This window comes from Amblyomma mixtum, chromosome 2, assembly GCF_055824585.1.
Source record: "Amblyomma mixtum isolate Tamu chromosome 2, ASM5582458v1, whole genome shotgun sequence".
Classification (NCBI taxonomy): Eukaryota; Metazoa; Arthropoda; class Arachnida; order Ixodida; family Ixodidae; genus Amblyomma; species Amblyomma mixtum.
Genome location: NC_143013.1, coordinates 121,955,997 through 122,016,944, shown reverse-complemented (window position 1 = coordinate 122,016,944; position 60,948 = coordinate 121,955,997). Strand labels below are relative to the sequence as shown.

General features: G+C 48.3%; 2 pseudogenes; both read right to left on the bottom strand.

Annotated features, from left to right (window-relative positions):
* Positions 1-10,161: 10,161 nt before the first annotated feature.
* On the bottom strand, positions 10,162-25,053 carry LOC149360742 (clavesin-2-like; annotated as a pseudogene).
* A 12,742-nt stretch (positions 25,054-37,795) lies between these two features.
* LOC149360741 (uncharacterized) lies at positions 37,796-39,485 on the bottom strand (annotated as a pseudogene).
* Positions 39,486-60,948: the final 21,463 nt, after the last annotated feature.

Genomic DNA, 60,948 nt, shown 5'->3' with positions numbered 1-60,948 from the left:
CGCGTCAGCACCAAAAGTAAGTTGCAAGTAAAATTAGTTCCCTTGCCTCAACGCATATTTTTGCTCCAGTTTCATCATTACCTCGGGAATGAAGTTCGACAATAACTTTAATTGCCAGGGCTCATTTATAAAACTTCCTACGATTTCCCTGGAGCAAATAATTTATTTGTTTGTTTAAAGTACGTACAATGCCCATTAGGTATTTTTTAGGGATTTACGGCATATAATGTCACACGTAACGAAGGTATTAGGAAGATGTCATCAAAGTAGCACAAAATAAGAAAACAAGGAATGATTCACAGCTAGTTAGTATCAACGATAACATAATATAAGATTCATCAAGTTCCACCTTCAAGTAGTTTTTGGAAATTAGGTGCCCAAACAGCATCATTTGGAAGATAATTCCTCTAAAGAATTGTGTTAGGCGAAACGAATTCTTGAAGACAACAATACAGAATTGATTGCTCTAAATCATTTTTGCGTTCTCTACTCTCTGTGATATGTAGTGTGGCTGGTTTAGATAACTGCTTTCATTATTACTGGTGCAATCATTGTATATACTATGCAAAACTTTCGCCTGCAGATTTTTTTTCGGATAGACAGTCTTCCACCCAATACTGTCGCCAATTTCTTAGTTCTTTATACTAAAGATATACTTCTTGGCCATACACCTTGCGCGCGTTTCGTACCCTTTCCAACTTGCCTATCGGAGTACCGGTGAAAGGGACTAAAGGTGCGCAAGCATATTCCAACACTTGCCTGACATTTGTCCCATGCAATTTTCAGTTCCCGAAAAGAACTTTTAAAGTTCTTCTGAAAAAAAAAACAAATACGGAATGCTTTGACAGTTATCATGTCAATGTAGGCTGTGCAGTCTAGGTTTGGTGCTAACATGACTCCAAGACGTTCTACCTTTTTTAAAGTTTGGATAGTTTCATGGTTTAACACGTAAAATCCAATATTTTTTCTGTTTCTTGGTAAACATCACATGGTAACACTTGGATACATTTAATATCGTTCCCCACTTAAAGCAGCAGTCAGAAACCTTGTCAAGGTCAGTTTTTCACCAATTCAAATAAACTAGCCACATGACAAAGAAATACCAAACGCAGTGAGCACATGTTCTGATATAATGAACCTGAGACCGACTGGTAAATCATTGATGAATATGGATCGAATCCTAGCTGAGAAACCTGAGAAACCTTGGCACTCCAGATAAAATATTCGCAGCATTTATGGCGCGACGCACAAATTATAGCAACCTGCTGCTGACGTGCGCTTAAGTCATCTTTTCACAAGCCAAATAAGCGGTCTGGAAGACTAAGAATGGTTTGTTTGGTTTATGGGGTTTAACGTCCCAAAGCGACTAAGGCTATGAGAGACGCCGTAGTGGAGGGCTCCGGAAATTTCGACCACCTGGGTTCTTTAACGTGCACTGACATCGCGCAGTACACGGGCCTCTAGAATTTCTCCTCTAAAGAAATTCTAGCCGCCGCGGCCGGGATCGAACCCGCGTCTTTCGGGTCAGCAGCCGAGCACCATAACCACTGAGCCACCGCGGCGGCCAGACCAAGAAAGGGTAACTTCTGCAGAGCGTGGTGCGGCACAACCTCGAAGGCCTTCTTAAAATCCAGCAAAATTCCGTCCATTCGGAAACAATTGTCAATACCCAAGGCATTGACGTGAATAAACTCTGCTGCATTGCACACAACCCTGCTAGAAAACAGTGCTGCGCTGGTGTAAGAACTTAATATGAAGATGCTTTGTAAGTGCAGAGTAGATTATGTGGTCGAGTGTTTTGCAGCTAGCCTGAAGTCAATCATATGGGTCGGTAACTGCACCCTTGGCTGCGATCACAGTTCTTAATGCGAAAGCATTACTTGGCTATATCTGCGGTTTCTAGTGAGCAGAAAGTGGACAGAAAACATGCCCGCAGGCCTTGCGTCTTTCGCGGATGGCATATGACTAAAAGAATCGTATGTGATAGAGGGTGAAAAAATGTCGCTGCGCGTCTATTTTTCTTCATGCGGAGTAATTAATTGATCACTTAGAGACGAAGAAGTCAATTAAACGTCGAAATAGTCCCGCACATCGATAGAGTGGTGACCGTCAAAACAGCCGTGGACGTCAAAATTTTGCGAAAATACACAGCCAAGCCGTATGAATGTTTGAAATAGTCATAAAGTGATTATTTAACTTAGTTAATGGAATGAAAACCTTTGCTTGATGTGGAGTGATTCGAGGCGATTAATGAATTTTCCGAAAAAAAAGTGATACAATGACGGCAAAGGCGGTGGCGGCGAAAAAACTTGTTTCTCATGGTAACGCGTGAGGACATGCCGTGTCGTTGAAATGGGGTCACCGTGACGTCAGAGGAGATGGCGGTGGCGTGGTGGGGTGGGGTGAACGGTGGCACGATGAATGAACCTTTTAGAAAGTTCGTTCGGGCTTCGGGAAAGTTGCTTCGGGCGCTTCCGCTTTGCGTCAGTTGTTGCCTTGTTCCGTCGACTCCGCGCTTCCCTTTGCTATGAGTCGAATGGTACGGAATATCGTTGCGTCATTGCGTGCGCGTTGACGCGTATGCAGTCGTAGACGTGGCGTCTATGTCAAGTGAAGCAAAGAGAGGCGACAAGTGTGGAACAGGCGTCCGTGCTTTCGCATTCCCCCAGTGCGGATCACCACAGGGATCTGTAACGTTTTTGTAAAGGAGTGTGTATTGGACATTTTCCAATCCATAGGAAATTTTTTCGAACTGTAGTGATTTGTTGACTAAAGTTACCAAAAAGGACTACTGTGATCCACACAACACTTCAATATAAGGTTGGATATGCAGTCGTGGCCTGGTAGTGAATGCACATTGAGATCACAAAGCAGCTGCGCTGTGACGTCCTGTTGGGTTAGAACTATATCTGGCAATGCAGCAGCTGTTCCTGCTGTTTTGTGACTGCATCCGAGCATGAAGCGGAGAAGACAGAACGAAAATATACAGCAAAACACTAGCTAGTGTTGTGTCGTTTTTCAGTAAATTTTCGCCGTTCTTAACAGCTCGTCTAAAAACATATTTTTTGTTGATTTTGGTAAAGAGCCACACTTGGCTTGTGTGGGTTTTATCTTGTTTGCCAGATAGGTTAGTTGCAAGTTCTTTGTCGCGTTTAATTCCCTCTTATGGTTTGTAATGGAGATCTTCAGTCGTGAGTGCACAGAATTTGTTTGTAAACCACAGCTTTTTTCTGACTCACGCAGCCTTTTATTGATCCATGGCTTATCCGGGTGTTTGCTTGACGACATAAGCCTTCCCGTGGCAACCTGCACTTCCAGAGACATCGTTTTCCACATCTCGCCTATATGACAGAAATTTTAGCGATCTATGAAAACAGGAAAAAATGAATATACCGCCCTAATTACGGCATCGCATTTGCCCTTTTCTTACATATCAACTTTCCTGGGACATTGCTTCGGCACTTCTACTTCTCTACATGATCACTAATTCCAGACGTGGGCGTGGCTACTACGTTCTCTACTAGATCATTTGGATTACAAAAGAACAGAGTTAAGGTATTACAACCATTTGACCCAAAACTCGTTGTAAAATCTACAATGGTGCAGCATTTAATCATTTACAAGTTCACAGGAGCAGATGAAGTGCGGGACGACTACCTTCAACTTGATAGTGGTGGCTCCTTGTAATCCCTGGCAAGTTAAAGCCGCCTTGAAATAAGATTGGTTCAGAAGCCAGAGTGGACAGTGAACGGACAGGCTGAGGAAGTTTACTAGTGAACGTAGCCGGCCTTAAAACGAGCCCACAGTAATGCTGTTTCCACTCAAAATTAGTAATGCGTAAGAATTGTATGGCTATGTTTGCGGTTTCGTGTCATCAAGAGCTTGTATGCACGAGTACGTCCGAACGAATAGGTTTATGCGAAAACGAGTGTATCATCGGATAGAGCATCAAAAAATCTCATCTCGTATGGGAAATCAGGGGGGGGGGGGTTAAATCGAGTTAATTAGATAATTAATTAGAGCCAAATATGTCCAAAATTCGGCTGAGCTTGTGCGCACGATATGTCCGAACGAATGGGTTTATGCCAATAAGATTGGTAGCACAGGATAGAGCATCGAAAAATCTCGTGCGGGAAATCGGGGGGTTGAAGTAGGTTATTAAGTTAATTAGTTAATGTCAAAAATGTATCAAAAAGGGGCGGAGAGGAGCAAAAGTGGCGCCAAATTTGAAAACGCCTGAAGTGTGCCACCAGGTGGCCGGAAGTGTGGGCGGAGCCAAAGCGTGGCGTCAAATTTAAAAACGAAGCGTGGCGCGAAGTTTCAAAACTCAAATGGGCAGTTGATGGAACTAGAATGAGTGAGCCAATTAACTGTTGTATCGATAAGGTATCGCCAATACTTAGGCATTTCTCCAATGCTGGTGCCGCAGTGATCTCTAACGTTTTTAATTAGCACAAAACGGAAGATAGGTTGGTACAAAGTACAGAATGGGTTGGCCTTGCGGATTCTTCCGGCAATGGCTCCATCGCAGCGACACTAAAATGTTAAACGAGTTGCACAAATCAGGAACATACCTGACTTATGACTGATCTACATTCCTGTAAACACAATCGCCCATTACAGTGAAAGTCAACTACTGCTGTCGCCATCTGGAGTCCAGATCCAAGTCTTGCAAGAGTTTGAAAAGAGGGCGTGCACGCCCCTTCCTAAATGATTGTTTTCCGCGCGGGTAGATAATGTCCTGAAGAGAACTGGGAGGGGCTCTTGCCTTCTAGAGAGAAGCGAACAAACACCCTTCCGCGTTGTACACTCTACAGCACATAAGATTCACCGCACACACCAAATGTGCAACACAGAAGAGGCGATGACAGGCCCGTCTTACACATCTGCACAGAGGTGCAAGCGGAGCCCCATCTAATGCGATTGTACTATTTTTAGCCCCTTGGTCACAAATGGCTTCTTCGGCGAGCTCCACGGGGTACTCAAATGACGGAGCGCAGTTTCTAGAAGCCTCTTGGCATCTTGAGGAGGATTTCTTGATGCATAACCTGACAGCGCTTTATGGGCTGGGCTATCCGCCACCTCGTTCTCTATGACACCTACATGAGAGGGCACCCATTGGAATCGTATGAAGAAACCTGTGCTGCATAGATTATGAACCATGCGTAGAAAGCTAAGAGACGGGAGATTAGTATGTAACCCGAACTCTAATATATGCACGGGACGGTTGAAACCATCTGGAGGCCGACAGATTGAGCCGGACAAGACCCTACCTTTTGTAAAGCCGCTTCGATCGCTCTGCTTTCAGCCGTTCTAGAGGACGCGACTTCTGTATGCTGTACAGACAAGGCATGTGAAAGCATGTGAAAGGCACGTGAAAGAAGTAATCTGAAAAGGTGCTGCGCTAGATCCTCTGGCATTATCGACAGAATCATCAGTGAAAATTAGAAGATGGCGGGCACATCGTGTTTCTCAATGTTCAAGTACGAGGGAGCGCGTTGCATCCAAAGGAGAATTGCTCTTAGCGTGCACGCACCAAATAGACACTGAACAGGCATCAACACAACATAGAGGCCCACTGTATATTCGTTTAGGAACGGTGTTGCGACAGACTGTGTATTCCAAGGGGTAAGCTTCAGAGCTTGAAATATTAAGCTTTACATATCTTATCCCACTGTGAGTAGAGGAAGCATTATGGCTCATTATTTTTTTTGTGATTTTGGAATGGAAAGTAGAAGTAGAAGGCTGGTCAGTTAATAAGCCTACAGCAACCTTGCAAATAAGTGTCGCCAGCTGCTATTCGCCCACTCTTCTACACATTCGCAGCCGCGCGGCTTGCCAGCGGGCGCATTCGGGCTAAATAGAAAGTGGGCATGAACGCATAACGAATGCGGCGCGGGTGTTTCAGAAAGAGAAGTTACAGCAACAGCTAAGTGGTTCTGGAAAATCAACCAAGGGCAAAATGGCACAATAGTGGGCAGCAATAAACTTAATTCAAACAGTGGTGGCGCGGGCATGAAGGCGGTTGCTAATGCATGGTAGTCTTCGTGCATTAATGGGTCAGATGCTTTGCTCCGATGGAAGAAGTGCGCAGCCTTGTGAGCTTCTGCCTCTGCAATAATAAGGCCGTATCAGCTGACTCGCCATTTTTGCAAGCCCCTTTCGCCGCCTCGGCTATAATTGTATTGAAGAAACTGCTATCGCATTTTAAGGTGAATATGGATATATTTTCCTTTTCTCAAGGTCTCAATCTGCCACATCGTTATACTTGCTCTAGCATTTTATACGTGTAAATACAGTATACGTAACATTTGATTGGACTTAAAAGATGGCCTGGTGGCTGAGTACTCCTGAGCCGAAAGGCCCGAGTTCGATCCCGGATGCGGCGATAGCGTCTCGGTGGAGGCAATATGATAATGACCGTGTATTTTTTAATATAATTGCAGGCTAGAAAGTCTGAGGTGGCAGAAATTATCCAGAGCCCTCCACCACGGGTCCCTCATAGCCTAAGTCGCTTTTGGGCGTTAAGCCTCATCATCATCAGCGTGGCTAGGCCCACTGGAGATCAAAGGCCTGTCCCATGTCTCTCCAATTAACCCTGTCCTTAGCCAGGTGCAACCCCCTATCCCCGCAAACTTCTTGATCTCCCCCTCCCCCCTATCTTTATACCGCAAACTGCTACGATTGCCTGTTCTTAGAATCCACTCCGTTACCTTTAAAGAGCAGCGGTTATCTCGCCTTCGCATAACATGCCCTGCTCAAGCCCATTTCTTCCTCCTGATTTGGACTAGGATGTCATTAACTCGTGTTTATTCTCTCAGCCACTGTGCCCTCTTCCTGAACGAAGTTTGTTTTGTTTGTGAACCTTTGGCTCCGACTCATTCTCTGGCCTGCGGCCGGCAAAAACTGGGCACCAAACGAGCAAACCTCTTGTCAATTGGTAGCTGGTCTCTGCTGAGCTTGCCACGCTAAGTCGAAGGTATCTTTTTTGTGTCCGAGACCGCTACCCCCCACGCGCTTTAAGGGTGTCTGAGAACGCAGGCTAAAGTGCGCGAACTGGTGACATTTATACTGGTGTCCGCGGACAGTACGTTTGGTGCTTTGTAAGCACAGAGAACGGAGAAAGAGTCGGAAGGAGTTTACGAAGAGGTCATAAACGAGCGTTAGCAGCAGAGCGATATTGTGAGGTGCCACGCTGAAGCGGTTAGAACAGGCTCACAGAGCCGAGGTTATGTGCTGGATTTGAATAGTTCAGGCTCAAAATGAATCTCAAGGAGATAGTTGAGTTAGGACGTCTAAAGAAAGCGGAACTTGTTCAGTGGATGTAGCAGAAATGAAAAGAGGTTCTAGAAGAGGAAGAAAGAGAATGGCAAAGGAGACAAGAAGAAAGAGATTGAGAGAACGGCAGAAAAAACAACCAGACAGCGCGCTCGAGAAGCCGCTGCGAGAGAAAGACAGCGTGCTAGAGAAGCCGCTGAGAAGGAGAGGCAAATGAAACGGGAAGAAGAAGAATAAAAACGGCAAAGGAAGGAAGAAGCGGCCGAAAGAGCGTTTGAAAAAAAGGAAGCAATCATTCCGAGGAAGCTTTGCTGAAGTTCGGCGTTTGAAGAACGTCAGGGAGGCAGTGGAGCTTTACACCGTAGACGTCGGGAGGAAGAGCGGGGAGACCGATTCTCTAACAACCGCAGAAGAGGTTGTAGCTTGCTCTACAGGTCAGTGCTTGGTTCTGGAACAGCCCGCTCCTGCAGCTTAGATTACAGAGAGTGAAGGCCAGACCGGAGTGTCGCTTCTTCAGGAAAGTGAAAGTGTAGCTACTACCAAGGTAGTATGCACGGAAGAGAAGGCCAACCTGACGCTTCAATGAGAGTGTGCAGTAAGGAAGCCGCCTGAGGACGAAGAAGCAGTTCGGACCTCTGTAGAGAAGTCCCAGTGCAGCACATCTGAATGAAAGAGTGGCCAAGTGGCACTGAGTGTGAAATCTCCAATGTAACTGTATCTAAGGAGAGCACACAAAGTGAAAACCAGTATGCCATTCCCAGTGAATCCTCGAGCAGCGAGGAGGCCTTTGCCGATGAGGAAGGCGACAGTGCAGTATCGAAACAGGCAGAAAGTCTTGCGAGGACTGCACTGGACCTATCGCACTGTCGCGCGCTTTCGTGATAGCAATGTCTGTCTTGCTGTGGTGTAGTGGGCACCCGATTGTTCCAAGCGTTTTCTTAATGCCGCTTTCTGCCTGTGGCGACGTTTGCTACTGCGTGGTGATATCGAGTTGAACCCCGGTCCAATGAAAATGTCGCCCAATAGTTCGCTGATGCAACACCCGGTTTCGCCTGCATAAACTGCACCCCACAAAAAAGCGGCTCCAAAAAACTTGGATGTCAGATACGACACGACACTCGTTCGTGAGGTGTGCAGAAGGAGTGGTCTAAGCCGTTCCCGTAACGTGCGGGAAGCTTCATCACGGTGAAACGAGGCGTTGCATCAACGAGCGGCTGGAGAACACGGCCGAGATAAAGTCAGTTAAAGAAGAAATACGCACATCTCGGTGCACAGGTAAGTTTAGAGATTGCGTGTCTCGGATGGCTGAAACTAGGACTCTAGGTAAGAGTAGCGACAAAACTACGCATGCCAACCCGGAAACATAAGCAGCAGCTGCCTCAGCTCTCTGCCATTATAACTCTTCGCAGCGGAGGTCTACTTTTTAGAAGCAGCTGAAGTTTAAGATTTTGTGTTTCTGGTTGCTTTCTTGCGCGTGCTGTTATCATTAGCGATAGTTTGGTCTCCCCCTTTCCACCCCTATTCCTCGCCTTATTTAAGGTAGTGGCGAATTGGGTGACGCGTCCCCGAGTACTGAAGGGGAGCGCTTTTGCGTGCAGGTTCGAAGAAGAAAACAAACGAATCAAACAAAACAAAAGGAAGCCTTGTTTATACTTTAAAGGAAAGGAGCCAATAGGAAAAAAACGAAAACACGAAGAAAAAAAACACACTACACACGCGTACTACACTACGGATAAAAGGAAAGAGTTCACCGGCTACAAAGCGTCCCAGGTGAAACGGGAATGTCTTGCAGGCAGCATAGACGCGGGTTGATGACTTGCAATGCGTCAGTGGCGTTGCGTCTAGGGAAGCAGTGGTAGAGAGCCAGGAGGTGAGGAGCGGAGTTGGACACGGTAGACGCTGATAAACTCCTACCAGCCGCCCCCCAAGAACTGGGCAGCTGCAGCAGGAAAACCGTCGCCAGGTACCGTCGACGGCGTTTGAAAACACCGTAGGCTTATGCAGCCTATCCATGGAAGCCTCGGCAGCACGGACCCTCAATCCATCTGCTGCAGCCTTCAAACTCGAAAGGGACGCAGCAGGCCTGCGTCGTTGATTCAAGCAATGTCCACGGCAGCACGGACCCGAAGTCCGACCGCTGCCACCTCCACGCTTGAATGGGACTCAATGGTCTTTGTCGATGATTCAAGGGAAGTCACCGGCAGCACAGACCCAACGTCCAGCAGCTGCCACATCCACGCTTGAATGACCAGACTTCTGCTGCGGTGTCTTCCTCTACACCTCGGTTTACTGATGCGTCAGCTCTCCGCTCCTCGTGCCTGCCTCGCACACACCATTCGCACGCGCACACGCGCAACGCGGGGCTGGCACGCACGGCGCTCGGCTGTCCGACACACCACTGTCCACACGCCGCGTTTCAAAAAATCCCTCGACAGTTCCTTCCATCAATACCATTCAGTTGACAGTCAGCACTTCGATCTTATCCTTCATTCTTCTGTGGTTACATGTTTCAGCACTACTGCTTTTCTTAGGATCAAAATGCACCAGCTGGCCAAATGAGAAGTTTTGTTGATTGTTCCAGTATACGGTCGCGACGAGCTAGTAGAAGGTGACTGAAAATTGGTGCAACTGAGGAACCGATGAATCTCCTCGTCGTTGGATGTACAGGTCATCATTATCGCTACAAAGGTAGAGCGCTGACAGAGGGCCAGCAACTCAAGGAATCTAATAGCATTTATTTCGCAGTCGTTCTGAACACATGTTGTTCCCATGTGATTGATGACTTCTCTTACCATCTCAAACTAAGCAGTATGTCGCAGCGTTTAATAAGGGTCTTTGATGTCGATTGAAAAGGCAGTTACTTCTTCTGGTCAACTAGCTACCTCAGGACACTTGTGGTTTCTTTACCAGGCGAGGGTGTTCTATGCTGAGCAAAAAGAGCGAAAATCAGAGATGCTACCCTAAGGGTTGCTTCCACGATCCTCTGTTAGAAATTTGCTTTAAAAGGTCAATTGTCCTTGTGGGTTACTGCCGTAAAGAAGGCATTCAGGCATAGGTCCTTGCTCTTTTTCATTGCACGGGGGTGCCAGGAGAGGGAGGAGGATGTTTTGTGGTATATGAACGTAAAGTGTAGTGATCAGTTGAGCCTATATGGTCATGTGAACAGGACATAAACGACAGAAAAGCAGTACCTTGCGTGGGAGATTCTCTAGGGGTATGGCATTGTATTCTTAGGGGTAGGTTAATCGATATGTGATGCTGAAACAAAGTACAATGCCTGTGTCTACTAATCGACGTGATAGCCAAAGCACCGGATGCTGCTTAAGCGACCCATTGCCACAAACATTTATACCTTTAATCATACCATACAGTTTTGCCCTCTCTAGGCCTGGCATACAACATGTTTGCAGTATTTCAGAAAAAAAAGGAGTTCACAGAAAGAATCAAGTTACTATCATCTTTGATTATAAAATGGTAAGACGAAACGGCGCTCATGGATCGGACGGGAGAAGAGCGCATGTGTCTGTCTCTTCCTCTTCCAATTCATCTTTTGTGATGCTTGATGCTTTTCAAATTCATCTTTTGTGATGCTTGACATTGCCTCCGTCGTTTTTTTCTTCACCTCAGCAACATCAGCGAAACGCTTTCCATTCACCTATATTTTTCATTCTAGGAAACAAAGAAAGCAGCACGGGGCAAGATCGGGAGAGTACGAGGGTTGAGGAATAGGGGTCATGCCATTTTTGGTCCAAAATTGTCGTAGAGACAGGGCTCTGTGAGCAGGGGCATTGCCATGATGGAAAAACCAGTCACCTGACCGCCACAAATCTGGCCGCTTCCACCGCACACTGTTGCCCAATCTTTTCAAAACACCCAAGTAGATAGCCTGGCTAACTGTCTGACCCTGCGGATCAAATTCTCAATGGACGACTCCTCTCACGTCGAAAAAACAAATCAGCATTGTTTTGAGGTTTGGCTTCAGCTGACGAGCTTTCTTGAGGCGAGGTGAATTTGAAGTTTTCCATTGGCATGATTGTTGCTTTGGATCAGGATTCGATTCAGGAACACTTGAGTATTCCCCATAGTGTCGTCCTTGTACGTCTTTCTTAATATTTCAAGAGTTTCCATTCAACTTTTTCCGAGGAAAAATCAGAATTTCCCCGGCGCACGCTGTTCACGAAAATGAGCCATTGCAAAAACGACATTTACACAAAACAGTCGTCACTCTAAATCTCTCACTCGGCTTACTGACTCTGGAATGTTCGTTCTATGCGCTCCTAGTGGCAAAACGCGGTGCCACAGAAGCTTTTCCGACCAAAATATTTAGTCCGGTTTCTTTTGGGTACCCCCTCGTATGCTGGAAATCTCACGCCATAAAGAACTGCCAGGAAGGAAAGAGCATAAAACACCACATAAATCCCTCAATAAATTAGAAGACAACACCCTAAGAAGACTACAAACCAACACATACACAACGCCAGCTAAGTTGCACCAGTGGTACCGTACACTATACTCTCCGCAGTGCCCACACAGTGGAGAGGTAGCTAACCTCTACCACATGGTGTGGGTATGCCAATTTAATCACATACTTGACCCCATTCCAAATCTCTCAGAGGAGCAGTGGGAGGCTATTCTGCTCAGCGATGGTGCTGACCGTCAGCACTGGCTGGCGGAGAGGGCCAGCGCAGCAGCAACAGAAAGTGCACTACCGGACTGGACGGCCCACCCACGTGTTCTACGAATATTCTGTAAATGAAGATGATTTCAATCAATCAATCAATCAATCAATTAATTAATTAATTAATCCGTGTGGGCCTACTTTGGTTTTCCTCCTCTGCATGCCCTCTTTAGTTGTTTGGCAAGATGTGCTGAATCGCTTCTGGACCTGGTGTGGGAAAGCCTGCTACACGTGCACGTGGTTGTTCTTTGTGAGAAATGTGTGCTTTTGTCAAGGAGCACCTTTCTCTGTAGGCGCTCTGAAGGAGCATACGGACGAAATGTCGGCTTGAAAGAATTATAATATAAGAAATGGAATGGCGGAAGGTCTTTTTTTTTTCGGTGAACGGTACGCGCACCGAACAAATGTCGGCTCAGTCGCCAAACGCCAGCCCTGCATTCGTTTACGTCATTCATGCTTGAATCGACCTCGTAAAAGTGTGTGCAATGCATCGTTTGATTGCGACAAACAGTGTAAGTCGCCAGAAGAGGTAGCGTATTAGGATTATATCATCGTTAACATGTGTAACTAGGCTTGTCTGCATGCACGCCTCTCAAGATTGAGTGTAGAGTCTTGCAGAAAAGAGTAAAAAAAGGAGTGCGCTCCTTAGTGCGCTCCCTGTTATAAAGAGTGCGTATGAGGACAGCTCACACTAATTTTATACCCGTGTAGGTGTATTCGTGTTTAGAGTGTTATGCTCCTCGTTCTTTGAAGAAAACATTTTCCGCTGCACAGCAGTAACAGTAAGGTGAATACACATTTCGAATGCCTGTTAAAACGCACGCTCATTTTGAGCGGAAGTGACGACGACACATAGGCAGGTAATAGTTAGGCGAATGATTTTATTACCAAGTGTTGAGTTTAGAGACTGCCTTGGGCTCTATAGTTCAAAAAGTCCGCACTCTTTAGCAGCGTCGGTCGGGATAGACCGGGACGAGTAAGGTTTTGATAGTCATTACAAACGCTGCTTTGCATCCAGGTGCAGGTTCTCTCGAGGCTTTCACTGTGTTGCTCACTATGTTCGCCTCTATGACCATATATAATTACCTCCGAATCTTAGACACGGAACACTAGCAACTCAGAATAATTTTTGGTTGCGCGCTGTTTGCCTGATTCATAAGAATTTCTTGTTAAAACGTTGATTAAGCATAAAATGAAAACATTTAAACTTAAAGTAAAGGGGCTGTTTTTTAATTAAGCATGCAGTGTTTAAACACTGCGGCAACCACAACCACAGCCATTCAACGACAAGATGCGCTGGGACAGTGCAGTTATGGTGTAGCAGTGCTGCATCCAAAATTAAGGACAAAGGCCAGCCCTGAAATCCGGAGCTATGCAGAAGGAAAAAATGGCATTGCGCGAACACAGAACCTTGTCAGCAATGTAAATACAGCTCGCACGATTTAGTAAATTTCGCTTTGTTCTTTTTTAATACTTGCCGAAAAGTGAGCTCCTTTTCGATTTCGGCATCTGTGGCGAAGTCTCCATTGTCAGTCCTGACATATCCGTAGCTGTTGTTTTCACTGTACTCGTCGTCGTTGGCCTCCTCGTCGTTGGATGGTCGCTCCAGAAGCCCTCATAGTCGACGGGTGGAGCGTGAACTCCGTATTCTTCTGGAAGTATCTTTGCCGGAATCTCCTTGTGCAATTCGAAAATTCAATTCGAAAAGCCTCAACTGCAACAGGTTCCTTGGAACAAAATTAATTTTTCTTCTATTGATACTTCAGGACCTGGCTAACTTGTCAGCATGTGTTGTCTACCATCATTCAGGATCGAACAGAGGACGTTCGCTTCTCCCACAGCTCTGTATAAGAACTAATTAAAACGTCCTATGCAAGTACACTCCCGCGCCCTTCTTCGTTAAGCCATGAAAGAACTGACATGACTCGTGTTCTAAGTTGAACATCTATGCGCGATGTAGGTATGTCATGAAGCTGGTGACCTACCGACACCCCGTGACGGACTCTAAAACCGACGCATAAGGGTCACTACTACTCACTTCATTCCACTGGTATCTTAATACATGCCAATGACTAATTGTTGTGCTTGCACAAAATGAGTTTGTCCAACTTATACACAGCGGCAGGTTACACAGAAATTAGTCCGATATTTTGGTATTTAGAAATTAGAACTAACTTACACTAAATGTTCACCATTAGTTATGCTCAATTTTTTTCGGCACCGTGGCTGCGAACGAAGCAAGGCAGCAACGCCGCAGAGCAACGGACCGCGGAATTCAAAAAAAAAACAAAGAAGGGTGTTTGTTCACTCCTCGCACACATTTATCCAGATCTTTACAACCCAAACTGCAAACACAGTGGCCAACGTGCTACCTACGATCACATCCTGTGGAACTGCAAAATAGAGCCACCTCCGGGTGATCTAGTTACAGCTCCTTCTCTTGAGCGGTGGGAGACCGTACTGGCTAGCTCTGACCCCAGAACGCAAGTTTTGGTGGTGGAGTGGGCTGACAAAGTCGTCGAGGGCTATGTACTCTCGACCACTTAACGCTACCTATTGCCAAGCTCTTCCCGGCGAATAAAATGTTTTACAATCAACCAGTCGATGCATCGCGGCGGGCTCCACCTCACCTCACGGCTCTAAAAAACGGCAACGAACGTAAAAACGAGAACATTTAGACACTGGTTCATTCAGGAAACAAATGCCATGAAGCAGTAAAGTAAGAACTTCCGCACACAGTTTGTCATTGCAGAATTATACTTGCGAACTACACAAAACCACAGCCTTTTTTTTTTCTTTTGTCCCTCTCCAGGTTATCATCCGTACGCCGAGCTGCTGTAGAGTCACATAGCGTGCACCTGCAGTACCAGCATTAGCAGAAAAGGCAGGCCAAAAGCGAAGGAAAAGGGCTCCTTCATTCCGCAACAAGACGCGGGCGCTTTCTGCGATGTCTTCTCTAGCACGATATGAATTGCTAGAAGTCAGACGTTGAAAAGAACAAATTGACGAGGCGCCAATACACAATCGAAGCTACACACATCAAGAGCTTCTTCCGATAAAACTTCTTTTCACCCTAAACATCCATTGTTCTAGACGCGTAGTTTCTGAAGGAAGTTTTTTTTTTTGCATCACGACTTGGCTCATTGCGTAGCAGGCTGGGTGCGCGGGTACTTCGATGCTTGTTCCAAACGCTCGCCTCAGATTAAGGTAGTGTCTCCGCCTAAGGTTATTTCCGCGCATGGCATGGGGCAGTAAGGAGTTTGGGTACGTCAGCCGAAACTACAGTTACAGTTGTGATTAGGGGGGTATTGTTTCAAGAGACGAAACAGAATAGCTTTGTGTGGTGGCAGGACCACAGCACACGCTCCCCATTGATAACGTAGCAGGAGCAAAAACTAGAGACGCATTCCGTTTGTTGCAGCTGAGCCTGATGTTGGCTCAGTTCCACAACACCCTAAACCCTCTCAGCGCCGCAAACTACTGATTAAAATATCCGCTGATCGCGATGCTCTCCAGGATGTTATTTGAAAGCATGCGAAGTTTTTATTTGAGAAAGCGTTGCCAGTTTCAGGCCGTGATGCATCGCCTTGCTTCATCCTCCGCGTAAACTCTAACGGGATTGAAGACTCCGGCATGCGTAGTGGAGCAGAGCATGTAGAGGGCCAAGTGTGCTGCAAGCCGAGTGACGGATTTCAGATGGAATAAATTTGGTCGGCTGTTTTTTAGGACAAAGCTCGCGTACAAAACCGCATGACTAATCAGAGTATAAACTGAAATTTATTGCTCTGTGATTCATCGAAGCCTGGGTTTGTTTAATTTTGTTTCATAATGAATATCAGTTGAGAAGAGAAGCTTAAGCATGTTTCGCATAACATGATTATGAGCAGCTCACCCTCGCCACCAGCTTCGTCTCGAGGAAAGGCCGGACGAGTGTGAAAAACACGTCGAAGCCTATGCTCTGCATCACGTGGTGCATGGCCTCCAGCCGCATTGGCAAGCAGTCCTGGAAGGATACAAAGCACGGCTGGTTGCGCAAGTTTTGACACTACACAGATATGGTTCGGGAAGGCATTGAAACGTTAAACAATATGGCGGATGCCTAACCAAAAGCGCAGACGGTCACGTCAGTACGGCAAAGACTCCAAGTGCCTTCGACAGAATTCAGCGAAAATTTGTGGCATTCACAAAGAACTAAAATATTCCGTGTCAGCTGCTCGCGAGTTATTCCGGTTATGGAGACCTGCATTGGTTTATTACCGACAGGTTGAGAGCTGCAATTGTGTTCAAAACAGTGTTCAGGATTGGATGTAAATCAAAACCTACCCAATTTCAAGAGGTTCTTACAAGAAAAAAACCGATTGTTACTTAAACCTTAAAATGGCGCTGATAAAAAAGTCGATACAAGAGTCAAGCATAAAAAAAAAATGCGCCAGCAGCAGAATTCTAAAGTTTTCGGATGAGAAATAAATTACTTTTGTTAATAACTGAAGCTGTCGAAAACGATAACGCAACAAAGATAGCGCTTTCTTTTTTGACAAAATGTTACTTCCAGTTGCCATTGCCGTAGTCTAATGAACAACCAAAAAAAATTACTGACGATTACGTTACTTCCTAATGCGAAATTTGAGCGCAGCAAATAAGCTGTTTCACCTTTTCGATAGATTGAGGCAAAGAAATCGAGCAACACATGTATGCGCTATCACAGAATTTTTTTTTTAGCAGTCGGAGGACTTCCATCGGTCGTCTCGCTCATGGCTCAGAAAGAACTGGCAGATAATTGCGCAGTGGCGAACGGCAGCGGCAATTTCGGCTCGGGCGGTGCACATATACAGATCCGCCGCCACCGATCTGGCTCTCCGATTGCCATCGCACAGGGGTTGCATTGGAGGAGGAGCGAAGAAAGGAATTAAGTTCGAGCCGGCGCTTTGACAACCGGAGACTCGCAGGAAGAGGGGGAGGGGGGCGGCGTGTACACCCAGCGGCAAACGATGGGGGCAGAAGCGCGCGCAGCAAGCGGACAACACGATAAAGGGAGGAGGGAAGAGATAGCAGCGACTGACTGATGCCGCTGACGCCGATAGTGAGTCAACCCCAGCTGCGGATGAAAGGGGGGCGGAGCTGGTTACGAGGCCGACGCCGACGACAACGCCGACGACGACGCGAAACCCAGGAACGGACGCCAAAGAGCTGCGCTCTAAAACTGCGATAAAGTTGTATGGTTAACTTCTCCTACCATCTATTAAGATTTGCATCCGACCGAGGGAGTGATTCTGATCTGGATAGAAGCAATGAAATTTTTAGAGGGGTTCGGCTGCTACAATATGTGTTAGGTGTCAATAAAAAGCATGCCTGCGAGTGCGCGCGTACTGCTAGCATGCAATTGAGGTCTTGTCCCGGAAGCGTTCCTGCTGGAAACATCACTCTCTGTGAATACTTTAGAATGAGCACTGGGTTACATAATCTATAGGAAGGAATTATATGCGTTAAAAGGAATGCGATATGTTGCTTGTGCTCTAGGGCTAACATGAAATTAGCCCTATAATATGCAAATTATTTTTCAGAAATGCAACAATATATTCCTCTTTCTGTGGTGCACGTAGGCTTCCTTTTGCCTATATATAGTTTTTAACTACGCTTTTTGAAATAGACTCGCTTTGATCATATAAAACACAGTCATCCAATGAAAAAATTGCAGCGCTTGCTAAAGCAATCTAAGGTGGAATCTATTAGGTTTCTCGAGATTTTGACCAGTAATGCTTTGCTTCCCTCACTGTTCCAGAAATTACTGCTTCGGGTTTTTTACTTGCCGCTTTTCGTTTCACTACCGAGGCTAAAACTTGTTGATTTCACTTATATCAGAATGCCAGTTAATACACCTTTCCAAGTAGGAAGCGACTGTATTGGCTGCGAAATATAGCTCCTAGTCGAGCATATGATTTGTGGATGTTTAACATCCCAAAACGACTCAGGCTATGAGAGACGCCATAGAGAAGGGCTCCGGAAATTTCTACCCCCCGAGGTTCTTTAACGCGCTCTGAAATCGCAGAGTACACGGGCCTCTAGAATTTCGCCTCGATCAAAATTTGACCGCCACGGCCAGGATCGAACCCCCGTCTTTTGAGTCAGTAGCCGAGCGCCGTAACCACGGAGTCACCGCGGCGGGTCTATAGTGGAATAAACTTTCTCTGTGTTGCGAAAACAAAAATAACTACTACAAAAACATAAGTAGAAAAAAGCATTGATCAACAAATAGAATGGCAGAGATTCACGGCCATAGAGTGCAGTCAATATCTAGGTCTGGCACGCGATATCGTAAATCACTGCCGCGTCGCCAGCGTAACCTTTACATCGTATGAAGCGCTTTGACCAGATCGTGGATTGCCGGCCGGGACGCACGGAAGAATTGCTTTTCCTTTCATTATTTTGCGTATATCTCCCTATAACAATGAGGTAAACGATGTCAAGGTAATTTTTGAGGACAATCAAAACGGGTGGGTGCTCTCTTCGGTTCTTTCTATCTACTAAAAGTTGAATTCGTCGCGGGATCTCGAGGCCTCTACTTACCTGTAAATATTCGAAGCCCCGCATGATCAAGTCCACATTAATGGCGAGCACTTTGTCGGCTGTGAAGCCTCCGTAGTGAAACAGGATAACCATGCCCACCGTTTGAGTCGTTGGATCCTTAGTCAAGTGTTCCATGCACAGCATGATGGCCCAGTGAACATCGACGTATGAAGATTGAACAAGATTCTAAGAACCTGAGAAAAGGAAGAAAATGCAACTGTTTCGAATGGAGTCTGCGCGTCAATTCTCAGTTGTCAAATATTTCTTGTGTATTCAGATATTTTTACTCTATCACCAGGATTTTCTTTAAATTATTCGTGATTTTAGGATTCATTATGCGCTTGAGGCAGACCTGGACCCACTGCTCGAGTGCATGACTCAGCTTATAAAGTTTTAATTGAACCACAAATTGGAGGTTGCGGAAGAAGAGTTGACCGCTCTCTGGACGTGACGCCAGCACAAGCTTCTCGTGCACAGTTGCGATGACTCTGATTGAAGTGGCAGTCTTTCGCCTCAGGTGTCTGAATATTTCCGTGTGGCACCTGCATGGGTCAACGGCCTGTTTTTCGGTGGTATGAAATAATTATTTGCTTCACCGGATCGAGAAATATTACAAAACTCTCTTTAGTATGCATGCAGCATACGCTTTAGACGAGAACAATTTCTCTATGAATGCTACATCAAGCACTGAGCTTAATAACTAAAACAGCTGGAATCCTAAACACATCCCTGTTTTTAACGGGACACCAGAAACGGCATGCAAAAAAGATTCATCTTTTAGCATGCTTTCTCGCCATTCTTTTCGAATGCGCCATGAGCGTTCTTTTTGGAAACCTTCTGGAGGCCAACGCAACACTAGATAGAATTATATCTCGGGTATATACGGTGCAAAAATATTTTTTGCTACGCACTGTAGTCTTCAGAGTGGCTGCCGCAACTCAGGTGATGTGTAGAGCTAGAGTCGTGTGTTCTTGGATTTACAATTAAGTAGCATATTAGATAGCACTGTTGAGGAAGACCTTCTCTCCAGGTGCGCCCGCGGACCTGTATAGGTATACATCCACGTCATGCGGGAAATGTACTTTGGCTGCACATGTGACAAGATAGGCGTACCTTGTCTAAAACGTTTTGTTTACTCCATAATTTCTTTTACTGTTGCGTACAAACGCTAGCGCACTTGAAGATCGCAGTACGAGACGACAAAGTCTCACTTCTTGTTTTGTTTCCGGGATTTTGGCACTATAATAGCTGGCCACTGGGTTGCCAACGCTTTCACTAGGTGGAAACCACGAAGCCTTCTACCTATATAAAAATGATCTGGATATATGCTCGAACTCTGCACTATGATGGCAGGTTGCTTCGGAAACATTACCCACCGGGTTTGAACAGGAAGATACGGCGTCCATAGATGTCCTTTTCTTGCAGCACCATCAAGAGTTTGAGCGTGGCCTGAGACACTTTGGAGGGCTGAAAGTCCAGAAAGACCGGACCGCTGGTGTTCCGGATCTGGTAGTAGTTTTTCACGGAGCGTAGGGCTGCTTCAACGTTGTATTTCCACACGCGTAGAAAGCGCAGAAGAAATTGCGCATCCTTCCAGGAGTTGAGATCCTCCTCCTCTGCAATAGGCATCGGGTGAAAATTTTTCAGGGGTGTCCCCAGTAAAACTTCCGCTCTTGTACCCTAACCCAACGATCTGTATTTTTTTGTGAAATATTCCTCGCCTGGGAGCGCCATGTTGGTTTCTGACCGCTTTTACAGACACGGCCTGCGTACAGACCAATGTGATGACCAGAAGGTTATTAGCATTCACGTTTACCGGCGGCGAGAAGGTTCTGAAACTGCACGCGTATAGTAACTTGAAAAAAAAAAGTCGCGAGTTGGACATGAGTCGCATGTGCCCAGATGTCACAATAGGTTAACACTCCTTAGCCAGACAGTCTTAAACGGTTAGTGCTATAAAATATAGCGCCTTTCTAAGAAAGGTCTTTATAATAATGGACCCGGCAACGTTGCGCAACATAGAAGAGGCGAATGAACATATTGAGTTGTACTTACTTCAGTCTTCTCTCGGTGGACCGAGATTTTATTATTTCTCGACTTAAAATCTTAGCCGGAACATAAACCTCATAGTAGTAGTAGAAGACGTTTATTCGGCCAAAATTTACAGGCCGAGCATGTCGACCGCCTGGGCGACCAGAAGTCGCTGTTCTTCCTCCCCTTCAGCGCCAAGCCAGTCGAGCCAGGTGGTGATGGATAAAGAAGGTGGGGGGTAGGAACCCGACTGCTGAGCAGCCGGGCAATAGAAGAGGCAATGGGCAAGGTCCGCATAGATACAGGGGCAGTTGGGACAGGAAGGGTCCGATCGATAGCGATAGAGAAAGAGGCGAGACGGGGTGATGATTGCATTCATTTGAACGTGCCGAAGAAGGCGAGCCTCCGGCACTGTGAGTGATGGATGAGGGGGAGGGTAAAGGCGTTTGTCGAGGCGGAGCTCGAGGTAGACCTCTTTTATGGTGCGGCGAAGGGTGAGTCTCCCACCGTCCTCCGAGGGCTTGGGCCAGGGGATCAACGGTGCCCGGAAAAGTGTGTCACGGGCGAGCTGATGAGCCAGCTCATTGCCGTCAATCCCTGAATGCCCAGGGACCCAGCGGAGGAAAACGATGGAAGGCTGCAATGCGGAGACCGCTCGTTCGACCTCCTGTTGAAGAGAAGGGGTTAGGGTGCGTTTCTGTATGTGGTGTATAGCGGCTTGTGAGTCTGAATAGACTGTGTACTCTTGAAGAGAGGGAAGGAGGGCAAATGACTGGAGTGCATGCGCAATGGCGAGGACCTCGAGGGACAATGCATCTGGAGGGCGTAGAAACGGCCCGCTGGTGTGAGTTTCAGGAGCGGGGAGGTGGGGGTGGTACAGGGCGTAGCCGCAGGAACCTCGAGGAGCCACGAAGGAGGCATCCGTGTAAGCTACACCCTGGGTATCAAAGAGAGGGGAATGGTGCTGTGCGGCCGCATGACGACGGCCGGCGTGGAGAACGGGGGACATGTTGGACGGAAGGGGGAGGATGCGAAGATTGGGAGCCGGGGTGGGAATAGGAGAGGTAATCGGGGCGCAGGGAAGGGGCGAGATACCCGCTTGAGTCAGTAACCACTGACCCTGACGGGTAAGGGAAAGCCGGGCAATCTGCGAGTCATGATGGAGAGAGAGCAGAGAACGGAGAGGATGAAAGAGGCCTGTTGCAAAGATCTTTGCAGTAGAGGTAGTGATAGGGAGGTTGAGAGCTGCCTTGTAGAGGCCCACAAGGGCAGTCTCAAGAGCGTTAAGTTGAGTCTGATTGAAGGAAACGTAGGGTGCAAAGTATAAGACCTTGTTGAGGGCCAGCGCGTGGGCAACTCGGCACGCATGAGCCTCGTGGAGACCTGAGCGCCGAGTGACCACGCGCCGCAGGAGGTGAGTTACGGAGTGGCAGGTGGTGACAGCACGGTGGAGGGCTTGCACGTTCTTGGCTGCATGCAAAGGAAAGCCAAGAACTTTGCACTGCTTGACGACAGGAATGGGAGAGCCAGAAAGGTAGAGAGAGACGAATTGGTTGTGTGAGCGCTGGTATGAGGAATGGTTGAGGAGAAGGAGCTCGGATTTTTCAGGAGCAGGAGAGAGGCCAGCAGTGGTGAGAAAGGAGTCGATGAGATCTAGGCCACGTTGCAGGGTGTCCTGTACGTGACCGGGAGAGCCAGACGAACACCAGAGAGTGATGTCATCGGCGTAAAATATATGATGCAGGTCGGGAATTTCAGCTAGCTGGGAGGCGAGAGGGGCCATAGCAAGATTGAAAAGGGTAGGAGAGAGAACAGCACCTTGAGGAGTGCCTCGGGTGAGGTTATGGGGGTCGGACAGATAGGTGTCGACTCGAAAGCGAGCGACACGTTTAGAGAGGAATGAGCGGATATAACAGTACATGCGGGAGCCACAGTCTAGGGAGGCGAGTTGGGAAAGGATGTGGTCATGGCAAACACCGTCGAAGGCCTTGCGAACATCGACGGTCACAAGTGCGTGAATTTGAGTGGGGGTAGGTGACAGAAACGTGTGCTGGAGAACCAGAAACATGTCCTGTGCACAGACGTGGCGTCGGAAGCCGATGAGAGAATGAGGAAAGAACTCCCTCGTCTCGAGAAAATTAGAGAGGCGAGTCAGGGCCATTCGCTCAAGGGTCTTACCAACACATGATGTCAGGGAGATTGGGCGGAGGTTAGAGAGAGAGGGAGGCTTGCCCGGCTTTGGAATCATAGAAATGAGGGAGGAGGTCCAGGAGCTGGGCAGGCAGCCGCTGTCCCATGCATCATTGTAGGTTTTAAGGAGGAATTCTTTGGCGCAGTCAGGAAGGTTGCGAAGTGTGGTGTATGTAATGGCATCCTCACCGGGAGCCGAGCGTGTAGCATTAGCAGCCAGAGCCGATTCGAGCTCCCGGAGAGTGAAGGATTGGTCCAGATCGGGGTTAGGTCCACCGCAGTACACCGGGTAGGAGGGTGCCAGAGGGGGCGGGAGATAGAGAGAGGCGAGCTGATCGAAAACATCGGAGGGAGTTCCTTGAGTGAGGGCTTTAGCTAGAGTGGGAGCAAGGGCAGGTTTAGTGCCAAGGAGGGATTTGAAGAGAGACCATGTGGATCGCGAGTGCAATGCAGAGTCAAGACGGTCACAAAGAGCACTCCAACGAGAGTGCTCGAGTGAGGCGCAGTGGGCGACGATCTCGGCCCGCAGAGCAGTGATCCGGGAAGAAAGTTGGGCATTGTGGGGTTGGCAGCGGAAGGAGCGTTGAAGACGTTTACGGCGACGCCATAAACGGAGTAGGTGAGGATCTGGGTCTGGGACTGGGTGACAAGAGCGAACACGACGGCTACTGGACGTGAGCGCTGCAGTGATGCGCGACGTCCAGTCGTCGTAGGATTGAAAGGAGTCAGAGGCGAGATTAGCGCGGAAGGCATTCCAGTCAGTATGAGTGACCGGATGACATAGAGGGATGTGGGAAAGAGAGGTGGAAATGTGGACAAGATAGTGGTCACTGAGAAGAGTTTCGGCTGTCACTTGCCAGTGAAATGAAAGTGAACCCCGAGAGAAAGTGAGATCGGGTGTCGTGGGGCGCTGTGAGGCAGTGCCCGCTCGAGTAGGGGAGCCAGGAGTATTGAGAAGGGTGAGGTGGCGTTCCTGGGCCAGACAGTGGAGGAGGCGGCCGGGTTTGAGGGTTTGAGGGTAGCCCCAGAGTGTGTGAGGGGCATTAAAGTCGCCACCAAAGAGGAGATGGGAGTTAGAAGGAAGAGAGTGAAGGAACTTGCCCAGGGCGGAAAATAAAGAGGAGGTAACAGGGGGGTTGTAGAAAGACAAAAGGGCGAGTGAGACCCGGGAAGAAGGGTGGTAATAGACCACACCAACTAAATATTTAAGAAGGACGGAGGGGATATCAAGTGGCTCCACGAGCACGTCGCTACGTACATAAATAGACGCAAGTGGTGTGGCCGTAGCGGCATGGTAGGCGCGGTAGCCTGGGACAGTGCGGGCCGTCCGCGTCTCCTGGAGAAGGAGAAAATGGGGCAGGGAGGGGCGGGCGAGTAGATACTGGTGGAGGGGGGTCTTATTATGGCACAGATTTCGGCAGTTCCACTGCACAATCTCGAGGTCCTCGCCAAAAGCCATTATGATAGTGTAGAGGTAGAACTTCGTGAGGGTACGCGTTCCTTCTTTTTGGCCGGGGGCAGTGACTCATGCAGGGATTGGAGCGTAGAAGTGAAGGATTCTAATTGTTTGGATTGTGCTTGGAGGGTGGTAAGAATCTGCAGAACCGATGTCTCTAGCTGAACCAAGCGAGTGTGGTGTGCCTGTGTGGTGGTTTCGAGAAGATCAGCCAAAGGGGCGACCTGGGCGGTGGAGGAGGGAGTGGTGAGTGTGGCAAGGTGCTCATTTAGCTTGGTAAGCTGGGAGGTAAGAGAGGAGGTGGTTGTCTGGAGGGTTTGGGTCAAGGCGTGTATCTGTTGTTGTAGGTCGTGGGAAATGCGCTGTTGTTCTCGCTGCTGGCGTTCCAGCATAGCGAGCCGGAGGTCAAAGGAGCGGCTCTCGTCAGTCAGGGATGCAGAGAAACCTCATATAAACCAAAGAAACAATGGCAGCTTGACTGCTGTTGGCAGCAAATAACCGGTGAAGTGTCCAAGCTTCCCTCCAGAAGTTATTCTAGTGGCACCTTAAGTTCCTTGTGTGAGATAATGATTAAAAAGGAAAAGGAAATATAAGACAACCCTACCCTTCGCTGTGCTTCCTCTAGCACTTTGTAAAGCCGCCTGTAAAACGGCGTCACTCTCGTTCACTCATTTTTATGCAGTCGAATTTCTAACTCACCTGATAAAAGCAGCAACAGTTTCGGGAGGGATTCCTTTCTCCGCTCTGGAGTCTCTCCAAGCTGATCTTCGGCGATCTGTTGGAGCCTCATAGGGAGGGCATCCTCGGACGTATCGAGCAATTCGTTCGTTGACTTCTTCATGTACACACCAGCCATCTCGGATACCACTGCCAACGAAAGTAGCAGAGTCGACTTCGAGGGCACCGCACAGCCGAAGCGACCCGCAACACTGCAAAGGAAGCAGGCACTCTCAGCGGAGAAAGTGTCTGCGCGGTGTTGCGAGCCGGGTAGCATGGCCGGAGACCGGTGATGGGACGTGGAGGATGGGAGACTGGGTTAGGAGGAAGGCAACGAAAACTTTATACACTTATTTACAGTATTTACAAAGGGTGACTGAGAATGAATCTCAGTCGAAGGGAACTTCTTCGTCAACCGGAGTCGACAGGAGTTAGCAGGCTTCTTCCCTCGGCCACACTCACCGCCGAGTTAAATAGGGTTCGGATTCCCCAGATCCCTGGCTGGGGAATAAATTTCGAAGAGCACTGTCCAATCGGATGGACCGAAGTGGACGTTGGTGTTACCACCCACGGGAGGAGCGGTGCGGGCTGTTCCGCTCTCTCGCAGCTCGCTCGATGGGAAGGGGGAGATGCTGACTAAGGAATCTTCCGCAGGTAAGAAATCTTCCGCAGTGTACCAGCAGGTGAACGAGCCTGCTTACCCGCCGGATGTCCAAAACACAAGACCTTTGTAGAGGACACAGCCGTCTTCAATTAACAGCCAGCGTGACTGTGCGTAGCACCCCTCCGTCCTTCGAAGACACTCGGCCTGAGTGGCGCCGCCACGTCGCCTCCGCTTCCGCAGTGGTTGCCGCTGTCAAAGGCCCCTGCGCATCTCCGGACTTCGCCGCCGCTGCCGTGGTCAACTCCGCTCAAAGTCCGCTGCACTAATCCACTTAGGCTAGGAGGGGGGGGGGGGGGGGGCATCACAAGCACCACACTGCACCGCCGCCGTCGCGAGGTTGTCGACCTTGTCGACTGTTCACGGTTGCTGCTTGATCGGGGCCCACGTGGCCAGAAGTACAATCACAACAGGTCGTCCGCCGCCAGGTAGAGGCCTCGAAAGGGGTTACAGCTCCTCGCTGTCCTCTGAAGAGGCCGCATCAGCTAGGCAGGTCCTCTGTTTCCTGGGTGATCCAAGGGTCGGTGTCTGCAGGCCAAGGGTCTCAGGTAGAGCATTAGTGGTCAAGTCTGCACAATGCCCCCACCTGGGCAAGGCAAGAGCACCACCCTTCTCCCGAGTTGTGCCAGGCCAAACAAAGAACAAGGCCTCGAGCTGTGCTGCTCGATTAACTCCCCTTTTGGCTCCGCCCCAATGGCGTTCTGGTTGGGTGAGCTGCGGACGTGAGCTATGCGGGCGATGAAATGCCATCGCATTTTTCAATTTTGAATCAGGTTTTGTGCTGGAAGAAATTACAGCTGCCTTTGCGATCCATCGACGGACGGCCCCGATAGATCAGCTGAGAGGATAGTAGAGCTCCACTACTATTCATGTATTCTCAAGTGCTAATCTATACATATCAAACAGCATAACCTACGGACATTGCAACTATACATTACAGAAAACGCTCAAATGCTGTCATTAAAAAAAACTCTTTTAGGCAGAGAATTAACAAGTGTCTTTTGAGCCGCATCATTCCAGCCAGAAATAAACGCTCAAACATCGTTTGCGCTTTTCCACCGGAGTAAAAAAAAAAACAAACAGTAAATACAAGACGCATGTATTCGTGGAATACCGCTACTTTAGCCGCGCCCGGCACGGTCGGGCGGCCGCTCTACCCGCTGTCTCCCAAAAGCTGCGGGTCTGATTAGTACCGTCTCTGTGCGACTGGCATGCAAAGCCCGGGCAGCGCTGAAAAGCTTTACACGATAGGGGCGCTTCCCCCTCTCCCGGTTCCCTGCATGTATCGTCTTTATCTTACCCGCACGCGCTCGAAGGCGCCCTTTTGTCTGGTAGCCGCGCGCTCCCTTCCTTAGCAAGCAGCAGACGTCACATGTCTCATGACAGTCCTTGCTGTGGTGCAACAATGAAGCAGGTGGCTTACGCCCTGTATGGCCCGCTTAGTCGATCTTTTCTTCACGCGACTCCTGTGAGCTCTTGAGTGCCGCGGTGGCAACTCCGAGAAGTTACGCGTGGTCCACAATTGTAAAAGCCCGACCTGCACTTTTTGCTTTGCGACACCACATAATTTGGTCTTTGTGGCACGGCGCCGGCTTTTAGAAGCTGCTCCAGCGGATCTGTTGCGCGCGCCTTCTGTTATTGCGGTGCCGTCACGTGTCGTGGCGTGCGGAATTTTCCTCGCATAGGAAAACTACCTGAGCCCTGCTGTCAGTACTAGGTAACAACCTCTCTGAAAACTCGGACCCCTCAACGATTTTGTCTCAGCTCGGTTCTTTACTTTCTGGGCTCAACTGGGCCGCGATCTCGCTGTCTTTGGAACGCGACCCCTCGTGCACGTAGTGGTCGCCGTAGCTCAAGCCCCTCTGATTTAGCTCGTCTTCCGAGCGGTTTGAGAAAAGGTAGGGGCACTGCTCCGGCAAGGTCGCTGACACCGCCGCTTCGGTATGCAGCACCCCAAACGGGCCTTCAATGGTGACGCGAGCGACCAGCAGACAGACACTGTCCTCCTGGGCCACCTGCCGGATCCACGCGCTTTCCCCAGTGAAATCGTTCGGTAAAACGAGCGAAGGGTGCATTACATCCATTGTGGCGGCGGAGTCGCGCAGGGCGCGACACCGTCGCCCATTCACGGTCATTTCCCGCATGTACGGCTCAAGTAGGTGCATATTTTCCTCGTCGAGAGTAGTGAGCGAAAAAACCAGCCTAGTCCTTCGACAGCCACTCGCGATATGCCCTGGCTCGTTACAGCGGTAACATACTGCCGGTCTCCTCGCCTCGAAGGCTGTGGAGATACACATGAATCACCTGCCCCATTCAAACATCCGCGCGTAATTATCACGCGATGCTATGCGCGCGCCGTTCGGGAGGTTTTGCTAGGGAGGGCACTCACGCCACCCCCGCTTCCTTTCGCACCCCGCCGCGAGCGACGCCGCCGCGGAGACCTTCCCTCTTTCCCCTCTTACAACGGAGAGACCTCCTCTCCACAGCCCGGGAGGAGACGCGTTTCTCCCGAGGCTCGCTTGTCTTCTGGCGGGAGCCGTGCACACGCACGGATCAGAGATCTGCCACGGAGACCGCTGCCCTTATCGCCAGGCCACCGTGTGTGACTTGACCGCCGCGGGCCGTGAGCGAGGAGCCACGCGAGGTGAGCGGAACCTTCTTCCCCCACATTTTTGCGTGCGTTCTGCCCTTTGTGTTTTTCATCCCCGTACGCGAGCGGAACACTTTCCCTCGTTACGGCGGTTGTATTGTTGCTGCTGCATTGTATTGCTCGGGAGCAATGAACGCTCCTCCGAGTAGCATACTCGTGTTTGTCCCCGCTGGCCCGAACACGCCGTGGTTGCGACTCACCGCACCGCGGGTTGGGGGTCACAGCTCTGACTTCTAGGGCTGGCACGCTGGTGCTAGAGAGCGACAACTGCTTCTAGCCCTTTGAGCGTTACTACAAGAATAACCCCCATAAGGCTTTAGCACGATCCTTCTCTTTTTTTCTTTGTCCGCGTCATTTCTACCGACAGAATCTTTTTCGCGGTCCCTCTCATCTGCCACTTTCTCTACCCTCGGCGGGGCCGCTCCATTCTCGTTCCGCAGGGGGCGCTGCCTGAACTCCCTGTAGGGCTTGGTTACTGCCCGCAAGCTTTCCTTTCCTGTTTCGCGCCTGACCTGGAACTCTTCTGCGAGCTCGGCGGCGCTCTCTAAGCTTTTCTTTTCGGGCCTGTATTTCACCCAGAGCCGCGTTTCCTCATTTAGACAGGTGTAAAACTGTTCTAAACAGATCTCTTCTACAACTTTGCCACGTTCCTCATAAGCCTCCGCGGCCCTGAGTCATTCGATCAGATTTGCCTTAAGAGAGTACGCAAAATCTGGGAATGAGTCAGAAGGCCGCTTCCCCGTGGTTCTGAACTGTCGACGGAAGGCGTCGGCTGACAGGCGGTACCTTTTCAGCAAGGTGGGCTTCACTTTATCGTAATCATGCGCATCCGGCTTTGTCAGCCGAGCAAGCACGTCGGCACCCTCACATGGCAGAACCGTCAAGAGGTGTGGAGGCCAAGTGGTGCGAAGAAATTTTTGGTTATCGCAAGTGCGCTCAAAGTTCACAATGAACAGCCCGTTATCTTCGCTCATTTTGAAAGGCGACATAAGGTCTTTCATTTTGGGCGGCTTCGATGACTGACTGCTTACAACAGAGGTCCTCCCTGCTTCTGCCTGAGCTTCAGCTGGCATCACCTCTAGTCGCTTCTTTTCTAGCTCCACCTCATCTTTCCTCTTTTGTTCCCGTCCCCAGGATTACGGCTCATGCGCCTCGGGAAACCGGTCGCGCCATCTCGCGACAGCCGGCGGCGCGGCGGCGCGTAACTGAATGGCGACGAAAAATAAAAAATCAATATCTCGTCACGCATAATAGTTACAAGCGAGCTCTAGGGTTGAGGGGTGAAATGCCTTATAATGTTTCTTTTAAGAAAGTTTCATCACTGTGGCTTAAATATTGCGTTTACCCTGCGCGATGAGATATGGTCGCATGAAGCCTATGACGAGGTCGTGAAAAAAAACCCACTTGCACTCACTTGATCACTCACCGCTGCCCTGATTTACAATATATCGGCGAGCTCTAGGAGCTGTAGGTAGCGAAATGCCCCATCTTTTAATAGATGCAAAGTATTTCACATTTGAAAGAGGCAAATTTTTTCCCTGGCTATTTTTCTATACATCATGCATCCTCAGCACCGGCAAGAAACGTGTGGCGCCCTCTCTCGGTGCGTTTGGCTAGGCGCACGTCTACGCTTTTTTTTGCTTGCTTTAGGGAGATCAAGTCATGCCGTTTGAAAGCGCGCTTTTATCAAAAGTGTCCCCATCGGATGTAGGCACACAAACAGGGGCCGCTACAAGAGAGCGCTCGCCATGTATGGGTATTAGAGAGGATTATAAAGAAACTCTGGGGCTTGACAGGTACATTTACTATTGCAAGCGCATACAGTGGCTATTTGAGGATGAGTGATAGTGTAATGGCGTGCTCATTAACAATACAAAACCACGATACTTAGGTATTAGCGCATTAATCGCTACATCTTAAAGCTCAATAGCTCTTCGAAAGTTTAGGCGATGTGGTCAAAATGCAGCATGGATGCGTTGAAATTAGTGCACCTCTGTAGCCTCTTTTTTGAATATAAAGCCATTTCTGTAGGCGTACAAGCCCAATCAAGCCGAATTTGTTTGGCTTCTTAGTGTACTCCTGTCATCTGTACATATATAGATGCCCATGTTGCAAGTACTGCAGGTTTCAAAGCAAGAAACCTGGGGCTCCGTTTCGTGCTTGTTTCACTAACTCATTGTGCGCATTGGACAATTTGTCCAGTGTAACAATTCGCAGTCTGGTAATTCACAGCATTTCTTCTAGGTTGTTAAAGTGCCTCCAATTATTCGATCGTTCGCCTTCGCTAAGGGCTTTGCCATTGCCGTAATCGCTGCTAATTTCCTCACCATGTCAGAAGTGTGTGCAAACTATGAAGCGATAAAGAAGAGTTCATAGAATGGCATGTTGTGAACTATTCTGACAAATTTGCCATTTGCTGCGCAGGAAGCTACGCCTTTTCCCAAAGCTGCAAGCCAGAGGCAAATCCAAGTTAAATTTTATGATTATAATTTCCTTTTAAGTGAGATGTAAACGCCAGCCAAATAAGTTCTTGTAGGATAACACGACGTTTCAAAACTGGCTCTGTTTCTGCTTTAAGGCGGCAGCTGGGCGCTCCATCCGGGCCACTTTCGCAATGCGCCGCTCGCGCTGTCTACTAGCGAAAGGACGCTACGTGCACGCGGCCTTGAATATGCAGTGAATTTACGCGAGTTGTAAATGTGTACAACAATGCTCAGCCACTAGCTCGCGAGCAGCGCGAACTTGATACTTTTTTGTATTTTGTAAATTGTGTACAAAGCTTCCCCGTCTTTTCTGCCGGTCGCTTTCCTGCGTGCTTTTCCTCGCTATTTTCTCCCTGTGACTTTATATCCGCCGGCTGCAGCTCTCGTGCTTTATTTTTGTATTTTTTGTCAGTAAACCATTACTACTACTTCTTGAAAGTGCGACTGCGGGCGCGTTGTGGGGGCTTTTTTAAGCCCACATAAGGTCGACCGCAGGGTCACGGATCTTAAACCGTGGATGTAGAAAAGGGAGTGGTTCGCAGAGAACATTCAACATTTTCCTCCGTCATGACTCAAGTAGAAGGCTTCTGCGCAGTTTAGTTCTGTTTCCAGCACAATAGTCACGTCAAAGTCATCCCTGTGGTGGCATGGCTGGGAAGTACAGCCACTGCGCTTCTGTTCATTTGCTTGACATAAGCTTTGTGCTGCTTCACCCTTTCCGTCACATTGTTAGTGTCACCAGCCTAAGCCACATGAACCCGACTGCGGTGGATCGAGTCAGGGGGTCGAGTTGTATAAGGTCAGCCCACGCGACGACTGCGCGTTTACAAGAACTCAATTTTAGCGTGTCGAGACCGGTTCAACTGCGGCGACACCCCAAGCATTGAGCAGCGCAGCGGGTGAGGGCAGTGGCAGCCTCCAAGCCTCCAACCCCTTTTACTTCCGACGCTGAAGAACGACAAAGCTGGCGAGTCTGCCAAACCGAACCTGAAATACCTCATGCATGAACGCATCCTTGCCGGCTTACGTAAAAAAAAAACCCTTACAGCTGCTAATATGTCACTCCTGACGAAGGGTCGGTCAGTCCTGAAGCTGTCAAACATTTCCCAAAATCCCATCAGAGTGTTTGGAGAGAATCAGTTGCATTCTTAAGCCCCAACTCCAACGACCCTTCCTGGGCGTACGCGCTCAGCGTCGGCGCTCTTGGTGTACGCCAGAACCGGTCTGCGCATGCGCACTGCAGGAGACTCCAGCGTACCTCGGCGAGGCGCCGATATCTGTCCGTGCTAGGTATCGGCGCCAGCGCGCACGCGTCGGAAGCGGGGTCCGGAGGACCGCGGGGCTCTCGGGGACTCTTTTCTTCATAGCTTCGTGTTCCCCGAACTTTTCTTCGCGGTTTAATTCGTCCCTTCAGCGTCCCCAACCCCTTTTCTTCACGGCTTGAAATTCTTTCCCTCGACTCGAGAGGGGGAGCCAGCCAGCATCAGGGACATGGAGACGCATGCCTCTTTTTGACGCCCGTTCCGGCGTACGCCAAGAGCGCCGACGCTGGGCGCGTACGCCCAGGAAGTGTCGCTGGAGTTGGGGCTTTAGACGTCCTGGTTACGCAGGACTGCCACCAGCTTTGTGAAGAGCGCAGTTCAAGGCACAGAGAGTGGCACAAAAATAAATTTTGGTCGATTTGGCGTGGCCACCGCAAATGCGAATTAGGTGTGTTAGCACTGCGGTTTCGATTTTCGAATCCACTGATCACGGCTGGAAGTTGATGCAGAAGATACCCAAAGCACAACGCGAGAGACTGGTAGTTTAGGACACGGGATGTTCGGCTGCAGCGATGTAAGAGCGAGTGCTGTGCTGCTGAGGTGTGTCGTATTACGTGTCATGTCGATCTGCTACTGTTTTCCTCATGGTTTGAACATGGTTCATGTACACAGAAAGTAGATTGAGGTTGAAAGTGACCTCACCCGCTCCACTGAAGTATCGCGGGTAAATTCATGTACACAGAAAAAAAAGGCAACGATGTAGTGGTCTGATGCAGTGGCCAGCAAAACTAATATAATCGCGCCGTCCGGATTCGAAACGCACTCGGGCCGGAAGATATTTTCTTTTGGTTAATTTTATTTAAGGTCAAGAAAACTACAGACATACAGACGGACCTAGGCGAACACTAAGATTGAAAGCCTCACCATCGGATAAAAAAAAATCGATCGGATCAGGTCGCTGTAGTTCCACTGCCATGTGGAGCGAGACCTTTCTGCGGCCACGAAATTGGTGGAAGCTTCGGAAACCACGTGTCCTCAGCCTGTGTGTCAAGAAACCAGTCGTATGGAGCAAGGTGTCCATTTCTCTACAGATCATTTGTAGATGACGAAAGCGACACAGCTGGAGGATCTGGTTGCGTGTTGCGTTCTCGAATTTATTATTTACACTATCACAAGACAGATGCCTGCACTTGCAAAGCATCACGTCCTGTGCGGATTCAACACCTTCTAACCGCTGGTAAGGCTCCACCAGTGCTGGTGGAGGCCTATCAGTGGACTAGCTCTGAGGCCCATATCACCTGTTAGGTGTGTGTGTGTGTGTGTGCGTGTGTGTGTGCGCACACCCACACAAAAGGCAGCGAAGAGTCAACAAAAAGTTGCGCGAATGCAAGCGCTATTCCTATGTAAGCGCATCAAACTATATCATATATGCGACGGCAAATCTCATGAAGATATCAGGAAATATCATGCAGTATATCATGCTTTATTCGAGTCTCATATTAGCTACTGTAATTTGGTGTGGGGAACCACAACGTCTGCGTGTAAAAATAAACTTCTGAAATTTCAGAAGGCTGCGATGAGAGCCATAGCGAATGTATCTTTTATGTCACACATTAGCTCCCATTTCTCAACAGACCACATCACGAAAATCAAAAACATATATGAATTTCGCATACTTAGGTCCTATAAAGTTCAGGTTAAACAAAACAATATGTTGTTTAGAGACATCGCTAAGTTACGTGAAAATCCCTCAAATTACACGACACGATGCCGCGAACACTAGCACGTTCCACATCCGCACACAAACTATGGCTTTGAAACACTTTACTATGCTTTGCCATACACATTAAATAAATTTAAAGTTACACAACAAAATATTACCAGCTCTTCTTTTTCTTTTAAAAGTTAAAAGAATTTTTGTCTAATGCACCGGTATATTGATTGCATGAGTACCATTATAAAGTGAACATATAATAAGGTCTGTATTGTTGTATTTGCACAATTTTGGTTGTACTGCACTGCATCTAGCTGTTTATTGTTATCTGTTATCTTTTAGTGTAATGTGTGTTTTCTGTCCTGCACTGCCGAGTATAGAAGGGTAATGGGCGCTTTGTCAAGCTGCTCTTGAGCGGCTTTTACGCCCATACACCTCAAACATGTATGTAAACATGCTTGTTTGAAATAAACTCATACTCGAAAAATAGGTACACGTTTCAGTAGAGCTATCTCTATAATACTGCACGGATGCAGGAAACGGGCGCGATGCATATTGTGTTTTTCCGTTTCGGAAAAATCAAAAGAATATGGTGACTGAGGTTACACCTAGATGTGAAATACCCCAAATTCGCCACATGTACTGCTGCATGTATCCGGTCACCAGACGAGATCAGCCTACACTGACGGACCCATATGACTTCAGCCTCTTCGAGCAAAAAGAAAAAAAAAGTGAAAACAAATCCGCAATGCCGTGTTTTCACTAATGCTTACGCGGCCGCTAGTTTGTTCATTAACAGTTTTGCGTGGCGGGTAAAGCATGCGGTAACATCTGCCCTGCTATAGGTAATCAGTCCTTCCTCTGCGTCTTGAGGCAAGCTCGTTGTACTTTAGGCGGGGCGGGCAGGGCAGTATTATATTTTTAACTGCCCACAAGGCACTTATCGAAGCCCCCCCCCCCCCCCTTCCCCTCAATAGCTCAAAATTTACCCCGGGCCACTCTCGACAAAAATTCCTGCCTACGTGCCTGCTGGCCGCACTCCTTCATGTACATTGAGGTGTTCACGCTGTTACTGGGCTTTAAGCTTAAGACATGTGTTTCTGATTAGTCGATAAGACAGTGATCTGCAGAAATTATTTCCTCACAGAAAAATCCAAATCACTGATATGGAAATAATTTCGTAAATACAAAAAAATAAATCGTAGTGTGCTGAACGCAATTAGAAACAAAACTGGGCGTTTAGACTACCTCAATTTCCCACGACTCAAAGCAATCTGTTTGCGTGGTTCTTAAGTTTCTTAGGTTCCATTTTTCGTTTGATTCACTGTTCACCTAACGGCTGTCCAGGCTCTTAATTTTTAGTGATGCACTTTCTCTCGGAATGTGTATGCGCATTTACCTTGTTCTTCATACTTTAGAGAAGTTGTCGATGGTGTTAATGAGAGCAACTGCTGGGCTTCTAGGGCGCCACTGCCTGGTTATCGCAGCAACAAGGTTGACTTTATCAGCCGCTTTGGCATTCTCCTTGTCTCGAAGTGCTGAACGGCTTTTGGAGCTTTTGGGTATTTCTTGTCTCGTATGCAGACTTGCATTATTAGTACGAAAACACTGTTCCGGTGTGTAAATCCTGAGCAAGGTCTTGCTATAAATGTAAGTTTGTGCCAAGAACATAGCAACTGCAACATAGAACCCGCTGCGCTGTAGCGTAGTTATGTAAATAAATGAACAAACAAACAAAATAAATATTGCCGCGACTGAGTTTGGAACTCGCGGCGGTGCAAATAGATCAGTCTCGCTGGCCTGTACACGAGACTCGAGAGCACTATGCTCTCGCCGCAGCCGATCACGCCTCGTGCTAAACTGCAATACACTCTCACGCTGTGCTTTGCGTCTCGTCGTCTTCAACGACTTTCATCTGTGCCCAAGTCACGAAAGGAAACAAAGCAGCTACGCGGCGTTGGTGTCCACATGCAAAAACCTGCTTTCGCAAAATATTTCGTAGCTAGCAGTGCTAAACCACGACCAATTTTTCGACAAAGACGGCGCGCTTACACCGCACTAGCCACGGTCCGGCTTCTTTTCTTTCACCCCAGCAAAGACGGGAGCGAGTAGGGGAGCCACTCAGTCAGCGCGCCTTGAGCAAGCTGGGTGACAAAAGAATAAAGAGAATCTCAGCCGGGGCACCGAAAAGCTGGGTTCACGTGACGGGAGTACACAAAAAGTGGACAATGGGGGAAGGTGAAGGCATCTCTCCCAAACCAGGAAGGAGGAATGTAAGAGGAGAACGAGGAGCTCAACTTCATGCGGCGCGTGGTGGCAGATTTGTGAACTAGGGGCGCATGAACCAGAATCTTGGCCATGTCTAACTCCAATTTCTCTTTTCTTCTTCGTTCCTCCAATTCCTCTTTTCTTGTGATTTCCTCACAGTGCTCCACTATATCCTCGTCCTCAAAACCTTGGTCCTCTATCGCACTGACAACCTGCAATTTCTTCATAGTTTTCCCAAAATGAATCCCTTATTCCCCAGATAAGGAAATCAGGTCCATCTTACGCAGCTTTCGCTAGTCCATGACTGCCCTTATGTGCTACCTAATAATGTCATTGCTAGTCTCTCAAGGATGTTGGTGCAAAGCAAGGCTCAAATCCGAACAGGCTACTACAATCAACGTACACTACCAGGAAGAGCAGCACAAATGCTAAGCCTGGCAATACTCAAGCACAGAAGGCAATGCACTCACCAAAACCGGAGCCAGAACACCGCGCAGACGATCTCACCACTGCCAACCAGTTGTTGCGACCCGGGTAGCATGGCCGGACCGGTGATGGAACGAGGAGGATGGGAGACTGGGTTGAGAGGAAGGCAACGAAAACTTTATACACTTATTTACATTAGTTACAAAGGGTGACTGAGAATGACTCTAAGTGGAAGGCAACTTCTTCGTCAACCGGAGTCGACAGGAGTTAGCAGGCTTCTCTCGGCCACACTCACAGCAGAGTTAAATAGTGTTCGGATTTACCAGATCCCTGGCTGCGGAATAAAGTTCGAAGAGCACTTTCCAATCGGATGGACCGAAGTGCACACTGGTGTTACCACCCACGGAAGGGGCGGTGCGGGCTGTTCCGCTCTCTCGTAGCTCGGTCGATGGGAAGGGGGAGATGCTGACTAATCCAACACGGCTGTTAAGGAATATCCCGCAGTCTATCAGCAGGTGAACGAACCTGCTTCCCCGCCGGATGTCCAGAACACGAGACCTTTGTAGAGGACACAGCCGCCTTCAATTAACAGCCAGCGTGACTGTGCGTAGCACCCCTCCGATCTTCGAGGACACTCGGCCTGACTGGCGCTGCCACGTCGCCTCCGCTTCCGCTGTGGTTGCCCCTGTCAAAGGCCCCTGCGCATCTCCAGCCTTCGCCGCCGCTACCATGGTCACCTCCGCTCAAAGTTCGCTGCACTAATCCACTTAAGCTAGGAGGGGGGGGGGGGCGTCACAAGCAATACACTGCATCGCCGCCGTCTGGAGGTTGTCGACCTTGTAGACTGTTCACGGTTGCTGCTTGATCGGGTCCACGTGGACAGAAGTACAATCACCACAGCGGCTCGGGGCACTTCGGATGGCCGAGAAAGAGCATAGCCTCCTTTATACTTTCTGTCGCTGTCAACGCGCCGCGCGAACTATACAGCGGCGCCGTCGGGTAAAGTTGCGCGGCGCTGCCGCTCCCGCCCCTGGGGCGCCACTGACGTAGCTGTCGAGGCGCACTGTTGCGAATGCCGGCGCGAGGATGGGAGCGCTGTTATTCGCTCGCGGGATAACGGCTACGAAGCGTGAATCGTAGAAACTCGTTATATTTGCTCGTAAAGCTGACATTCTCTAAGCATAATAAGTGATTACGTTAGTTGTTAGTAACACCAACGCTATGACATGTTATGTGAGGCAGTTCCAAGATACGTGGGCATGGCTCGAAAAACTGCATGACTGCTCCGCTAGCGTAAATGGTTATGGAACAGTTACAATGCTAGTCTACTCTGCGCTAAAGCAAAATTTAAGAAGAAAGGCATCAACATTTATTTACACATTTCACAACAGCAGCTGTGCTACAAGAGCAGCTACTTTTACAGCTTCCTGACTTTTCGTGAGAGTTGCTTCTTCCGAAACAGCGGCTTATACAAATCATTCTTGTCTGTTATCGAGGAGGCGTAGTTCACCAGCAGTGGTCTGATGAATCTACTTGCCACAAGTAGAGAAAAATGTTCTCGGTGACTGCTGTCACTGACAGGGCACGTCAGCAACCTTGATTTACAGATGGCTGAAACATCTGCATCGGTCAGGTTTTTCAATGGATTTTGAAGTCGTGGGTTTTCATTTAAGCTTGTCTCCACAAACAGCCGCAGCGTGTCTAAGACATAGAGTTATTCGTCAGATATGTAAAGCAGGCCCCCACGGTCCTGTTCTCGCGTGAACGGCTGGAGTGGGTTCCAAGTGGGTGGCTTGGTTGTGAGTAAACAGCACTGCTCACATTACGTTTGTTCACTTATCACACGAGCGATGTAGCCACCTATATAGAACGTGGCCGACAGCTTCAATGTAGGTAGAGTAGCAGGGACATGCTGCACGTCTAAGCATCCCAAGACTTCCAAAGCAGAATCTGGAAGCTCATCGCTCCTCCCAAGTGCACATAGCCCTGCAGTCCTAAGTACAGTGCTGTGGTGACCTTCGTGGTATAGCACGTTGCTGTATTCAGATGTCGCGGCAATTCCCGTCTTCAAGACTTTTTCTAGTCCTGAGAGTACGGACCGCACGTCAAGTTGGTCGTTGCATCCCAGTGACCGCCTCAGGGTTCCAAACAGCGCTTCAATTGGGTCACTGCTGAATTTCCGCGTTAGAACAAAACAGAACTTTTCCTCAGCTAACAGATAGCGAATGCAGCAAGCAGTCGAATAAGTTGTGAGCAGAGGGGCCTCGTACGTTTAGGCTGTGAAAAAGGCACGAGGATAAGTTGCATCTTTCTTCATTTGGTCGATATATAGCGGAAATGTAACTTCCAGCCATTCCAGCCTAGAATCATTTTTGTCGTCCAATTGCCTGACGTCAGGGAAATTTTGCTCAATATATTGGTACTTGTTGCAGGTGTCGTGCAGTAGGAACCACCGATGGATGTTCTTCATAAACAGTATTGTTGGTCCCGCATAGGCAAATGATGTATGCAGCTCTGTCCTGCGTGCTCTTTCAAAACCTCCAGAGCAGATGTAACGCCTGGTGAAAAAACTTCGAAAGCTTGTTTAGCGTTCATTTTTTTCAATATTTCTCGGAAAAACATGTCTACTGGTTAGACTCCTCACAGGTTTTACAATCCAATCTTTCTGCATCTCGTAGAGTTTCTTCAAGTGAGATGACGAAACCTCTGCTTTCTTTCCAACGTCGCGTGCAAGGAACTGAGAGCGGATGTTTTAAGACGTGGAAAAATCAAAGTTTAAAAAAAGCAGCCGATTGGGATTACACGGATGCTGTATCCTGTACGTGGGGAATCCGCCGCAGAGGTCCTTCTTCATGGCACTCACGTTTACTTTATGGTTGTCGCTCACACGGTGCACGACCTTGAAACCTGCCTCTTCAACCTTAGTGAGAACATATCGCATCAATTTGGACAGCTGTGCGCCATTCAGTCCTTTCGTAAAAAAGTATGATGCTGGTATTCTGTATGGAGTAGACAGGCCGTTAATTACAAAACAAAGCAAGGAATTTGCCAGTACCTACGAAGCTATCTTGCTGCTTGTTGTACTGTAACCTTGGCTTTATTCGCATCTCGTCGACGATGAGAGAACATACTGTGGACTGCTGAGATTCAAGCTTTTCAAGCTCTGATTTCAGCCGGGCTTGTACCAAGCGACTTAAACCTGTCTCTACGGAGGTACTTCCAATGAAGTTTTGTAGTGTGTTCCTGCTTGGAAGCTTCAACAACTTTTCCTTTCGGGCATGCTCATAGGCCTTTGTAGAAAGATGCCTAAGTACAATGCAGTGTCGCACTGCTTCTTCCGACCATGTTGGCATTTTTCTCTTGAAATTGACAACTTGGTTGAGCAGGAAAACTGCTGCAATGTTTTTTTTTCTTCCGCGTGTTCCCGGATATATGTTATATCCCCAAAATTACTGTCTTCTTTAAGCCTTTTCAGCTGCATTTTATATTTATCGACTGTGGTGCAAAGCCTCTCTGTTTGCTTTTTCAGGTCACTCTCCTTTCTCTTCCACTTTATTCTTTCCACTGCCAGCCAGTTGGAAGATCTGATGTCAGCTTGCGTTGTTTTGTCGGCACGGACGAGTTCTTGTTCTTGCTTTGTACACATGGCTCTTTATTGGTGTTGCGTCACTTCAAAATAGTTGACACCTGTAGTTGCAGCGGCTTCAGAGACCTCACTGTCAGCATCAGACGTCGGCATTTCCACGTTCGTGCTTTTGTCATGCTTCAGGAGTTTTTTCGCTGGCTCATCTTGGCTATAGTGGGCCTGAAAAGCTGCTCTTTTTCTTCCGCTTACACTGTGCCTCTCCTTCAATACTCGAAGTTGCAAGTACGACGGGTAGTCACTGAACACTGATGGTACAACTCCCTTTTTCAGACGGCGCCTTTTGCCCTCTGCGAAGTCAGAGATTTTGAAATGTTGGCTCCATGCCCTTGAATAGTTGGAAGTGCAATTAGGTACCCTGTCATCTCTTCGAATTGCTTTCAGCCATTGCTCACGCTGCGCAGCTCGACGGGGATCTCATGAAAGAAACGCCGGGCTCCCTTCTTTTTACTGTCCGACCGGCACAATGGTGCGCAGCAGTATGCCATTGGGATCCGTAAGGAGAACAATTTCGGTATCAGCTGTTGCATTCAATGATTCAGCGCGTCGTGCAAACAATTTTTTTTCTAACTTGAAAAACAAGGAAAACAAACATACGCATTGTATCTTTCGGTTTTGCTCACTCCAAAGTAATGGTCAGAATAGGTAAAGCTTGTGTTTTTATGTTATCAAAGAATTGCACAATTCGCCTACACACTGCAAAAAAATACTTCCCTGGAGCACATGCAACATACCACACAGATAAGCTAACCAGGGAAGAAATTAGCACCGCAGACCAAAAATACACGCGCACATTTAATATTAATGCCTTAATGACGCGTAATAAACACAGTTTCTGGTGCTGTCGTTATTTTTCACAGCCCTCAATGCGGCTGAATAGGAGTTTTGCGGTTTCCGATGAAGAGAGGGACACAACGATTGAGTTGACAACAATGGAAACTAATATAGGCTTTGTATCATTCGGTTTAGCTCTCTTTAAAGTAGCCATCATTCCAGTAGGTAAAGCTTCTGTTTCTATTTTATCACAAAACTCCACAATTAGTGTGTGTTGTAAGAAAAAAACTGCGCAGGAGCACACCCAACGTACTACGCAGACGAGCTAGGCAGGGAAGCAATTAGTATTGGCGGTAGTAGTTTTTTTTATTGAAAATAATACAAAAAGGAGCATTTGCAGTCCAGAAAGCACGCGTGCACATCTCATATTACTGTTGTAGTATTGACGCGTGGTAAACGCAGTTTTTTGTGCCGTCGCTATATTTCACAAGCCTCAATGCAGGTCAACACTACGCAGCGATCGCCGGAGGGATAAATCAAAGCTGGCACTTATCACTTCATGCAATGCTGTATTCCTGCGGCATCCGAAAACACAGAAAAGCGCAAGGAACACCTTGCACACTGCAAAAAAGCCCACGTAACATCGACAGAGCAACAGCACGTGACACGTGGCTATCCGGCATGGAGGAAAAAAAACTGAGGAGGGAGCGGCCGGCGACAACCTTGAAGCCTAGTCTTAACAAGAAAAGATATAGTAAAAAAAAGAGAGTGTGTCCCCCCATGATCACACCACGTGATAGCGTGCGGTAAAATCTAGCCCCGCTGCGCGCGCGCATGCGCAGATTAGCGCGGCAGACTGACTCTAGATCAACCTCCTTGCTGTAGACGCACGCGCCGCGGGTCGCACATACGCGCGCTCTAAAACATACCAGAATCAAAACATAAAGGACAGACTCGGAGAGCGAAAAACTGAGGGAGAAAACGGCTTCGTAAACACTCGGCTTGCGAACGCTGGTCGCGTGACGTCACGCTCCCTCCTTAGTTTTTTTTTCCTCCATGCTATCCGGGCTGCTGCGGGTGCCCCAACTTCGCTGTCGCCATCTCTCGGCAGCCAGCGGCGTAAGTTCTCAGAGGAAGAGGAGCGGCGACGACGGCCGCGGAACGCGGAGTTGCCAGGTCAGAGCTGTTTGGAAACCGGCTGCTGCGGCCGTCAAAGCAGGCGCCAACATTGATAGCGATGTAGGTGCACCCGAGCGCGGATGAGATGCTTCTGGCTCCCTGAAAGATGGACGCCGCTTTAACCTAATTGTCATGCCTGTACATCGGTGCGACCACTCTCCTTGGCACGACGGTTAACAACGGGGATCAAGTAACGCGTTTCCTTGTGTCACGTCCCTTCGTCGTCATTAGAGAATTTTCTTTGAAACCAAAGACAGTCGCCAGAAAGTGCTGCAAAGGTGTCATTTCAAAACGCTCTGTCCCCTCTGTGTCATTTTTGTTAGCGCCTTAATTTTTCATTATGATCTTAAAAACGCTGCTAGCGACTGTACTACTTCAATAATTTTATTAGGAAACAGGCGGAAGGGGAAGCTTTTTGCCAGGGCCACTCATTGATCATTTTTCGTTCATTTAGGCGTATGTACTGTCCTGCAAAAACACCAACTGCCTTTTGAAACTAGTAACAATAATATCAGTGCAATAATATTATCTGACAGGTGGAGAGACAGATGTATGTCGTAACATCAAAATGCCACGTTCGTTAGTGTGTCGGAAATATCGAAAATTTAAACTGCAGCTGCTTGCTTGTGCACGCCAAACAGCTAACCTGCGTTTTGATTACGGCGAAGAGAAAAAGCGTAGGATATACTTAAATTTAGCCGGACAAAACAGAAAAAAACTTTGGAGAAATGATTTTTCTTGATGAATATCGCATAAATCGCTCAGGCCGGCAACGTCCGAGGCTTGACGGTGCGTCATCTTCGAAACGTTCAGCGTTCTGTGCAGAGGAGGACAGCGACGGGGAATAACAGGAGTAACACTTGCGGCACTCATTTAATACCGTCCCCCCTCCCCTCCCCCCCTCCTTTCCATCTCTTCTCCCATTTCACCCAGAAAGTTGAACAATTCAGTTTTGTATTTCTGTTACAAGTCGAATCTCTTGTATTTAATTTTTTTTTTTCAATTCTTGTTTTTCACTCCAACTCCAGTCAGTTTTCGCCTATGGCTGACTCGTGGACCACCGCACTGTAATTATTCTGCTGTCTTCTCGCAAACGTGTCCAACGTCTCGACAGCCGGCGGCATGTGACTGCATGCTCGCTGTTCTCAGCCAGCGCTTTCCCGGACCGGAGCTGCATACCGGCGGCATCATATAGTGATTTTTGAGTGAATGATGAGCGCCGCAACTGGAGAAACAAAGCCAGGAACCGCTCATTAACCGAAGCGTGCAGAATGCTGGCTACAAAAACTAGGAAGAAAATCAGCCTCTGCAGTTCCGACTGGAAGAGGCAAACACCGTGCTGAGCGTCCGAATGCAGTGTAGCCTGCTGCTTTCTGTGCGTAGTATAGAAAGAGACATACCAGAGGCCAAAAAAATTGATCAAAAACCCCGCGTTTCACTGCTCCGTTGCACACAGCCGCCCATCCAGCGCTGGCTCAGCGGTTTTACTGGTGTGGTTTTTAGAGCGCTGGCGCGTCCACCGCCCAACCCTGTGCGAGGAGACACACAAATGTCATGGCGAATCACATCACGGCTACGAGTTGCGACATCCTTTCGGGAATTTTGACAAACAGCTGGGCCTGTGGGTGCTTTTTACTCTCGAAATTAATCCGAACACACGAGGCCCTGAGGAACGCAGCATACTTACGAACCCTATCTGAAAAGTATGTTGATGCTCAGCACTCATCGTGAGTTGGCGATTGGCTAGAAATGTGCGCTCGCCAAAGCTTGAAGAAAAGAAAACCTATTATTGTTTCGACGCTCATATCCCTTACATGATCAAAATGAGATGCAAGAATGGGTCGCTGCATTATATGGATACGATCGTTCAGGACATGCTGTTGAGAGATGAACCCAGATATATTGAACCCGGATTATTGGAATTATTTCCTACATCGTGCATGTTAATTATTACCTCGCAAATTCTTTTCAAATCTTCAGGAGAGGCACGCGCTACATTGATGCAATTGCCGCGGCCATTCGCCATAATTAACTGAGCAGTGCAACTTTGCAAGTTGCGCTTTTCCTGACCGCGTCGCTCGCGTAGACGTGTCGGCTGCGTGTCCTTGGCCGCCGGCAGGCAGCGCTTGCGCTGTGAAATCATAATGCCATATGAACGTGGAGAGAGAGAGACAGAGAGAGAGGCTCTTTAATGAAGAGCAGAGAATTTAGCCGGCGTTTAAAAATTGCTGGCATGCTACTCTGCGTAGGGAGGGGAATTTGGGAGATAGACAGAAGGAGAGCGGAGTGGAAGAGGTAAAAAAAAAACGAAGATAAAATGCCGGCATGAAATGGGTACTAAGGATGCAATGGCGAGTATTGATGTAACCTATGGAGTGATGGAGTGCATAGTCCGTGAAATGGGCTGACGAAGTTCACTGCATGAAGAATGCATGAAGGTGACGTGCAAGTGAATTTAAAGCTTATCGAGATGTCCATTGTCCTTTAAATATGTGAATAGAAAAGTCATTTCAAGTCTCTGTTGCCTAAGGCAGGCTAAGGGACCTAACACTTTGTCCATTGTAAGGGCACTGAGCAGAGCTTCTGCATGCAATGTTCATAGTACGCACGCTCGTTAGCATATGCAGGGCACTCAAGCAAGATATGCTCCACAGTTTCTATCGCGGCACAGTTGTCACAGTGCGGACTGTCCAATTGTCTAAAACGGTATCGTAAGCCGTTTGTATATGCAGCATTAAGACGAAGTCGATGACAAAGTGTTTCCAAATGTCGAGGAATTCTGGGTGAGAGTCTTGATCTAAGATGTGGGTCGATTGAGCGAAGAAATTGGTACTGATATGTCGGCAAACTCCAAAGCCGATACATTTCTTCGGAAGCAAAACTTTTGGCCACCTGGGACGCATAAGATTTTGTAAAAAAAAGTTCTAACGTATCTCCGATGTTGATGGCCCTTACGGGCCCCTTCATCTGCTTTTTCATTAGCCTGAATGCCACAATGAGCAGGTACCCACTAAAATGTTATGCAGTGACCTGCGGCAATAGCTAAATGATGTAGATATCCGATGTCCAGGGAAACTGGCTGGTGATTCGTTTTCTTCAGCAGGTTGGCCAGGATCTGGAGAGGTGCTTCCGAATCGGTGATGATAACCCAACGGTTGGCGGTTCGGCGCAGGATGTAAGAAACAGCTTCCTTAATGCCGTGAAGCTCAGCTGTCGTAGAGGATGTCCTCCGCTGCAGCCGGTAAGAAAGGACATGGCCTGTTGAGGGCACATAAAGGCCACATGAAGAGGTTTCTTTCGTAGTTGAACCATCGGTAAAGATATGGGTGTGCTGCCTATATTCCTCCGTTAAGTAGGCGAGAGTAGTTTGCAGAAGCGCTGCCTGTGGCATGCGGCTCTTTGCATTCACACCTGGAACCAACTTCTTCACCTTTAGAGGAGAGAATGTCCATGGAGGAAAGGCCAGAGGTAGTACTTTCTGTGGCTGATTAATAGTAGGGATGGGCAGGAGCTGCACTGCCTGGCCAAATCTAGAGTTGCTGTGAGTTAGGTGGACACGGTGCAGGAAGTGCTTCTTCCCTTGAAGAACATGGCGGAGATGGGTACGCATAGTTTCCTGGGCGGCAATCACCTGTAGTGGGAGGCATCCTGCCTCCGCTACTGTTCCTGATGCAGAGGAACCCTTTGGGAGGCCAAGGCATATTCGCAGGCAGTTGTTCCGTGCGGCAACGAGAGACTTATTGCTTGATGTAGATAATCTTTGAAACACTGGTAGACAGTAGCGCAAGGTTCCTTCAACGTAGGCTTTTTCAAGCAGAAGCATTGATCGGCAGTTGCTACCCCACCTTGTTCCCGCCATGAACCTAAACACTTGCGATGCTGCAGTGATCCTCTCGCGGAGTTTTTTCATCTGAGGTGTCCATGACAGATTATAGTCGATTACAACACCCAGGAATCGCTGAGATCGTACATATGGTAGCGATCGTCCGCCTAGGAGCAGCGGATATCGGGTCATCGTTTTTCATGTAAACGCCATTGCAACACTCTTTTCTGGCGAGAGACGAAGACCTCTGGAAGCCAGGTACATCGAAATATGCAATAGCGCTCTCTGTAGACGTTGCTGGGTGATATAGCGCGAGCGTGATGCGGTCCAGATGCAGATATCATCAGCATAAAGTGTTATACGGACCCCTCGCGGAAGGTTTCTTCTTATGTGTATAAGGGCAATATTGAACAGGAGAGGGCTGAGCACCGCTCCCTGTGGTACGCCCCTCTCTACTGCGTGAAAGCGTGTTGGACCGTTTGGAGTGGTCAGAAAAATTTGCCGTTCTTTCAAATAATGCCCAATCCATTTGTATAGCTTTCCTCCATGGCCAAGACTGGCGAAGGCGGCGAGAATTGCATGGTGAAAGACAGAGTCAAAGGGAGCCTTGATGTCTAGGAAAACGGCTGTCGGGATGTACCCAGCATGAAGGTACACCTCAATTGAGGAGACGAGGCAGATGATATTGTCAGTCGGGGACCTGTTTTGACGGAACCCGTTCATTTATTGGGGGAACTCATTTCGGCTTTCTAGGAACCAAGTTATGCGTTTGCAGATCATGCGCTCCATGAGCTTACCTACGCAGCTCAGTAGGGCAATGGGCCGGAATGATGCGTAGCTTGTTGGCTGCTTGCAGGGTTTCAAACCGGGCACAATTTTCGCCAGCTTCCATTCCGTGGGGACCTCACCAGTCATCCAGGAAGAATTGTAATACTCCAGGAGTCGAAGACGGGAGGTGTGGGGCAGCTTTGCAATGGCTTCATAGGTCACCTCATCATGACCCGGAGACGTGTGTCTATTTCTCTCCGCGATAGCTGTGGATAGTTCTTCCATTGTGAAAGGCAGGTCTAACGCTGGCACTGCCGCCTTTGGGATGCCTGATTGACCATTTGCGGAGAGTGTCGAATGCCCTGACCCTGCCGACAGTAGCCTGCAGTATTCTTCTGACTTCTTTTATAGATTTTTGTTCGTGAAGGGAGAGTGCAGCGAAGGGGTGGAGTTGTTGAGGTGGCGTGCGCATACCTCTAACTATCCGCCAAATATTGGTTACTGGTTGGCGCACATCCAGCGTAGAACAAAAGTCAGGCCACTTTTGCCGACTGAGTTTATCCATATAGCGTCGAATGTGACGTTGTGCCCGTCGGCATGCACGTAGGTCATCGAGGCTTTTTGTGCGCAGAGCTTTCCTTTCAGCTCGCCTGCGTATAGCGCAGAGCCTTCGAAATGTGTCATCATTTGAAGGTAGGCTATCATTTTTAGTTGTAATTTGTGTACTCGCTCTCAGGCAATACGCCATTGTTGATGCTAATTCCTCATTGCGAGTTGCCGCAGTAATTCCTCTGCTTACAGCGCCCTTGTATGCGTCCCAGTCTGTAGATTTTGTAAGGAATTTCTTTGGGTTCCTCTGCGCATGGAAAGCCGATATGAGGATTGGGTAATGGTCGCTTCCGCGTGTCTCCAAATCAGTGCACCAGCCAAAGTTGTGGGCGAATGAACTTGTTACAAATGTCACGTCGATGCTGCTGGTAGTCGTCGGGCCTCGGAGGTAGGTGATGCTGTTATCATTTAATGGCTGAACTGAATGCTAAGAGAGAAGTTTTGCAAGCTTGGCACCTCGGCACATGTATGTGAGCTGCCCCAAATTTCATTATGAGCATTGAAGTCTCCGCAAATAATATGCGGTGAGGGCGTCCTTGCTATCAGATTATCAAGTCTCATAGCATCAAATGGCGTGCCTGGCTCAAGATATACTCCAATGAGAGTGTACTGTTGTCGGGTAATAACTGTGACAGCGCACACGTATTCATTGTCGCTGTGAGGCGGGACATCAACCGATGAGGCCGGGATATCCTTGCGAAAGCCTATCAGCAATCTGCTGACGTTATCTGGTCGTTGTGAATGATGGAAATAGTATCCGTGGAGTCGGAAATTTTCCTCGACGCGTGATTCACAGATGACTATGAAGGGGAAGCGGTACGCTCGCACGAGCTGTCGGAAATCTGAGAGTTTAGAGCGTAGCCCGCGAGCGTTCCACTGGAAAATGGTGCATGTACGAAAGATGTTGTGGATTGTCAGCTGCGGCGAAGTTCTCGCTGTTGAAGCCATGATTACTGAAGTGTGGTATTACGCCCCTGCGGAGAGTAGGAAACCGACACCAACGGCTCCATTGCAAGGACAGCTTCTACTTCTGGGAGTCCTCCTGACGAGGAGTTTCCACGGATAAGAGCCTTGATGGCTGCAAACAGCATCCGAATGAGTAGGCTTGTGATATCTTGTTCAGAGTTTCCGGTTTGCTGCCTGTCGCTGCTCTTCCTGTCATGTTGTGGCGCCTTAGGCTCAGAGCGAGCGACGCTGTTTGTCGGGTCTTGTGCAGTGCGCTGCAGCAGCTTTGATGAAGGAGAAGAACCAACGGACTTCCCACGCTTCTTTTTTACTGCATCTGCGTAGGTCTTGTCAGGTGCTTTCCCACGCTGTGTTGACTGATTCTCGGAAAGAGCGGCCGTAGTCGTGAAAACCACGTCGGGGTTAGGTGATGGTTCATGGCGCTTAGGGGGTTTCCCTTGTGTTTGCTCTGCCGTGCGATCAACTGAGGCTGCTTTCCTTTTATAACACCCTCCATAGGAAGAAGGGTGAGGGCCACCCGACTTAGCGCATTTAGGTTGTGCTCTCGAAGTGCATTCTTTGTGCGAGTGGGGGCCAGCACACACTTTGCAGCGCACGGGGCCGTTACAATATCTTGATATGTGGCCATGCCTCTGACATTTATAGCACTGAGTTGCTGCTCCGACGTATTCAGTTACAGGGTAACTACAGAACCCAAGCGTTACTCTTTTTGGTAGCGGCGCATCTTTTGCGAATTCCGATATAACTGCGCGACGGCGTACCTCTTTGATCTTTCCACCATCCTCAGGAGTGTAGGCAGTTAGCCTCCTTGCTGAAAGGACACCTTGGTCACGTAGATATTCCTTCAGATCTTCGTCTGTGTAGATTACAGGTACATCTTGTATTTTGCCATAGCTTGCCATGTAAGAGTATGGGACTCAGGCCTCTACGGCCCCTCCAGCCAGCTTAGGTACCGTGAGCAGACGGTTGGCGGCGGGCAGCGTCGATACTGTAACCATCAGGCTCCCATCCTTGTGGCTGAGGACTTTTTCTTGTGCCGATGCTACAATCGCCGAAGCCACAGTGTTGGGGTTGGCTTTCCATAGGCTTCCTCCTTCCTCGGTGGGCCTGAAGACTACAGGAACACCGGTAGCTCTCTTTTTCTTGTACGAGACAACTGCGAACGATGCTTGGTCCATGTCCTCTGGATGGTCGGTAAGAGGCTCGTTGCTGGCTTGGTCGTCACGCAGCCTCTTGTTTGCCGGGCCCTGGTCTGTAGCCGCAACTACAGGGGCCGCTGGACCCGCCGCTGCCGCTGCTGCCATCAGTGCAGCATGGAGTTCAGCTGGTGGTGATGTTCCGTGTCGGCGTTGATACGGCGCACAGCGCCGAGGAGGACGCTTGACGTGCATTTGCCGGCGGTCAGGGACCCCCAGGTCGTCGCACGTCGAGAACACACGCCACAAAAAAGTGAAAAACCTCTGAAGTCAGAAAATAAAGCCGAAAGCCGGATCCCAACTTTACGGAAGACAAGAAGCTTCGCCACCTCATACGGCGCTTCAAACAAGGGCTTATCGCAGGACTCGCGCGCTGCCCACCACGCACTGTGGCAGAGTTCTTCACCGAGGAGGCAACTATGGAGAAGGCGCTGGGACAGCGAGCCCGCCAATACAATCGCGACGTCAGCACCTTTGGGCATGACCACTTCTCTATGCCTCTCAGTAGTCATGAGACTTTTCTATGCGAGCCGGTGCAATCTGTCGTCAGAGAGGAAATGCAGGCCTTCCGGATGCCGTCCGATACGCCATCTTCCCGCCACTGTGTGGAGTCATTCGGGACGAACTACGCCTGGCAGCACAACAGCACAAAATTTCTGAGGTTCGTCGCCGGCTTGATGCAAGACCCACGTATGCGTCCATGCGACGTGAGGCCTTTGGGTACGATGCCACCGCCGCGATGCCAGTAGTGCTCCCACCCAGCTTCTTTCGCGGCCACCATATGCCAGCCTACGAGCAACCGCGAGAGTGTGATGTGTGGTTCGCCCTGGATCGTCGGCCCCACTGCTATCACTGCGGCGAGGCGGGCCACCTATACAGGGCATGCCCATACCGTCGCGTGAGCCTGCGTGCTTTCGCGCCGTACGATCAGTGCCTACAGGAAGGGGAACGACCACATGAGATAGCATCTCATCTCTCGTCACGCCAGAACCACGTCACTTCAGGCAACCGAGGGGCTCGATCCCCGTCGCTGAGGTGCAACCACTCCCCAAGCCCCTGTCAAGCTGCAAGCTACTCCGGACGCCATTCTCCCAGTCCATGCCAGACAAAACTGATTCCAGCGGCCTCTGGATGCGAGGACTTGTGAAGATCCTCCTACGCCACTACCATGCGACGATATTTCTCAGGCAGCCAGTAGCGACAGCATCCAACGAGCTACCGCCGATTTGTGTGTTACAATTGGTGGAGTCGACGGGACCGCTTTGATGGATACAGGTGCCGATTATTGCGTCATGTGCTTTGCCCTTGCCCTGTAACTGAAGAAATTTTGATGCAGCTATCGGGGCCTAGCATTCGCACTGCTCGAGGTCACCTGACAATCCCCGCCGGCACTTGCATAGCTCGTGTCGATATCCGTGGTTTTGAGTACGTCGGCGAATTTGTAGTCCTCGGCGAGTGTTTCAGGGACTTCATCCGCGGTCGCGACTTTCAGCAGAGGAACGGCGCTGTCATTGGCCAGCACGAAGGGCGGATCATGTCCTCGAAGAAACGGGCCATGGCGCGCACTGAGTAGATGGTTCACGTTTCAGTGGTATCGTTACGGAGTGCGCCGCAGAAGAAGGTTTTTGGAATGATTCGACAGGATACCGGGAAGCTACCGCAGGAAACTAAAGATCTCATTAAAAAACGCCAAATAATTTAATAAATAAGCGCATGCTTGCTGACATAAGGAAGTTTAACATGTATAAAATCGAGCATGCTCTCAAGAACGGAGGTAGCTTAAAAGCAGTCAAGACAAAAATAGGCATAGGTAAAAACCAGATGTATGCGCTAAGAGACAAAGAGGGCAATGGAGAATGTCATTTGCAACATGGATAAGATAGTTAAAGTAGCCGAAGAGTTCTACAAAAATCTACACAGTAACGGATATAATCAGAACGTAACTGAGAGAGGCAGTCAAGCACAGCAATGGGACATCGCGCCGGTTACGAAGGGTGAAGTAAAGAAAGCCTTAGGAGCAATAGAAAGGGGGAAAGCAGCTTGTGAGGATCAGGTACCAGCAGATTTGTTGAAAGACGGAGGAGAGATTGCGCGAGAAAAAGTAGCCCCCTGTATACGCCATGCCTTCTGACCTCGATCGTACCACGAGCTTGGAAGAGCGCTAAAATTATCTTAATTCCTAACAAAGCAGACGTCAAAGACTTCAAGAATTACACACAGATCAGCTTACTGTCCGTTGCTTGCAAGGTATTTACTAAGCTAATAGCTTAATAGAGTCAGGACAACCTTACACTCCAATCAACAAAATTATCAGGCAGGCTTTCGTAAAGGATACTCGACATTAGACCATATTCACGGTATTAATCAGGAGATAGAAAAATGCGCAAAATATATCCAACCCCAAAATATAGCCTTCATTGATTGCGATAAAGTGTTTGACTCAGTGGAAACCCCAGCTGTCATGCAGGTATTGCGGAATCAGGGTGTAGAAGAGTGTTATCTGAAAATATTGGTAAATACTATAACGATTGCAGATACTTATAACTGTAGTCCTCCATAAATTTAGCAATAAAATTCTAATAAGAAAGGTATCGGGTAGGGAGACATGATCTCGCCAATGCTATTGGCCGCCTTGTTATAGCAGGTATTTCGGGGCCTGAAACGGGAACAGTTGAGGATAAGAGTTAATAGAGCATTCCTAAGTAATTTGCGATCTCTATATAGCATTGCTTTGCTAAGTCACCCAGGATATGAATAGAAAAGCATCATAAATCAGTTAGACAGGCAGAGCAGAACAGTGCAGCTAAAAATTAACATGCAGGAAACCGAAGTAATGTTCAACAGTCTAGCAAGAGAATAGCAGTTCGCATTTGGTAGGGAGGCGCTGGAAGTAGTAAGAGAATGTGTCTATTTAGGGCAGGTAGTGACCGCTGATTGCGAGCATGAGAGGGAAGTAATCAGATCAATAGGATTGGGGTGGAACCTATAGGGCAGGTTCTCTCAGCTCAGGAATAGCAGTTTACCAATATCCTTCAAGAGAAAAGTATACAACAGCTGTATTTTACCGGTACTCACCTACGGGGCAGAAACATACAGGCTAATAAAGAGGGTTCAGCTTAAGTAAAGGACAACGAAGCCAGCTGTGGAAAGAAAAATGATAGGTGTAACGTTAATAGATCAGAAGCGGGCGGAGTGGGTGAGGGAACAAACGTGGGTTAATGACATCCTAATTGAAATCAATAGGAAAAAATGGGCTTGGGCAGGGCATGTAATGCGAAGGCAAGATAACCGCTGATCCTCAAAGGTAATGGAATGGATTTCAAGAGAAGTCAAACGTAGTAGGGGCGGAAGGAAGTTAGGTGGACGGATGAGATTAAGTTTGCGGGGATACGGTGGCCGCAACTGGGAAAGGACAGGGTTAATTGGAGAGACTCGGGAGAGGTCTTCGCCCAACAGTGGGCTTAGTAAGGCTGATGATAATGCTCTGCGACTTGTTGACGACGATGTAATTGGGCCACCCCGGTCCAGTGTGCTCGTTCTCGTAAGGAATGATTGCTTCCACGACTACGAGAGCAGCGCTGCCACCAACGTACCCCTGCTACTCGAGATGGGAGTAGCCGTCGCTCGCTAGCTCGTCCAACTACAAGACTGTTGTGGCAGTTTGCTCCTTGCAAATTTTGCGGGCGAGTTACAGCATCTCTCGCCAAGGGCATGGCTGCACCAGATGCTCCCTTACGTTACCTTTGCTTATAACAAAGTGATTGAGAGAACAACCCGCTTTATCCCGTTCCGTATTTGTACAGAAGTGCGGGTGACGTCGATCCGATGCTTCTGTGCGCTGGTGACGACATCACGCTACACGCGGGCAGCTACGCCGAAAAAGCCATTAAGCCCGTCAGCTCGCTTGCTTGCGCACCAAGACAAAGAAAAACACGGGCTCCCGAAAATACAACCTCCGCCTAGGTAAGTGCCCTATAAACAGGTGAGGGCGTGTGGGTGTGGGCCCCTGTAAGCCAAAAATCGTTGTCCGAATTACAGTTTCTCCGCTATTAAGGACCCTATAAAGCCTTCAACCACGTCGGCAACGTGAATTGTAAAGTCGTTCCTGAGGGAAGTGCGCCCGTCAGCTACTACGAACTGATATTTTATTCCTTCGGGTGTTTTAAAATCGCAGCTCTCGCGTGACTGCAGTGCTCTACACTCCGTATATTAAACTGCGCTCTCGTTCTCTGCAAGCTATTCTTAACTTTTGTTTCCCGTCCTTATCGACGGTATTTTTCAACTTTCCTCTGTGGTTTTCCTGTCGACATTTCTTTTTTTTCCTTTCTCTTTATTTGTAAGTACTTTGCTCCTCATCAACACGATGCTTTCCTTTTACGGAGGAGCGACTACTGCCATTCGCATCACCAGCGATTGGGCTGGGCTAGGTTTTTGGGAAGGAACTCGGCCGCTCAAAGGTTTCCGTAAACGTCTGCGGCTGCCATTCTCTTGCTTCGTCACAATATTGTCACAGAAGCAGGTAGGCAGGTATATATTTGCCACAACGTCCAAGCGCCAGCGGAAACGGCCCGGCCGGCTAACCGACTAGCGAGCGAGCTCTCGGGCGAAAAAGAGCGCGTGCCAGCCTCCTGAGCGCGACTACTAGGCGGCGCCAGTAATGCGTTGCGGCAATATTGATGACCACGCTTTTGCATTCGTGCCATAGATTGCTCTGCCTTCCACCTCCCAGCTTGCATGTTTTGAACGTATGGGCTTCTATAAAATGCACGCTACCAGTATACACCTGGGGAACCCGCGCTGAACTTAGACGCGTCGATTGCAGCGCCGTAAAAAACAGCCAGCGAGAGCAGCAAGCAGATTTCGTTGCACTCGGAGAGGTATCTGTGCTGCGCCGAGAAAAGTTAGGCAATTAATGCTATCTGGCGAATGCGGGCCTCCAATCGTTTAGAGTGTGTTCGCGCGTTTGTAGTCGAGCAAGCGGCTGATATCGCCAGTTTTTAGTCACCAAATAAGACAACTGCAGTGCCGCATGTACCACGCGGATTCTCTATACCTTTATCTCACCTTCCCCGAAAACAGCTGCCAGAATGACTTGCTTAAGAGACTGAGACGTGTGCGTCGATCGATAAAGCCATTAAAGCACCCGTTTTGAAGAATGGCATTGTCCTCCAGCTGCCGTCGTGAAAACGTGCGGTTTGTTTCTTTCAGCTAGACCACTCGATAAGATTATTTTTGCGCCCCCCCCCCCCCTCCCCTGACAAAAGAATAATCCCGTAAAACGGCGGGTACTTAGCCAGCGAGCGTTAAAGAACGAAGAGTTATGAAGACAACCAGCCAGTAACTTGTTATAGAGGCGCTGGTAAGAACTTAACGCATATGCTTCTGAAAAATGCGGCACCTGGTTTCATATCTATATTTCTTGTACGCATTTTTTTTTTCATTTTGGGAGCGCATGACAGTGCTTCTTCTGAGATAAGTACTTCCGCATCTTTCATAAAATCTATGCCGGATGACAAACCACAGAATGATAGAGTGCCTCTGAGTGATGCCTTGAGTACAATGCGCCCGGCAGGGGGCATGACGCCAGTCATTAGATCAAACCACCCATAAATACGGCCTGAATAGAATGAGATGTATCAGCAGCAGCACTCAGAAGCGCAATTTTAAGCCGCACATCTCCTTGTGGGCAATGGAAACAGCTGTGCCAGGGAAGTGATTGCGTTTGTTAACTTATCGAGAGGGGTGTGCACTTCCGTACGCCGACGAACGCCGACTAACCATCGCCGCATCAGTACCACAACTCGGCTCCTCAATGGCGGATATCCAGATGTCAAACCTGCAATTTCTGCTGCGTGGACTCCGTGCAGCGCAACTGGTGCTCTTGGACGAAGAGAACTTGCCGTGGTTGCCGCGACTTCGGGAACTGCCGCCCTCCGATGTTCACGGTGCGTTATGCGAAGCTGTCCAAGCTGCTGAGAGCGACCTACTCCGTCTCCGGCGGATAGCATGCCTGCGCGGCTGGATGGCACAGCGCCAGCGCTTAGTTACGTGGCAGGTGTTCCGTCTTACAGCTGCGCCTGCTTGTGATGAGTGTCCCGCTCTGCTGAGGCGCATTGCGCCAGCCTTGGCATTTGGCGGATGCGAAATAACTATCGGCTGGACAATGAACAGTCCTGTGTTCACCGCCTGCTTGCTGATCAAAGAGCCAGACTGCCTGATAGAGACGTACTGCGACGTGTATGTAGCTCTGTGGCCGGGGCAGCCTTTGCTGGCCCTCGACTACCTGCGGGTCTCCATTCGGCAGCGATTGATGACAGCTCTACGCGCAGCGCTGGGATGTGATCCACGGTTCCTGGTATGCGTGAATAACGACAACATTGACAACGTCTACCGCGACGGCTATCTTGCCCTGTACGATGTGGCACACCTCCACCTGTGATTCCATCCAACATGTAATTCTACGGCGGATGCGTGCGCTGGAAGTTCTGTCTCCTCGTCGGTTGAAGAAGGCAAGTGTACGACATAATTTAGATTTTTTTTCTTCTCAAGAACCTTTCAGCTATGAAATAATGTTAATAATGTTTAGCAAATGTACATTATGGTTTAATGGTTTAATATAATAGTTACATTATATTAATATTAATTATTAAAGAACTCTTTAGGGACACTTTAGAACATGTTTATGTGCAATTTAAAAAATAAAATCAGAAATGTACACAGTCGTCCACATCCAGCCTGAACATGACTTCATGCCGCCGCCATAACTCGGAACGCCTCTCGCTGATTATTGTGCAACTATTGCGCAGATGCGATAAGAGCCGGTGGCAGGTTCTCTGGATTCGTCGTCGGCTTCAGCCTGCTACTACAGTTGCTAGGGGCCGAGGCAAGCGCAGCGACCGACTGTAGCGGCCGACAACGCTGGTGCATCCGCCTTCTGATTTCTCATGGCCTCCTGGATTATGGAATTTTGGAATTCTTTTTAGCCACAGAGACAGGTTGTTATTCTTGCCTGTATTTTGTTTTGTACTCGTTGAGCGCTTTCCTTTGACTCTGCTTTCGCTTCGCCGTGTTGACTGTAATTTTGCAGTGAATTAAAGACGCATTCTGTGCTTATTAACTTCGTTCCTCCCTTCAGCGTTTGGCTGCACGACAGTGAAATTTTACTGGTACCTGGCCTTCAGTGATAAAGTTGATTGTTTGCGTCGGCGCTGCTTGCACTTTCATGGTTGCTCATGCCACTGGGCTCTTGGCGTATTGGATTGTATATAGTACGGCCCGTTTGAAAATGAACATTTATTTGGTAGTTCAGCCCTTGCCCTGCGTTCTTGTCTCTTTCGTTCTTGTTGGTTCGCGCTGCCGCTTTCCCCGATTGTGCTGAGCTGGGCGAGTTCGGCTCGTCTGTCTCTTCTTCCTTTGTACTCATCCCTTTGTTGAGCTGAATTTTCCAAGGTATCCAAACGCTATGCGAAGAAATTCGGAACGCCTCAAGGCGCCCTCAGCAGAGGCGAGCGCTTGGGAAGAGCCAGCCGAATGTACTAAAAGTGCCTAGTTTCAGCCGGTCCAATGTGCAGCGTGCCTCTTAGCGCACAGCGCGCTCTGTAACGAACAGCATCAGATACTATCAGCCTCTCTAATAAAGGAACAAGCAAAATGTTTACTGTGAGATTCGCTGCCAATGCTGAGCATGCTGCAAGCAGTTAATGTCACGTGGATCGCTCTGAACAATCCAAACAATGCGATAACTGCAGAAAACAACCGCCGGCCGTGCGCAACTTAAGGAACATACTTGGAGATGACGGTGACCCAGTCGTATGCTTCGTGCGCATGCAGCCACTATGCGGAATTTGCCGACTCGTTCTATGATAGCGCACTGATCTACTGAGCGAACAGTCGTAGCTCGAGTGATATTATTAAAATAACACAAGAGAGCACAGTTTCTTGCTCTCTGCAAACTGTTGAGACCGCCGATAATTTTTTGCCTCACTGTCTAATGTCAGATGCGTGATCACAGCCTGAAAAAAAAAAAAATCACCAAGACACCCGAAGACAAAGCAATGAGTTGGCTCGGCTGCACACTAGCTGGTCGCTAATGAGGAACTTGTGTAGCAGCGCACACACCCGACCTGCCTAGTTGCACGATAACTTGAATAGGCCGGCGCGCTCGAGTAGCCCTTTCTACTACTACTACCAGAGCTTCTGCTGCTCTGATTTCGTTTCGTCAGCAGCGTACTTCGCGCCGCCGCCGAATCGCGCGACCAATCATATTCCAAAACTCGAATTGTTCGGATGGAACGGTGTACGTAAGAGAGAAACTTGACTATATTGCCGATTAATGTCGGCGGCCAACAGCACTCCAGGGGATCAAGGGGCAAGGTGGATAAAACCGTCATATTTGACGTGTAGCACGTGTCATGCATAAAGGAAACACGGCAACGTGCTGCCCGCGCTTCTGTGAGCTGCAGCGTGGTCAGATGGCGAAAGTTTGCGCATGTGCGGAAAGCTCGAGAGGCGGCACTTATAACGCCTTTTCTAGTCCGTCGTCGCGCGCCTACTTGGCGGTTCACGCTAATTTTATATGGCAATATCAGACAGGGAAGCAGGCGACGGCGCACAACAAAACAGTGGACGGCATTCCAAAACCAGGACCATAGGTAATGCAAAGTGAAACGTTGATGCCAAAAGCAGTGTCAAGGGTAAAATGATAAATACGAAAACAATAGAACCATTAGAAAGCGGCAGCAAGAACAAAAACATTCCTGTAATTCACAAAATCTTCCAGAAACGTTACTTCCTCCTATGATAACGAAACAGGGAGCGTGCCAACCTATCTGTCACTGGCCTTCGAAATATTGCAGGCTTGAATTATTTCTCTGCCACATTTCTTTTTTGGTGAATAGCTTCCAGCATTATTTTTGCAAACTCTGCTGTAGTAGAACGGAGAGCTGGGCTACTCGACGGATGCGCGTCTTGAAAATGACGTCACTGTGCCATAAAACACGCACAACCGAGACAGAAGTGCCGAGAACGCGCGCACTCACAACTGAATTTTATTCGATGAAAGATGATTGCGCGAAAAAAATAAAAACCACGTGGTCATCGCTGGCAAGTAGTTGGGGTCACATCCTCGCGCCTAGAAATTGCGCTTCACAACCTGAACGTTCACCGGAATGATCGCTAGGACACACGTGTTGTTTTTTTTATAGTGCTGGCCTCGAACAACTCTCAGGTACGGCGTCACTGCGCCTGCAAAAAATTTTTGTCTTGTCTAGAAGCGGAAGGCGCAACTTCTCCAGTTTTTTTTTTTGCACGCACAACAATGTTTTTGAACGTGGGAATACTCTCCAGAAGACAGACTTTAAGATTTTCCTCTACCATCTTTCATATAAAAAAAAATTCAGTTGTCAGTCTGTCCGCGTCCCTTCCACTTCTGTTTGTGTTGTTCGTGTTTTTCTCCAGTTACCTTGCTTTCAAGAGGAACGTCAGCTCTTTCGCTCTCTGTTTGTAAGACCAATCCACCTTGACCGATATAGGCACTGCTGTGTGACAAATAAACTCTGTGAACAATGCCACTTGCGCCTTTCTTGAGTGGCCCAGTTCGTCATTATCTGCATTTGTGGTTCTTTTTCTTGAACGCGATACTGTAGAATCTTGATAACTTGCATGGTGCAGGAGACAGCATTTTCGTGTTGTCTCCTGGTCGCGTTTGTTAAATTATTCAAAGCTTGTGACGAAGAGGATCTCAAATAGACGCTGAAGTTTTAGTATACAGCAGCTCAATATTTTTTGTCCCCATCCAACAATCGCTTGTGCCTCAAAGCTATCTTTCGCTTAATGATGACAACCTTTCTTTTTTTTTCAAGGAACTTGAAGCCTGTTAAATTGTATGCGGAGTTGCAAAAGGTTGTACGAGAAAAACACTTACAATTCCAGGTACATAGGGATACACAAGTGACAAAAACTCGCATAAAGAATATAAATATCAATTCTTTTTTTCTGTCGCCCTATTGTGAACAAAAGCATAAAATTCCACCTATGTTTTGAAACTAAGAACGCAGATGCATACGCAGCTTAAAATACTTTAGAAACGGCAGGGCGTGTTGATTCCAAACGTTAATTCGTACTAGTATTCGTACTACACGACAAGCTGAAACCTGGGAAATTCCATACTCACGAACAAATTATGGACTTCAAATGTTGCGTCATCTCCTTCCCTCATACTTAAACAATTGTAGGTAGAAGTTTCTTTTTTTTTCCGTTTTCTTTTTGTTACGAATTTTATATTTCTTTAGTCATTGTTTAGTTTTTATTGCAGTCATTCTCTTGTTGACATTTCATGCAATATTTCTATGCTATTAAGAACTACCTTCATAGTAGATTTGTTTCATACATGCCTGTATTTATATTTATTTATATTCCTAACAACTGTACCAAGTCGCTTACCTTCTGTGAACTTCCATTTGTGTTCGTTTTCTTCCTTTTTTTTCTTTTTTCTCTTTTTTTCTGAGAGCTGTGTACAATTAGAACAATTTTCTCTTGCTGTATGCCATGCTGCCATGTAGAAAAGGGCCGTGGGCCTAGTCAAGCCCATAAAGAGGCTTTTTGTCCACGACCCTCAGCATTTTTGCGGTGCTGAAATAAAGATTTGATTTGATTTGATTTGAATAACAACACGTAGTTCTACTCTTTTTCGTTTCTAATTCTATGATTATTTTCATTACTACTTGGTCAGCAGCGCACCACAACTTTGGCCATCTATATGAACTTATTCTGCAATGTTTTTGCAAATTGCACTGCCAGGATGTAATAAAAGCTAGGTGGTCGCAGTAGCCTTACTCTCCAACTAGAGCGCTTGTCTCTCACATTCTTTTTCCTAGCTGCTGCTTATTTATCGAAACCCGGGGCTGAGGCATCCGCCGAAAGTGAGGAAATTTCTGCGCCTCCCATTTTGTTTTTTGCATATGAACTACTGCCATCTGTCACTGAAAAATATTTGAAGCGTCGCAAACTGCAGCGTCGCAGGCTGTTGGTTGCAGATTGAGAGCACTCAAGTCTTCAGTTTAAGCCCTTAGTTGCGTGCCAACGTTTGCAAGGTTTTTTTCTTTATCCTGCGTCATGGATGCCTCCTTTGTATGCTCTAGCTTTCTAAAGGAACGATTATTAGTTTAAAAATCCGTTTGCACCTGTTAAATTAAAAAAAAACCATGCGCGGACACAGCGAAAAGTTGATTGTCCCCGTAAATACCTGCATTAAGTAATGCAGACTAAACCTTTGTAAAGAATATTACGATAATAAATAAAGCAAAGTTTGAACGCGGCTTTGTAAAGTTTTGAATTTGCATAGACGCATGTGTAGGAGTTTACAGTTCCAAAAGTTTCTTTATTTTTCAGCACAAACTCTTTTGAGAAAAACACAAAGGTCCTCTGTTTGGGATGCTTTCATTGCTGATTATTTTTAACATGAATAGCCAGAAGATGGAATTCAGAAAGATTTTCAGATGGCATCCCTTTGTACCTAAATCGAAACTGAATGACGGAGAAAACAACACGCAGCTGGTACCTCCTCACATATCTCCCTGTTCTTTTCGAAACCACATAGTATTTGGTGATGACGA